This window comes from Osmerus mordax, chromosome 4, assembly GCF_038355195.1.
Source record: "Osmerus mordax isolate fOsmMor3 chromosome 4, fOsmMor3.pri, whole genome shotgun sequence".
NCBI lineage: Eukaryota > Metazoa > Chordata > Actinopteri > Osmeriformes > Osmeridae > Osmerus > Osmerus mordax.
This window is the reverse complement of record NC_090053.1, coordinates 13,693,071-13,759,515: the sequence shown is the minus strand read 5'-3', so window position 1 is coordinate 13,759,515 and position 66,445 is coordinate 13,693,071. Positions and strand designations below refer to the sequence as shown.

Here is a 66,445-nt window from a genome sequence, read left to right as displayed (position 1 = left end):
TTTTCTTGTGGCGTTTCTGCAGCTGCCTTGCAGTAAAGCTATAGTTAGCCTAGCTATCCCCCAAGTTAACAGATGCGAAACGAATGTTCTGCCAAAGGTAGTCACGCTTGTTTTCATGACGTTAGTGACGCAGTGACGTTAGTAACGTCAGTGACTGTGGCTAGCAAATTAGCCACCGTTAGCTTCACTTTTCGCCACAAAAACTTAACTTATGCCTAAACCATGCAACGGAACGTAAATTCCAATAGAAGCAACTCAATCGCTACCAAGACGAAACTTTTGACACCTACGTTGTCTATGTAGGCCAAATATTGACTGAGTTTTAGGGGGGCAAAAAGAAAAAAAAAAAAATATATATATATATATGTGAGAGAACAAAGGTTGTGCCCTTGCCGAAGGCAAAGCACACCCAATAATATATATGTGAGAGAACAAAGGTTGTGCCCTTGCCGAAGGCAAAGCACACCCAATAAATGTACTGTAATTCCTTGTCCACTTCCAGTTCATACTAAATAACGCTTCCTTGTTTTTGCTCCTTCAAATGAGTAGCACCATCTGCAGACTTTAGTTACACACTATTTATGGGACAGACCATTCAGATTAGGTCTGTAAACTGCTTGGACCCGATTTACCTCAAACACATTATTTTCATGTTACATCAATAAGATTCCTGTTAAAACATGTTGCTTTTCTATAGAGCACTTGGCTACAACCTGAGTAAGGAGATTTCCCTTCAGTATCATCTTAGAGAGCTCCTCCAACCAGAGCCCTGGTCTTATGGAACCGGGTGCAAGTCAGCACACTGACAAGTCTTTGGTTATAAGATCTCCTGTCCTAGGAGCAAATGCATTCCGGGACTTTGGAGACACTGAGAAATACTACATAGAAAACAGGAGAGGCGGTTAGAAGCGAAACTGTACTGTACTGTAGCGAGTGGTACGTGCCAGTGGAGCGAGTGGTACTGTGAGGGGGGGGGTTCTGACAGCGCATTGGCTGTCAGAACCCCCCCCCCCCCCCCCCCCCCCGCAGAAACACATTTCTAACCCTAACCTTCGGAGCAGGTTAATGTAAATAGCTTATATAATATTGCACATATTATAGTCCTATTTCCCCTAAAGCAATAAAGTTAGGCTACTTAAAGACACATTACACGCATAAAGTATGTTCTAAATGGCATAAATGCTGCCAATTAATAATTGACATAACAACTTATTGTAAATGGTCAGTAGCCTAGTCTATCGATTAAGGTAGGCCACTAAGTACACTGTCTGCTTCATTTGATCTTGATAGGCTAAGCCAGGGGTGGCTAACCAGTCCAGCAGAGCCCCCCCAAAAAAACGTACCATATCAAAGAGCCACACATGCACGCCCACACTACAACAGCGGTTTACAGATCTAATGACAGTCATAATACAAAGCATAACAGTTTTTATACGACCGCACAGGGCCTTGCGCCACTGGGGGCCTCGCGCCTGCCTGGTTTGCAATCACAGTTTTTTTTTTGTATTCCTGTTTTTAGACGATGTGCTCTAAAATGAAATTCCCGTTTGTCAAAAAATCTAATGTATTTTTTGGTTCGTGATTTACGTTACACCACAGGGCGTGTGTACTAGGAGGCTGTGAGAGGCTGTGAGAGTACTAGGAGGAAGTAGACGGCCGGGAGAAACAAACGTCACCTACAAGAGAGCAAGACCGATTTTGCAAACATGAGTCGGGTGCTGAGAAAAGGAATAAAACTAAAAAGAAGCAAGAATTTCACAAGTCGATTCGAGGATCGCTGGATAAATTTGTCAGCACGTCTTGCAGAAATGGTGTGGCTCCGCGTGAGCGCAGGATAATAGCTGTCGGAATTATGGACAGTCTCCACGCGACTCCGACAGGAGTCAGGTGGCTGAGCGGTTAGAGAATCGGGCTAGTAATCAGAAGGTCGCTGGTTCGATTCCTGGCCGTGTCAAATGACGTTGTGTCCTTGGGCAAGGCACTTCAACCTGAGTAAGGAGATTTCCCTTCAGTATCATCTTAGAGAGCTCCTCCAACCAGAGCCCTGGTCTTATGGAACCGGGTGCAAGTCAGCACACTGACAAGTCTTTGGTTATAAGATCTCCTGTCCTAGGAGCAAATGCATTCCGGGACTTTGGAGACACTGAGAAATACTACATAGAAAACAGGAGAGGCGGTTAGAAGCGAAACTGTACTGTACTGTAGCGAGTGGTACGTGCCAGTGGAGCGAGTGGTACTGTGAGGGGGGGGGGTTCTGACAGCGCATTGGCTGTCAGAACCCCCCCCCCCCCCCCCTCCGCAGAAACACATTTCTAACCCTAACCTTCGGAGCAGGTTAATGTAAATAGCTTATATAATATTGCACATATTATAGTCCTATTTCCCCTAAAGCAATAAAGTTAGGCTACTTAAAGACACATTACACGCATAAAGTATGTTCTAAATGGCATAAATGCTGCCAATTAATAATTGACATAACAACTTATTGTAAATGGTCAGTAGCCTAGTCTATCGATTAAGGTAGGCCACTAAGTACACTGTCTGCTTCATTTGATCTTGATAGGCTAAGCCAGGGGTGGCTAACCAGTCCAGCAGAGCCCCCCCAAAAAAACGTACCATAGCAAAGAGCCACACATGCACGCCCGCACTACAACAGCGGTTTACAGATCTAATGACAGTCATAATACAAAGCATAACAGTTTTTATACGACCGCACAGGGCCTTGCGCCACTGGGGGCCTCGCGCCTGCCTGGTTTGCAATCACAGTTTTTTTTTTGTATTCCTGTTTTTAGACGATGTGCTCTAAAATGAAATTCCCGTTTGTCAAAAAATCTCATGTATTTTTTGGTTCGTGATTTACGTTACACCACAGGGCGTGTGTACTAGGAGGCTGTGAGAGGCTGTGAGAGTACTAGGAGGAAGTTGACGGCCGGGAGAAACAAACGTCACCTACAAGAGAGCAAGACCGATTTTGCAAACATGAGTCGGGTGCTGAGAAAAGGAATAAAACTAAAAAGAAGCAAGAATTTCACAAGTCGATTCGAGGATCGCTGGATAAATTTGTCAGCACGTCTTGCAGAAATGGTGTGGCTCCGCGTGAGCGCAGGATAATAGCTGTCGGAATTATGGACAGTCTCCACGCGACTCCGACAGGAGTCAGGTGGCTGAGCGGTTAGAGAATCGGGCTAGTAATCAGAAGGTCGCTGGTTCGATTCCTGGCCGTGTCAAATGACGTTGTGTCCTTGGGCAAGGAACTTCACCCTACTTGCCTCGGGGGAATGTCCCTGTACTTATTGGAAGTCGCTCTGGATAAGAGCGTCTGCTAAATGACTAAATGTAAATGGGTTGAAAGTGATTATTGCGCATGCATCACGTGTATGTCAATAAGCAGGGCCTCGCATGGTAAGTTCGCACAGGGCCTCGCACCCCCCCTGCGACAGCTCTGTGTGGTTTGTTTAAGTCTTAAACAATGATGTGATACACGATAAGAAATGCGAAAGGGTCAATATATACAGTTAGGTCCATAAGTATTTGGACATTGACACAATTTTCATCATTGTGGCTCTGTATACCACCACAATGGATTTGAAATGAAACAATCAAGATGTGCTTTAAGTGCAGACTTTCAGCTTTAATTTCAGGGTATTTACATCCAAATCAGGTGAACGGTGTAGGAATTACAATACATTTTATGTGTGCCCCCCCCCTTTTTAAGGGACCAAAAGTAATTGGACAATTGGCTGCTCAGCTGTTCCATGGCCAGGTGTATGTTATTCCCTCATAAAGGGAGTTCGTTATTTCATTGACAAGGAGCAGATAAAAGGTCTAGAGTTCATTTCAAGTATGGTATTTGTGTTTGGAATCTGTTGCTGTCAACTCTCAATATGAAGTCCAAAGAGCTGTCACCATCAGTGAAGCAAGCCATCGTTATGCTGAAAAATCAAAACAAACCTATCAGAGAGATAGCAAAAACATTAGGTGTGGCCAAATCAACTGTTTGGTACATTCTTAAAAAGAAAGAACGCACTGGTGAGCTCAGCAACACCAAAAGACCCGGAAGACCACGGAAAACAACTGTGGTGGATGACAGAAGAATTCTTTCCCTGATGAAGAAAAACCCCTTCACAACAGTTGGCCAGATCAAGAACACTCTCCAGGAGGTAGGCGTATCTGTGTCAAAGTCAACAATTAAGAGAAGACTTCACCAGAGTAAATACAGAGGGTTCACCACAAGATGTAAACCATTGGTGAGTCTCAAAAACAGGAAGACCAGATTAGAGTTTGCCAAAAAACATCTAAAAGAGCCTGTACAGTTCTGGAACAACATCCTATGGACAGATGAGACCAAGATCAACTTGTACCAGAATGATGGGAAGAGAAGAGTATGGAGAAGTGAAGGAACTGCTCATGATCTAAAGCATACCACCTCATCAGTGAAGCATGGTGGAGGTAGTGTTATGGCGTGGGCATGTATGGCTGCCAATGGAACTGGTTCCCTTGTATTTATCGATGATGTGACTGCTGACAAAAGCAGTAGGATGAATTCTGAAGTGTTTCGGGCAATATTATCTGCTCGGATTCAGCCAAATTCTTCAGAACTCATAGGACGGCGCTTCACAGTGCAGATGGACAATGACCCGAAGCATACTGCGAAAGCAACCAAAGAGTTTTTTAAGGCAAAGAAGTGGAATGTTCTGCAATGGCCAAGTCAATCACCTGACCTAAATACAATTGAGCATGCATTTCACTTGCTAAAGACAAAACTGAAGGGAAAATGCCCCAAGAACAAGCAGGAACTGAAGACAGTTGCAGTAGAGGCCTGGCAGAGCATCACCAGGGACGAAACCCAGCGTCTGGTGATGTCTATGTGTTCCAGACTTCAGGCTGTCATTGACTGCAAAGGATTTGCAACCAAGTATTAAAAGTGACAATTAGATTTATGATTATGTTAGTTTGTCCAATTATTTTTGGTCCCTTAAAAAGGGGGGGGCCACATATAAAATGTGTTGTAATTCCTACACCGTTCACCTGATTTGGATGTAAATACCCTGATATTAAAGCTGAAAGTCTGCACTTAAAGCACATCTTGATTGTTTCATTTCAAATCCATTGTGGTGGTATACAGAGCCAAAATGATGAAAATTGTGTCAATGTCCAAATACTTATGGACCTAACTGTATATACAGTATATATCTTTTGTATTCCTTTTATTCCCCCAGGCGCTCAGTAAGAGCCTCACAGGAGCAGGCAAAGAGCCGCATGCGGCTCGCGTGCCGCAGGTTCGCCACCCCTGCCGCAGGTTCGCCACCCCTGCTGTATGCCATGTCCAATTGAAGCAAACTTCCTTCCTGGAAATAGATATTAATTTCCACAGATTCACGTTGGCTTCACTAATGTAAACGAACCCTGTCATGCAAAGAAAACAATGCCATACTTTCAAGTTATTGGGTTTTTATCTCTTGCAACTCAGCCCAGGCCAGAGGAGGGCAACCAGTAAATCATAACCCATCTAATGTGAATGAAGACAGTTGCCTCAGCATCTCCCAAGTGAGATTTACAGGGGTCTGTGTGTGCTGAGTGTAATTATGCCTGTGAATGCTGAGGCAGCTCGCTCCTAACGATCTCTTTCTACTTAAAAAGTAATTACAGGTTATACGACACGATGTGCGCAGACATAATCACTTTTTGATCTTTATTGTGAAGACTGCTGTTTCCACTGTGGGGGATGTTGGGAAATAGGCTAGATGCAAGGGGTGAATATCATGCAAATGTAACACCCACTGACCTAACAACACAGACTTCCGCTCCTTTTCTCCAGTTTGACTTTACTTACAGTACTTCTATGACTCCTATCCTATATCTTGGTAAGATACCCCTTTGCAATGCCAATTTAAAAGCTGTATATGGTCGCTGCATTGCTGGCAGGTGTCAAGACAAACTAATGCTTTCAAAGTAAAGTTAATTCACACAACACAGAGAAAACATTTTTTTATTCAAAGTTAAGCCAAATGCCCTAATTCACATAAAATACTGGAAATGTTTAGTCAATAGATAATAAACGCTCACACCTCAAGATAAGACAGGAAAGATCTATTTGAACACAGTATAAATATGTAAGGTGACTGGCAGAGGCTAACCAGATGCAGTCAAGATGACAGAGCCCTTTATTCAACTGGAGAACAGTAAGATATGATTGTCATCATGCTCCAGTTCCTAAAGCAATAACAAAACCTGAAACATCTAAAGCAACCTATCACAGGAAAAACACAATCAAGTTCATGCGTCTCAAGAAGTAATATTGCATAGCTAGTATAAAACACTGTCTGTGTCTGTGTTAAGATGGTGCCAGTGCTGTGCTTTCAATTGTCTCTGTGTCCTCTAGCTTTGCCTTAATGCACACCAGGTATGTTTTTCAGTCTGTCTCTAGAAGGCTGCAAAGGGAAGTCATTATAAGGGTGTCTAATGTGCAGCACACTTACAATATAGAACAGAATGCACAGGTCCTTCTTGTGCAGTCTCAGATCTGCAGATAAGTCCTCATATAGGAGGGGGAGGGAGGTACATTATCCAAAACCCCTAATGTTGATGTCCTGTTCCTCTCTTTTAAAAATTAAAAAACCTGCTCCCCATCAGTTTAGGATTTTTCATCCAAATGAGGTTTACTGGATAAAAACATGAAGGAAATTGTGCTCCATAAGAGAGGAACAAAATTGTCAGCAGAAAGAGGTCCAGGATCCTGAGAACCCAGCCTGTCCTTTCCAAATTCAGCAGACACACTGCAGACAGAGCGAGATATCTTTTGACATATTAAAGACAGGTACTGTGCTGTGGTTAGGATGCGGTCTAGGTGTGGTTAAGATCCTGCTACTCAGCTTTCAGGGTCTTCACCATGATATCAACCTCTGAACCTTTCCATTTAGTCCTCTCAGATTCGAATGTGGAAGGTGCTGCAATCAGAAGAAAGTGACACATTGATAACCATAATTCCTGTAACATGGAGGTTGCAAACTGTAAAGTAATTTCTTGAGGGCATACATCAGTTGATCGAACTACAACTACGGATAGAAGCACAGTGGCCAGAAACACTTTACATTTTAATGCGGGTCAATGGAGGTGGCTCAGTAGGACAATGATGAGGGCAGAGCCCCAGTAAAAAGGCAAAGAGTCTGGACAAATCAGCTGAATAAGTAAACAGGGAAACACAGATATGAAGGCAAAGCTCCAAATATAAGTTACATACAGTAGTGTATTCACTTTTCCCCATAAATGACAATGCTACTCTTCCTATGTATGATTGACCTCTGTCATATCTGGTGAGTGTACATGTTTCTGTGTAATTGTCATTAGGAAGCATTAGACATATCACCTATATTATATTGTGGGAATACCTTAAAAAGTCAGGAGCCCTAGTAATCATGTTCTCAAAGTCTGCGAAGGAGAGCTTGCTGTCCCCGTCCAGATCAGCCTCTTCGATGGCCTTCTCACACACCAAGTTGACCTCTTCAGGGGTCAACTCCTCCCGTGTCAGCTTGTTTAGAGTCTTCTCAAGGTCCTCTTTGCACAGAAAATTATCCACATTGAAATCTGCAAAGTATGATTATCCAAGTTAGCTACATTTCATTTCACCACCAACAGCCATATTGGGTAAACTGGGTATTAATTTAAAGAAATATATTTTTATTATCTCAAGAAGGATGGGTATTCTCATATAAAGCTCCTTTACTCTGGAACAGACTTCCTGTTTCAGTAAGGGAGGGTGACACCATCTCGACCTTTAAGGCTTCATTTTAAACTTTTCACTGCTGTGGAAATATGTGTCTTTGTGTAGCATGATTGCGTAGCACTGAGTGCTTGAGTGGGACAACATTTTATTACACTAACTGTCTGTATTGAACTGCATATGATGCTTATGGTACTTATGGTAATTGTTCCTCTACATTCTTTGATCCTTCTTCCTTCTCTCTCTCTTCAAAATAGGATCATAGAATTCAGCTTATGATCTACACTTCTCTGCATCAACAACCATCTATGGAGAAGGGGATTCCACACTGAATTGTTTTCCTTGGAATTTTTAATTGTCTTCTCTGAGTGTTGGATGGTTTAGGTGCAGTTTAATGGGCATACTGTCTATGACGTCCTCTGTGACATTGCTTGTGAAAAGGATTATACAAATATAATCTCATTCAATAATTACCATATATTTTGAAGGCATATATGGCCTTCAGCTCTCTGGGAGCCATTTCACTAAGGACAGAAAACATGTCAACAAAATCATTAAAGCTGAGGTTCCCCAGGCCATCCTCTGAGAAAGACTCCACAATCCTGTTCCGGAAAGGGTTCTCCTGAGGACAGAGAGAGGGGACACGGATGTTATTATCTGTTAACATCACAGATGGAGGACCATGTTGTAGTACATAATGTACAAAATGTGCAAATGACATTTCTTTAGAAAGGAAGTAAGTCTTTGCTATTTCCAGTAAAGTTGCTGCATGTTCAAGGAGGAACTACTATACTTTTGTTAGGTGAAGTCTGGATTTGTAGAGAAAGCATGTGTACAATGTGTTTCTGTGTGCGTGTGTTTGAACTAGTGGTGGGCCGTTATCGGCGTTAACGCGCTGTGTCTATACTACGCAAGCTATGATGACTTTCACCTTGATATTTTAGCGCGGATGTATACCTAGCCGAATTGCACTGTAGGGGGCGAAAACGAGTCTTCGAACCTGTGTGCATGCCTTGTGTATGAAATTATCACATTAAACGTGACGTGCTAACATGGATGCAGCTATGAAGCCGCCTGGTTTGTTTCAGGGAAAATGTATTTTTAAGAAGCTTCCCAATGGAAACCTCGACAAGACTGTTTGCACCTTGTGCTATGCGGAATTCGTTTACTGTAGGAGTTCTTCCAGTCTGAAATACCACCTAAACGCAAAGCATCCCTTAGCTAATGCGGAAGATGCCGGGCCAAGCACTGATGTAGCGCAGGGGAAGAGTCGTCGTCAAACTACGATGTTTGAGTGCAACCGAGGCAAGCCCATCAGCACAGCTCTATCAGCCAAGCTAACTAATCTAATAAACAGTTAATAAACACAAGTACATCTTATTGAACATAATTTATTTTCATCACCAATTATCATAGTAGAACAGCTTTCTCAAGCAGTTTGTGATGCATTTTGGAAACAGGAGATGAGCTCCTGGTCTAATGCGCCACCGGGCTTGAGAAACCCGTTCTCAAAGACTTACCTTTAGTCATTATTTGGGTAGAACACATATTCTGAATGCCTTCGGCGGAATTCAAATGAGCCATTTTAATCTAGATTAATCTAGATTAACGCCAAGATTACAGTGAGATTAATCTAGATTTAAAAAAAAGATCTATGCCCACCACTAGTTTGAACACAAGTGTTTTATGCTGAGTGCAGTTTTTAACATAGAAAGTACATGTTCTCTAGGCTGGTTTGCAGGTGTCTGTCACATCCGCCCCACTCCCTAGGTCCTGTCTTTGTCAATTGTGTTGTGTTGTGTGTGTACTCATCTATCCTCTCGTTTCAGTGTCCCCTACCTACCCTACCTGAGTGATTGTCCTCCCCGGCTCTGATCAACATCACCTGTTGCCAATCATGCCCCTGTGTATATAGCCCTTGAGTTTCTGTCTCTCGTTGCTAGTTCATCATTGTACTTTAGAGTCAAACGTCCCAGCCTCATCTTTGTATCTTTTTGTGAACCACAGTAAACACTTTTTTTCTATATTTGAACACTACGAGTTGTGCAGCACCCATCATCGTTACATCGTTATCGTGTCTATATTTTCTCTCTCTGGAAAACTCACAGAAAGCTGATGGAGGTTTTATATCCACATTTTATAATCAGCTGACTCATCACATCCTATAAAGACCAAAGCTCAGAGAGTGGGTCAACTCTGAGTCTGGCTGCATGATGCACCTGGGGGAGAGTGGGCAGAACAGCTTTTTGCTGCAGAAACTGCATGATTCAGACCAGTGAATGCAAAGAGGAGTTTTCCTCTATGGTAGTAAAGCGGCATGCTTTCGAAGTCAAGTCACTTATGTAATCTAAATTACCTGGACCTACAACTTAGTATGTTGGACAGACTCTGGCACAAAAAATGGTGGAAGTGTGCAGTGAATCACTTCAGCCTTCTCAAGAAAGCTCATTAAGATGCTGGGCCGGAAGGGGGGAGGATTAATGGTTATGAAGCCTGTGAGGACTTCTGTGTCCTTCTGTGAAATGTGCTGTCAGGACCTCATCATTCCTGGCTTGAGTGGTCTCCATCTTCCTCCACCTTAAACAGCCTCCCTTTATAGTCCATGTAACCATGGGACAGCTTCACAGGCTGGGCCAATTATGTCCCCCACTAGGACACATTATGAGACCTTGCAGAATCTGCAACCTGTGTGCGTGGGTGGGTGGGGGGGACAGTATACAGTATGGGCGGCCAACCCTTTTGTACAAAACCGCATTCTCAATTAAGTGGTTGTCTCCACATTTTAATGTAACAAGAGGGTTTAGGTTGCAAAGCTGTATGTCATGGTGCATTCACTTTTACAGGAACACTGAACTCTCTGCGTTGAATAAACAGTACTAGCGGTCATTAATATAAATACAAATTCTACCCCAAATAATAAAAATGCACATTTGATTAAAAATCGCACGTAGACTGGAGGCCAGAGTTTAAATGTTCCATTGATATTCTAAAATTGATTTATCTGACTCCAGAATTTTTGGAGCGTCAACTGATTGTGTTGCAGGAGACCCCCAACAACAATACAATTGATAAAGATAACACAAAGATCATCCACAATGAGGTCACTCAGCCTAACCACAGAGCACTTTGTCTTGGCAATAGTATAATACATTATTGATAAAACTACAGTTTATAAAAATATCCATACATTTAACTCTGGCATTGCTACTATCAGCGCTAACGGTACTTTGACATCAGGGTCATTGGTGTAGTCCATTGGTACTAGATGTGGGGCCAGTTCATGGTATCTGCCATGTAACCTGGAAAAAAACAAGCAAAAAAAACAAAAAACATTACATATTACATACAGTATCTGCACCTCTTTTCATTCAAATAATTTATCGCCTGTCAAAAAATAAATAATGTGCAAGACACTAAATGACATAAAAGTCATTTAGTTATCAAGCCTTGATCACATCTATTGAGAAAAACCTGAAAACCAGATTGTAACAAACCAGAAGTCTTACTCCTGTATAATATAACCTGCCGACCTCAGTACCCAGGGACAGCTACATTCACTTAGTCCTCCTTATCTCTCCACGCAGGAAGTTGTAATCCCCATACAGGCCAGCAGCTAACATGCAGTAAACACCAGGATGTGCAGAGATCCAGCAGCAGGCAATAACCAAGTGATTTAAGAGGGTCAAACACACAACATTTGTCATGGAAAGGAATCTTAGAGAAGACTGAATCGTAATTGTATAATATCATGTACACATCACTCATTGAGATGTCAATACCATTAGAAAAAAAAACATAATTTATTTAGCCTTTGGAACCTTTGGAAATTGTCTTGTAAAAATGTATTGTCAGTGAAGGAATGGCAGACATCCCAACCTGAAGAGACTCATTTCCGGGAGCTGGCTTATCTCCACCCCCGCAATCCGGACGCATGATCTACCCCCTCAATCAGCACGTACCCCCCCCCCTAGACGCAATCAGGACGCACAATATGCACCTTTCTCTATCAGAAATGACCATTGGACAGTCTCTCGTCGATCTAAATACAAAATCCCAGATTTCCGGTATATTGTATAGCATTTGCGGGCGTCAGGGAGCCGCTATTGAAATGCGGGAGACTCCCGGAACTTCCGGGAGACTTGGGATGTCTGGAATGGACATTGTCAGTGATATGGATGATTCAGAGGAACCAAGCCTTTAAACCCTGTCCATTGTCTCTCACTCCCCACAGAGAGCCTTGGTAGTATGCCAGGAGGAGAGGGATAATGACTCATTCTGAGCAGAGAAATAAAGTACATGGACCGATGTTGCATGGCAGGCCAGTACACAGTCACGATACAACAGATGCAATATTGGAATCAGGACATTTGAACACCCTTCCCCATGCGCATAAAACATATGTACACTGACACACTCACATACATAACTGCACACAACAAATATACATTTACATTTAGTCATTTAGCAGACGCTCTTATCCAGAGCGACTTACAGTAAGTACAGGGACATTCCCCCGAGGCAAGTAGGGTGAAGTGCCTTGCCCAAGGACACAACGTAATTTGGCACGGCTGGGAATCGAACTGGCAACCTTCAGATTACTAGCCCGACTCCCTCACCGCTCAGTTATCTGACTCCCTGTATATACATGTACTGTATGAACACAACACGTGTGCACATAATACACACACTTGTGCACATACTGTGTAAACCAGTAAAATACAGATGCAAATGCATGGAGTCTTAATCATCTTTCATCACTTTCATTTGTAATTACTTGAATAAGTCTAAAAGCGATGTTAGTATGTCACTTGAGCAGCATTGTTCTCTGGTACATTAGATCAGCACACTCATCCAGCGACCCTGAGATCCTCTGACCCGTGGAAAAACCCTTCCCTGTTCCTTTGTACCCATGGTACTGTTATTCATCTACAAGGACATTGGTCTTTGAGGATGACCCCACTAAGTTAAACTCAAATAAACCTGTCAAGATTGTGGTGCGTCACTGAGACTGCGTCAAATGATATACCTCCTTATGACCATATATTTTCTGACTATATATATTCATAAATGATAGGTTTCTTCATTGGAAGATTACTGCTCTTCATTTATTTTAAACTATAGCACTACCAAATTTTCTGCTCCGATCTCAAAGTAAACATTTGATATAATTCAAAGAATTTTCAAAATAAGAGTTTCAAATTTGGAATCTAATAGAAATGTACAAAAATAAGATTGAATGCGCCAATGTCAAATCCCCCCTCTTCTTTAACCTTGCCGGATGGTGTCACAATACTGTATACTGTAGATTTGTGCAGCTGGGTACAGAATCAGAGTGTTTTATGAAGGTCATAAAGTGCAAGACTCCATTAGGGTCTCTGGTAATTGTCCATTTGTTTCCAGTGCACTGCTGGCCTTTTTATCAAAGCCAATCTCAATGTCTTTGAAAAGGAACAGTCACTAGCTGTTTGTTACATATAAGCACAAAATTATTGTTAAGCTTCAAAGATGAACTGATGTGATTATTTAGATTACTATTATTTCATATGATTAGGCACTACTACACTGTTTGTAGCAATCCAGACTAAAAATACATCTTCAGTAGCAGCAATGCAGCACTTAAAAAAGAAAAAAATATATCTGTTAGCACGTTACAATATCTAGTTCTAGATAAATTAACCAAAACGATCCTCAAAATAGTTCATGGACATTTTTGTATCTGATAAGCCATCCAACTTATCCCAGGGCAGACCTGTTTGTTAAACATGTATGTAGAAGGGAAGGTGGGGCTCACCCAGACTGCCCTGATGGGTACAAGTGCTCCTCAGATTGGTCTGTATGACAGATCCTGGAGGCAGTGGGTGACGCAGCGCTCTGAGACAGGAGATAAAAGCCTGTAATGGCTTACTTCTGAGGAATATGCAGTGGCTTTAATGGACATAAGAAACTAATACATTAGACATCTCATTAACCCCATCTCTTCCTTTGTTGCAATCACTTTGCTGTGTCTCGCTTACGGCAGGAGCTGGTGCTTGGAATGTGTCCAAATCTGTGAGCCATAGGCTGGCCATTCAGTAATGGTTCTCATTTTATATGGGAAAGTACTGCAACTAATACCAACTACCTACTAATACTGTACATACCTAGCTACCCACTAATACCTACCTACTATTACCTACTTACTTACATACAATATAACTTACACCCATTGCAACACAAGCAACCTTCACTTCATTTATCCCTTTTAATTAATGTTATACATTTTCAATAGATATAAGAAAATGATATCAAATTAAGCATGAGGCTGAGGCTGATACAATGTGCACATTCTAAAGTAATCACAAGAAAAGATCTACTTTAATTTTAGCAGACAGTCCCAACTTAAAATTATGTTCCAAAGGACTGTCATTCTTAGGTTTCAGTTCAGAGTTTCAGCGTTACAGATCTCCAGGAAGGTGGGGAATGTGATCCCACCCCAGGTGACACGGAGAGCAACAGTGAGGTCAGAAGGTGACACGATCTGCTCACATTATTAGGGGAAATATACCCTGCTAAACCACAGTAGAACCTTCCAGATCATAATTTAACATAATTTAACACACAAACTGTGAAATGTGAAACACAATTTCACATTGCAAAGCCCTTTTTTTTAAGAGCTTTCTCAGCAACAAAAAACTCCCAAAAATACGATAGGCATGTGTACACTAGTATACTCGAACACACATACACATATATTCACTCAAACACATTGTCCTTTGCCTTAGCATTTACTGTTGTGCTCGTACAATTCTTGTTTCATTTGTTTTATCTTGCAGCCCTTTCCCCTCAAGTGACTTTTGCCACTTTCTGCCATTGTAAATAAGAATTTGTTCTTAATGGCTTGCCTGGTTAAATAATGGTTGATGAAATTAATAAAACACTATCACACACACACACACACACTATAAACAGCATACATATATTTGTATAACATGTTATACAAGGTACATAGGTCCATGTACTTTAAGAATGTTTTGTTCACATAGGTGTGGAATAATTAATTTAAAATTTATAATAAAGAATTTCTTTATAGGACCCACTAGAAATCTGTCATAGGGAGCAGGACCAATCTTTTCAATGTACCTGTGGTTGAACTTGAACACACACAAACACACGTACTGTAAACACAAATACATATATTCCATCATATAAGCAACCTGTCTATCATATTCCATAGGTATAAGTAATGGATGCTTGTTTGAGTAAAAAACACATAAAATATAGTGGAATCAATATCTGTGGCAGAATCTAATTGTATTTACAAGTCTGAAAGGGGAGTCCCTCAAGTTCGATAATGTATTGTATAAGAGAACATTGGAGAATATGACAGAAGCTGTTTTATTGCATGACAAAGGATAGTACTGCATATGGATGATGCTAATTATTCTTAAATATACTTATTGAATGATGTTACTGTGTGTCTTCGTTGTAAAGTGTCAAAGAAAAGCAAGTCTATTTTCATTACTGTACATTTAAATATTTTAGGTTCCAAGAAGTAATTCATTCTAGACCAGCAAGTGTTGTGAGCCTTACCCTTGAACATTGAACAGTCTAGTACTAAGTTATCCTAAGATATTCAGGTTATTGTTGAAAGATTTATTTGAAAATAAAGATTTTCTTTTTATTGAATCAATCTACTGATTGAGATAGATGACATCTGTAAAATGTTGCCACATTTTACATTTATGATATATTATAATTATATTACAGACAACAGGAATTCACACTTTATTAGTATTAGTTAAATTTGTATCTAGAATCTCCATCGGCTAGAATAAACATGCCACAGTTAATCTGATTGTGTGAGTAGATGAACTGTCCTCGTTACAATTGTATTATTTGTAACAGAGTATGTAATTATCACCTCTGCTCTGTCCATTTACAGTACAATCAGAACCATTCCTAAATATTGTCATACTGGATGTTTTTTTTCCAGCCATGTATGGCGGAGGAAAGAAATCAGTTGACTTTCTGATCTTAAAGATCCTGTAAAGTAAATTCCATGTTTTGCTTCTAAGTACATTATATACATGTGAAATGAGTTCCCGAAAGCATGTGCAAAGCGCTAAAACTTTGTCGCACTGAAATGTGGAGTTAGACTGAAGAACAGTTTCTCTTCCGTTTTCAGATCAGGTTTTAATGGGCGGAGCCAAAAAATGCCCTATCTACGTCATTTCGCCCCATCTACGTCAGATCACTGAATGGCTCCTCCTGCTGTACTGTTATTCTAGCTTACATCAGCTAGCTAGCTAGCTTCAGGATGTCTCCCACCACCCGCAACTGCATCTTCCCTGGATGCAAGAACTCCAGCTGCGCTGCAACGCCATTTAAGTTCCCTGTTGATAATGAAAGGAAAAATAGGCGGATAGATTTTGTGAAGAGCCACGCTCATGGAAAGCTTCAGATAAACTCCAACAGCCGCCTCTGCGCCACTGACCATTTCACGGCGGACAGTTTTAACATGGACCAGAGACAGACGGGGTTCACCAACACACGGCTTCTCTTGCAGCGCGGAGCCGTACCGAGCATCACCCCCCCGGCCGTACATCCTCCAGTCGCACCTGAACCATCTACCGCCGCCAGCAGTTCATCACTCAGTTCTGTGTGCTTGTTATAATTATACTAGATAACTTTTCCAGAGGTATCTCTGCTATAATTAGTGCAAACCGCTAACTTGATATTAGGCTACTCGGTGTAGAATGATAGTATTTTGGTGAAATGGTAGCTAATGTGCTAGAAGTAATTGGAGAGCTCACTGTCTGCTGTCTCTGCTGTTAATGTTTACTCATGTGTTACAGCTCAGGGGAATATTTCATTTATATGCATCTGTATGTTTCACTCATTGAACAAATATTCTAATTCTATACTGTTTTGTTCGGCTTGACGTAGCGTCCATTATCTGGTTCGTAGGTAGCTTACTTGAGAGAGGGGGCCGAGCTTCAGCTCCTTCAGGCGACACGCCCCCCCAGTCTCAAACAGAGAAGACTGCTGATTTTCTTACGATTTCAAAGCCTAATTTAACATACTTGTCAGTGGGTTTTTTCATTCGAATTTGGATGGGTAATTACATTATTCTGTGGTGTGGTGAACTTGAAACTCGTTTTTAATTCCACTTTACAAGATCTTTAATCAGAAATCCAAAATGTTTAGTTTTGACAATCATGAAGTTATGCAGGAAAGCAATACAAGTGAACTGTTAAAGAAAGGGAGGCTTGTACACAGAGTAACTAACTACAGCTACGACTTAAGTGGCTAGTTTTGTCATTTATGCAGGTTGTATAGAATTAGTTTGAGGTTGTGGTTGGTTGTTGGTGGTTTAGTCAATTATATGCTTTGCTGCCTGCTGTCAGACTGCTCCAGGGGGAGATTCTGATAGAGCCACATGAAAAAATGAAGCCCTTGCGGAAAGAACAGAGATTGAAATTGCGTCTGGCTAGAATGTAATCTATCTCTATTGAGGTAACTGGCCGTTACAAGGTGATCAATGGAATAGTCTGTGAGCTATGTAGATAGCATAGTTAAAACACAGTTATCAGCAATTATAATACCCTTGACTCATTTATCTCCAAGGTATTGGTAACAACATCTGCAAACAAGGACAAAAACCAGGGACCTTACTGTTTCTGCCCTTGTTGAGGAAAACAAATTTGTCAAGTGCTACAGTACAAGTTATGCTACAGTTGCTACAGCAAGTGCTACAGTTCTTACCGTAGGATTTCTTTGCGTGTGAAGAAAGTGCAGTCCTGCAAGAAAAAGAGAGCAAAGGGTCAAAACAGAACAAAATAAAATGCATCAAGGAATTTTATAGTGATCTACACTTATACTTACAAACCAGTATACCACAGGTATAGTGGTAAACATTGACAACTTAAAATAACATGAATGATCATGTGGCTGTTTTGTTTGAGTTGTTTGTCTACAGAAAGCTGTGTCAGAGTATTGTCACCTGTCTCTCGCCACAGTGACAGGTGATCCAGGGGAATATGATCATGGTGTTGTCTATGGCTATCCATGCCACTGCACAAACAGTCCTGCTGTGGGCACCGTCTGCTCTACAACTCCTTATACTTCATGTCAATACATAGCCTCCACCCTCCCCCTCACTGTAAGCAGACAGCTTCCCCGCCATGTCAGCCAGCCTCTGGAGACAGCTTTATTAGCCAGAGATTTAGCTTCCCTGTCTACCCTCTTCACTGTTGTTCTGGCATTCCAGTTTATGCAAAACCAACATAGGAATATCTACAAGGCCATCCAAGCAGCTTTGGGATTTATGTGCATTAACATATGAGTATAGCTAATTTCTTATTAGTTTGAAATATAAGGACATCATGATTCTGTTTGCTGTGAAGCCAAGCTACAAATTATTGTTAAATAGAGCACTGAATACATTTCCACCACTCTTACCTTAAGTCCTATTTACTTACTAATTATTTAGTCTGTGAATCACTCCATTCAAAGTCTGACACACTGAAAGTTCAGTGCTCTGTGTGCCATACAGACCCATCTCTAGTCCAACACAAGTTAGAAACTACTAGTGTCTATACAAGTCATATTGGTCAGGTAAGTATTTTGATCCCAGTGTAATCATAATCAAAGAGATGATATTATGATCTACAAGGACTCCAGAACGGCACAGCCAGTTTTCAACATGCTACAGTTTGATGTAAACTATGTGTTGTATTGGGAAAGGAAACTCAAATTACACATTGTGTAAATACTTTTTTGTAAACTATGGTAATAATATGTGCAGCATCTAACATTTTAAAGAGCAGGAAAGAAACATACTACAGGTTAAGACCTGTAGAAGTAACCAGAACCTCTTGGGGTTGAGTTATCTCTTGAGGATATAGTTTCAAGGCATGTCATCAGAGGCTTGACATTAATAATTAACTTGTACCTAATCGCATGACAAACCTGTGCAGAATAAGATGTTGTTTATTCACAGCCCCAGCAAATGCAAGATCATTCCAGACAAATCACAAAATTACAAGATTATCTAGTTTATAAAGGAAATATTGTGTGTGAGAAGAGACACAGCCATGTCTATTAGAGAGTAAACTGAGGGATCTGTATAACAGTTTAGCCATTATGTGGCTGTGAAATGGGGAATGTGACGGACTACTCTTTCTGCAAATATTTATTGTAAACCTTTATCTGTAAAACTGCCCATTATATTTAACAACAAACCGCTCAGATTAGCCTTTGCACGAAATAGTCAGGTTATTTGGATTTTACCAAATGAAGCTTTTAGGGAAATCTTTGCCTACTGCCGTTAAAATAAACTGTGAAATTTTACCGGTCAAATATTAATCTTTATTGAGACAGTTAACCACATGTTAATAAGGTGAGAAATCTAATGGCTGTTGTTTGTCATTATAAAACAGTAAACAACCGTATTGCCCACAAATGTTATCCTAATAGGTGCCATCAGAAATGCAGTTATAGCCGAAAGAGCTACTCGTTTCGATGAGGCTTGTTAAATACTTGCCAAGTATTGTGAATTGTTTTCCACAATACTGTGGCTGTTACTTGACAAATTGGACATAGTTGAGGGCTTGATTGACACCATTGCAGCAGCCTACATTGAACATAATCTTCATTTTCACTTAAAAATAAGCATGTTGCGGATTCTTACCTGGTAAGCATCGAGCTGTTCATCAGTAAATATCGTTTGCTTATTACCCATCTTAGCCGAGTAATTTTCCTCTTGAATAGATTCATCACATCGGAAGTTCGATGCGTATGCTCAATTCTAGGCATTTAGGGCATTTATACAACGCGTGGTCAGTCAAGAAAAGACTGCATACAATGTCAGGATCGACTGACTTGCAAGTCCTCCAACAGTTGGTGCGTTCACGAAAAATATGCAACGTATACAGCCTATTTAAAAAGTAATAATAGAAAGTGAATATACAGTTGAATAGCTGGAAGTACGAGGTCCATATTGCAGTCGAGTCGCTGATGCCTAGGTCTTTTTTTCAGCACCGGCTGCTGTCCACTGCCACTACTGTAGGCTACATGCGAGTGGTCCACCTCCACGAACATGCGCTATACTTGTGTCATAGCCGAGGTTACTACCAGAAGGTGGCAACCGTCTTACATACCCCAAACGTGCAATCATGTATCTTCGTGGTTTGAAACCATCTACAGTGCACCTACATATGCGCAATGAACAGTTTCAGTCCAAGTTTGAGCTTCCCAAATTATGAGTTGGCCTAGGCTGTCTCATTTTCTTATAGGCCTAATTCTTTATAGTCTACAAACCCGCTCATATGTTTATGTATTAATTTAACATTTATTCAGTTATTTTAGCTTCTATTCCAAACATTCAAAGCATAATATCACACGCCCTCCCTTCAAAGCCACTCCCAAAAAACACATGAACGCGCTGCCCCTTCAAAACTGCCGGGAGACGTAGGCCGAATCCCAATACTCTGTCTTAAGACCGATATATGCTTCTGCGTTTTTCGAAAAACGGACACATGGGAACGTCCTCGTCTCCGTGGAACGCCCTCTACGAGCTCTCCGTCAGCCCTCGGAGAGCCCCGGAGAGCTCGACGTGCACCTCCTGAATTTTCTAACTATCCGTCGTAATTTCGGAGAGCTACGGAGAGCTACGCTGTGATTGGTCAGTATTAAGAACCGCTTGCGTCAGGGGCGGGGGCGGGGTTGCCTTGATAAACAGGACGAACAGAATCCTTTGACCGCCATTGCTGTACATTTTTACAATTCATATTTCAGCTAAACAGTACATGTAAATCAGCATCTGAATTAAAATGTGACGAGAAATGGGCAGTGTGGTTGCTGAAAATGTGTGTATTTTATTGATGAAACGGCTAATTTGTAAATTTGCTCCGACTTCTCGATAACCTAGGTAAATAAACACAGGGCCGGATTAACAATTTTCTGTGCCCTGGGCAACAAGGTTTAAGGCATTTTTTGGGCCTTTATTTGAGCGCAAAATAGTTTTTTGAGCTTTATGTAAAATAAACATTTTACAAGCCGTTTTTCAATTGGTAAAATCTTGTTAGACAATAGGTAAGAAAGTAAAAGCTAGCTGGCGTCAGTTACTTGTAAAATTCATAGATAATGTTTAACTGTAAAATCTCAATCAAATATGCACACTCAAATATAACATTAGCAATAACGTCAGCAAGTTTGAGGTGTATGCATAGGCTAACCATTAAATTAGCAGCACATTTCCTGTATTTAACAATGATTAAACATGGATTTACCTGAAAGTGATGCACGGGCACCATCTCGCAGTCTCTTTCTTTCTTTTTTCCTTCCACTGACTCCTGTTATCGTTTTAAGCCCATTTTAGAAAAGTTGACCTAGCCTACTGTCAAAGTTCGTCAGCCCACTGAGGGAAGGGCACCCACAGCGAGCTTGGGAAGTTGAGTGTAGCCTATTTGTTTTGTTTTGGTTTTTTTTTTGGGGGGGGGGGCACCATCGTAACTTTTTGTGAGCATTTAAATAGGCTACATCTCTTGTTCTGCCTGTTTTGTAATATACGTGTCTAATATTTCTATACTAAAATAATATCGGTATTAGAAGTATTATAACTATGATGATTTTTCAGTTGGCTATTTTTTGGTGCCCCCTCAGGAGTTGATGCCCTACGCACTATGTGCGTAGGGCATCAACGTAGTGTGCCGCCACTCCCATTACGCGTAGTGAGCGTAATGGGAGTGGCGGCACTGGCTACTAGACTACACAAACACTGTTTTTGACGTGATTTAACATAACATTTTGATCGAACGAGTTGTAATAAAGTACTCACATTAAGGAAAGTTAGGACTGCGTTCATAACGTGATGTAACATTTTAGTTGACATTGTCCAGGGCCCCTTAGATGTCATGTGCCCCTGGGCAAGTGCCCAGTTGCCCAGGGGTTAAGCCGGCCCTGAATAAACACTCGACGACGACTTACAAAAAACCGTTGCGCCACCTACTCTTCTGGCGGTGAATTGTTTTCAGCACCCACAGCCTACGGGGGAGCTCCGCAATTCTATATATTATATATAAATACTATCAGGGCCGCCTGGGCTGGAGTGGGACCCATTTTCAGCCCGGCAGTGTAATGGCCAAAGCCAGCCCATCCCCCATCAGGGGCCGAGCCATACGTTGAACAATCGGGGCTTAACCCGAACCTAGAACCTAGTCAAGGTTCTGATGCGAGGTGAAATCGGAACTTCACATGAATGCGAGCGCGCATAGCGCGCAAGCGCAATTCTTTGCACTAATTTCTGTGCAAAATAGTTTTTTGAGCTTTCTGTAGGCTAATATAAATATTTCGTTGGACTCAAATTGTAATATTTTCTGGAAATTACAACCCAAATTTGTACCTGAAAGATTCAGGGCTTTTGAGAAAACATATTTTTCCCACCCTTGCAGGAACCTAGATTTATGAAGTGACAGATCTTTCTTTTTTTACCTGTCTTTTTCAGTTCCTCCTGGCATCTTTCCCCCATCCATTTTATTGGGTGTGCTTTGCCTTCGGCAAGGGCACAACCTTTTTTCTCTCACATATATTATTGGGTGTGCTTTGCCTTCGGCAAGGGCACAACCTTTGTTCTCTCACATATATATTATTATTATTATTTTTATTCTTTTTGCCCCCCTAAAACTCAGTCAATATTTGGCCTACATAGACAACGTAGGTGTCAAAAATTTCGTCTTGGTAGCGATTGAGTTGCTTCTATTGGAATTTACGTTCCGTTGCATGGTTTGGGCTTAAGTTAAATTTTTGTGGCGAAAAGTGAAGCTAACGGTGGCTAATTTGCTAGCCACAGTCACTGACGTTACTAACATCACTACGTCACTAACGTCACGAAAACACGCGTGACTACCTTTGGCAGAACATTCGTTTTGCATCTGTTAACTTGGGGGATAGCTAGGCTAACTATAGCTTTACTGCAAGGCAGCTGCAGAAACGCCACAAGAAAAGAGGCCAGGGTGATAAATATTTACTCATTTTACTTTGTGATATGACACACAATTGTGATGTGTCCGATGTTAGTTTCCTCAAGGATCACAATGACTCTTGCTTAGAGACTTGTTGCTCTTGTGGTTAGTGGTAACTGATTAAAATTTTTGTTCTCGCTGTGATATATTGTTTTATTACTGTTGCTTGCTTTTTTTTCCACAGGTACACTTGCACTTATAGCTGTTCATGTTGTTTAATTGTAACTTGTTTAACTACATGCTCTTATGGTTCTTCCCTTTGGCACTTACTTTGGTTGTTCACAATGTGTGCTTCATGTTTTGGCTACTCACAATGTTTTTTGGCTATCTTGTTGTTATGATCAGTGACCTATGCACTTTGTAAAGCTCTCTCTTGGAAGTCGCTTTGGATAAAAGCGTCTGCTAAATGAATAAATGTAAATGTAAAATGTAACTGTGTAATGTACAATATAAGCTGATATTATTAAGGAAGTACATCTACTTTCGGAAACAGTAGTCTACTATTTCACTGAAATATTAGCATCATGACATTAGCCTGTGTTGCCCGGGCAACACATACTACAGTGGTCTATGATGTATCTGTTTTCAATCGTTAAAATAAACATTCCTCACATATACATTTTCGTTGTAGGATTTATTCTGACATTAGTAAACGATTTGTTGGTGAAATTACCATTACCTGTCGTTTCAAACCAGTGTAGCTCACTGCAACGCTGTAGCTTACGCGAGACACACTACAAAAACATCTAGCTACAGTACACAGCTGTTTAGGAAGTCAAACGGCGACAGAAAATGTTCGGCACTACCCTTACTTAAATCAAAAGTCTATCTAACTACTAACCTGAACTTCATTGCCACAGCCTAAACGTTGTCAATCTGTTCATGAAAATAATTAATTTCAGCCTAAACCATACAACGGAACGTTAAATCAAATTCAACCAACGAAATCGCTACCAAGACGAACACAGCAGTAGTCTAGTACTGTACTGTAGTAGTAGAATTTACCGGGGCAGCTTCTCCACACAGGGCTATATCGCATTTAGCGTTGTTACTGACAATGATCGCTACCAGTGAGCTTTTTATGAATGAGCGATTTTCCACTAAATAAATGTCAAGCTTATTTACGTTTTGGGGGGCATATTTTCAGTTAGCAGATGGTACTGTTTGAATCGCGATTCCATCTTCTACTGCCGGGTAACGTCGTAGAATAATCTTCAAAGGGGTTGTTTATTCATGAATGAATGCAATATGGGTAGGCTAAATGCCTGAAAATATCACGAGAAGGGACAACTTAAAAGGACGTTTAAGTCATAGAGATTAGGTCCATTTTTACACCGGTCTGCCAAATGTATTCGTTTTGATTCAGCTATGAGGCTGCCTCTTGCAGGGGAAATGAGAAGACATCATATTTCATTCTACACTTCACTCGTATTTTGAGTTGTAAATGAGCAGCAAAAAAAAGATGCTTTTAAATCTATGTAATCTTTATAAATAATAAGTAGGCCCGATGCATTTTTATATAAAATATACAGACCCCTGTGCAACCGACGCAAGCAAGCACACCCTACAATTTCCCCAGAAATTGTATCCTCTCTAGTTCTTTTTGCATCAGCTTAATCTTGCTAACTCCACAACAATAAATGATTGTTTAGGCTTGTCTCCGTGGCAACAAACTTGGTACACGCACTTGTGTTTGAGAAAGAGAGCATGCGCGACAACTGAAAACGGCACTTTTTAATCCACGGTCTGATCATGCGTTTATTTAGATTAAAACCTAGTGTAGCCTATTAGCTTACTTATCAGTCACAGTAACTTAACACATGGTTTTATTCGGTGTGTGAAAAAAACTAAGAGAAAGCAGGCGATCTGCTGGGCCAATTTATGAGCGGGCAGAGCGGCCCACCGTGAATTCTCCCGATTCTCCCGATGGCCACTCCGGGCCTGAATAATATTAATAAATGAGCAATATTTTTGGGGGTGCTATCGGGGTGCTTTGGTCTTTCTTGGGGGTGCTGAAGCACCTGCTAGCCCCTCCCTAGCGCCGCCCATGGTTTTACCTAAACTCCATTAGCAGCACATTTGGTTTGATATCAGTGCATAACACTACTTGCTTTGGAGACGTCGATATACGGAACTGTAACGAAGTGGTGTCTCATTTCATAGGGCTATGTAGCCAGTGGCGTTTTGATATGTAAAAAATTTGTGGGGCACAAACCATTTCAAAATATAGGATACATACCAGTAGGCTATATGGGGCGCCGTTTGTAAAAGGTTGCACGTCCGTTATCCTGCTCATTTTTCGCACATTTACCCAAAATAAATGCAGCAGAATTTTCAACTGTCACTTTTTAAAACATGTAGAGGGAAATTCATCTAAATACATGTCATAACTTATCCAGAGCAATGTTCTGCAGTATGCAAAATAATAACAATATTGTATAGAACTGTTAAATCTAAATGTTAAATGTTACATCTAAATGCTAAATGTTAAATGTTAAATATTTATTTAGAAACAAGCCAATAGCCGAGCTCCTGGCAGTAGCAGTGCACGCAGCACGGCCCATACCTGGATCAGTGGGTGCAACGTGGCTTACAGGACTCAAACATGGCTAGTTCTTTCCAGTTAGGAGAGATCGAACGCACTGTTATGGCAGGTGTAAGGGCAGCATTCCAAGGTGCAGGTCCACCAGCGGTGCCGTCCACATCATTAATGGTAAGTTGTTAAGTTGTTTTATTTGAACTTCTTAATGCACTTTGGAGGAAGTTACATTACCTAATCCTAGCTAGCTAGCTAAAGTTAGCTAACATTTGTCAGGGTGACTCAGATGCTAAATCGCTCATTACAGTACCTTAAAACCCTTCAAAGACAATTGACGCTTGAGAAAGACAAAGCGTTATATCTCCCGAACCGTACATGCCAGAAATTAATGGCTGTGTTGTATCCCCTTATTGGTGGAAGGTGGAACGTAAGGGAGATACCCTTTGCAAATCTTGTAAGGACGTAATAGTTTGTGAAAGACCCAGAGAAACACATATCCGACGAGGCAAAATCCTGGACAATTTTGGAATCCCTGCCGGACGCATTTTTTAGGTCTCGAAAATAGGACATGTCCGGGTAAAAGAGGACGTCTGAGGCCTGTTACATAAAGCGAGTTTACCGAATAAGCCAGACTTACGTCAGTTAGTCGGACTCATTTCTAGTTCATTCGGTTCCATAAAGCTAGCTCAACATAGTTCGAACTCGGTTACTATAGCAACTTAGGCTGCGAAACTAGTCTGGTCCGGCTAACTGTCAGGCTTAGCGTGACTTGGTGCTTAACCATACCTTCTTGTAACACTGACCCAACGGGAAAACAATGATTTACCACGGATATTCTCATTTTCTTATTCTCATCAGTTCAATATGTTCAACATTGATAGAAAATCTACTTAAATAGCCTACATAGGCTACAACATTTAGCCTAATGCATTAAACGATGATAAACAATGAGTTGATACTCGCCACGTTAAACGTAGCCTATGGCTTGCCTAGTTTGTGATTTCAAATGTTTAGGCATCAGGCATAGGCCTATCTCAATCTAAATGATCTGAGTATAATTAGCATAGCTGTATAGTTGTTAACAGTAGTATACAATTGCAAAACAAACCTAAATCCATAGGCTACATCTATATCCTCCATTTTCCCGACACAACCATGTTAAAAAGTTAGGCTACTGGGTAATGTATTGATTAATAGTAGGCTATTTATTTAAAACAATGTCAAAAAAGTAAATTTACATGTGTTTAGAGGGTGTCTGTTTTTTAATCAACGAAGTAACTAAAGGTCTAAAAAAGGACCTCGACCTACGTAGCCTATCGTTCACGTCAATCATGGTGTGTCGTTTCATTTTGATGAAGCGGTGGATGAGGGAGCTATCATAGTACAAGGCTTAAAGGGAACGTTCTTTCTGGAAGAAGTCACGTGGCCGTGTGCATTGCTTTTGCCGTGGTGGATTGTATGATCCATGTTTTACCTCTCTGGCTGCTTAAGAATAGGGTGCACGCGCAATTAGCTTGACTACTTAAATCTGACTTGAATTAGTAGGACTGTGTGAGCTGAAATTGGCCTTTATGGAACCGCTTTAGCCCTGCTTGACTTGTTAAGCTAATTCAAGTCTGGTTTGGGACTTTAAGTCCAACTTATTTGAGCGGCCTTTATGGAACAGGCCCCTGGTCACCCTACCTTATTTGTATGTCCCAAAAACTTTTTCACACTGGTTTCAAGACCTGGAGGCATGCCAATATAACAATGGTATTATGTATTTCACCATAATAAACAAATGTTTTGGCTCTATATGAGCAGAGGCGGTCTTAACATAACAGGCATAAGTAGGCGGCTGCTTGGGGCCCCCTACCAGCGGTCGTAGTAGGGGGGCCCCCAACCAACCTCAAAAAGAAAAAGCCCCTTATCATCATGAACGCTTCAAAAGCATGGTAAATTGTATTAATATTCTTAAGAAATACGTTGAAACGTTGAAGTAGTAGTTAAAATGTCCAGTTCATGGTTATCTGTCGTGTCCCTACACCCCCCACTTTCACAATGAAATGGACTAGTCCGTAATGGTGCACGACACGAAAGATAAACACAGTGACAGGAGGACTGGAAATTACACAGAGACGATTCAGAAGCAAGACAAGAATAAAAGCAAAATGAAACGAAATTATCCAAGCGGCTCAATTAAAAGAAAAAAAAGAAAAGACGCAGATAAATATTTTGAAACGCTGCCAAAGATGACACACTTTTTTACGGCTACTGGGGATACAGACAGGAACGTCCAAACCGCTGAACATGACGCTACAGCAGCATCAGCTAACTGTGAAGTGGCGCTAGGTGAGGATAACGACGTAAACCAAGACAATGAAGAGGACATCATGTTGTTGCCGCCCGCCGTCGCCGACAGTGTTATTAGGGACTTTAAGCAGTGACGTTAGAGGGACGGCTATGGTGTCCGCTAAACATACCATGGGGTTGCCGTAGAAGTGGTATTCGACTATGACTAAGCAACATTGTAACTCTCAACGGCTACTTAATGCGCAAACCGATGTTGCTCTGAACATTATTTAAGCTACAATATGTCTCTTAAAATGGCCCGGGAACACTTGTTATATGCTTTAGATGACAATTTAATAACGGAGGAGGAGTTTATATTACTCTATGACACGAACAGGTCCAGCAATTTAGATTTGCCGTATAAACAGTATACACCTTTTAATTTGGTTGATATGGAGGACGATGAATGCCTTGCAGAGTTTCGGGTGAGAAAACTGACATACCACTGCTGGTGGAGGCTCTTGGCATACCCGACGAGTTCGTCTGCGAGCAGAGAAGTGTGGTGGCTGGCACAGAGGCGCTCTGCATGCTACTGAAGAGGCTCACATACCCATGCCGTTATAGCGACATGATGCAACGATTTGGGCAGCGACCAGTACCAGTCTTGTGCATGGCAACAAATTGCGTGCTAGATTTCATTTATGATGTTCACCATCGCAGAATTACCGAGTGGAACAACACTATTTTAAACCCAGTTGCTTTGCAAACATATGCTGACTGCATACAACAGATGGGCGCACCACTGGACAACTGCTTTGGCTTCATAGACGGCACAGTACGACCTATCGCCAGACCAGGAATGAACCAGCGGGTGATGTACAATGGCCACAAAGAGTGCACAGCTTGAAATTCCAGGCAGTTGCCATCCCAAATGGCTTAATTGCCAATCTACATGGTCCAGTAGGTAAGTTCCCTGACTTATGTGACAAAGTGTTACAGAAAAAAAAAGTTTAGGCCTACTCCTAATGCTGAGTTTGATGTAATAAATAATACCTTTTTTTTTTGCAGAGGGAAGGAAACATGATTCTGGGCTTTTAGCAGACTCTGGTTTACTACCTGACTGGAACGGCATGCAGTGTCCCCAGCCGGCCATCCAATGTGCCTATATGGAGATCCTGCATATCCAGTGCGTGTCCACCTCCAGGCTCCATTCAGAAATGTCAATCTCACTCAGATGATGGCATTCAACAAATGTATGAGTGAAGTGAGAGTGTCTGTGGAGAGGATGTTTGGAGTTTATGGGCTTTAAGAAAACAAAAAAAATTGGGTTGAGTAGCGTAGGTAAACTGTACATTGTATCTGCTTTATTAAGAAATGCACTCACTTGCCTGTATGGTAATCAGACATCCACATTTTTTAAATTGGATCCTCCACACATTCGGGACTATAGAGTTATTTACTCTGTCGAGTGCATAGGTTACCTAAGGCTAAAGCCTTAACCCACAAATCCATTGAAATAAATTACTAAATTTTATACACCTTTGACATTTTTATGGTATTAGTGTGAATATATATAATGATAAGATTGTAGTACAAAATTGTATTTAATTGTTAATGAAGACATGTTATAGTAGCAAGACTATAAGATCTCACCTTAATAAAGAGCAATGTCCAGACATGTAAGTATTATATTTTGTTTTATTATTAAACATCGGTCATCTCAAAATTATTTGTTTATATTATTATTTATTTTATTTAAGTATTATTTATTTTATATGGTGAGCTTTTCAACTAGAGCAGGATGGCCAGACACTGAATATGCGCCAGTCCAGTTTCACTGCAAGAGAAAAAAAGAAAACACAAGTTGCCTGACATGTTTCTAAAAGTAACCAACATTATATCAAATGTCAACAAGATTTGTAAGACACCAGCCAAAGTGTTCACAAGTAGAATTTACAGTATACATAAAGTGTAATAACATTGCTTTCGTCAGACGCACAGCTGACAGATGCTACATATCTAGTGCTTCAGACATTACCTCTTAAATTGAATCACTGAATCACTATTTGGTTAATCTTTCAATTACAGCAAGCAATGCTTGCCCTTGTTGCTGCTGCTGCTGAAGGAGCATGGCCTGGGTACATGCGCGCAGATGGCACTGGGGACGGGGGGACATGTCCCCCCCCCAGATTTCTAGTGACCCCGATCCGTCCCCACCACTCTCCCTAGTAACGCCTGGGACACACTGCCTGAGATCGGCTGCGACACGCCTGGAAGCGCCTCCTTTTTTCTTTCGGCGCCCATGTTATCAAATGAGACCGACCACACTGGCTGCGAAGCGCCGCAATTGCCTGCGATCTGCAGCGATCGTTTCGGCAGCTGGTCGAATTTTTTCGCCAGACGCTTGCGAAATCGGCTGCAGGATGATGCAATACACCATATTAGTTGATATATTTGAATAAAAAAACATGTTATTAAGATTTTACTCCATTAATTGTACACTACGGTGAACATTTGTAAAGTTGTAGACTTTATAATTACACAATGTTGGTAACGAACGTCCTTTGTGGTTACCCTGATGAAAACTAATGAAAATAAACGGATTGATCCGTTGAGCTAGCATGCCCGTAGTTTTTTTTGTTTGTTTGAGAGAAATGAGTTGTCACGCATTGCACACAACACACACGCAGACATAGTGTACCGAGAGAGAACCCCCAAGTCGATTTCTAAAAATCAGCATCAAATGAATTCTCGAAGCTGAAAAGCACAGGGAGTTGTTGTATGTCAGCAACAATTTTACAAGGACAACGTAGATAAGGATCAATTCTGGGATATAGCCAATGCCATGTTTATGTACCATGTCAGCGTAAAGGAAAGCTCAGAGTAGCTGAAAGGCTTGGTGACTCTGGTGTGAACAGCTTTTGCTCAGTCGTAGCCGATCGTAGCCGATCATGGCGCTGCGTGGCGCGTCCAGGCGCTTCGCAGCCAGTGTGTCCCAGGCGTCAGGCGACAAGCATCAGTTAATAACTGCACAGCTGATTAGGCAATGGTAGCGTGTGTAACGTTGGCCACACAAAAGTACTACAACACTTTAAAAAAAAAAAGTGTATTATGCTTATTTAAAGTATTTTTGGAGCCGGCGTTTGTGCTTTTAGGCTGGTTGTCATGAAGATGCAACATGACGTTCCTGGCTAGTCATTCTAGAGCGAGAATGCTATCCGCCCCACCAGTATAATTTTACACAACAATTTTACAACACAAGAGCACTATACAACTTGAAATCGAATTGGTTACCTGAAGAAGGAACAATAATCACAATCAAAATGTAAATATCTATGCCTGTTGACTTTCCCAGATTTGTCTTTTTTTTATGTTGAGTCTGACTACAAGAAGGCATTTGGAGTTATCTGAAGTAGGCTAAATGTAAAATAACAGCATTCTAGCTGTAGGTGAATATCTTTAATGTTATTTTATTTTACGTATGACGTTATTTTAGTAAGCAGCAACTGTTAACTGAAATTATAAGATTTAAAATGTTAACGTTTTCCTCCTGGCCTGCGGGCAACCCCTGGGTGGGTAAGAGGAGCTAGTCTGGCTGGTTTGTGCCTGTAGCAATAATGAAGAAGCAAAAAACAATCACAGCGTTTTTTCAAAAACCAAACAATGTAAGTAATATATGCCTGTTGACTTCCCCAGATGTGGCAGATATTCATTTTGTAATGGCAGATATTCATTTTGTAATGTAGAGTAGCAGCTAGTCTGACAATAATAAGGCATTTGCACTTACCTGAAGTAGGCTAAATGTAAAATAACAAGTTTTTAGGCTATTATTAATAATATTATTAGTATTAAGCAACTTTTAACTCCAATTACAAGATTTAAAATGTTAACATTTTCCTCCTGGCCTGCAGGCAATTCCTAATGACAGCGAGGCAGCCAGGGGGCAGCCACAACAGAAAAAGACAGCTTGAGGAAGGAGAGACAGAAGAAATACAGACAGAAGAAGTAGGGAGAGAACAAGGAGGGACAAGAGGGGACACAGAGGGAGAGGACAATGACATGATAATGACATACACAAAGCCAAATCAACCTGACCCTAAAGTTTTGCCAAAACAAGTGCTCAAAGAGCGGACACTGACATTCCAAAAAGCATGGTATGAGAAGTATCCCTGGCTACATGTTAATATGGGTACTGAGGGTGTTCTGTGTTTTCACTGCTCTAGATACTTTAAGACAGGGAAACCAGCCCAAGCCAAGAGTATAGACCCGCTTTTGTCAGTACTGGATTTCTAAACTGGAAAAAAGCCCTTGAAATGCCCTTGAAAAGCCCATGCATGAGAAATCAGAGGGTCACAAAGTGGCTGTTACAACTGCTGCCTATGAAACCAGGCCTGTTACTACACAGTTGAGCAGTGCAGTCAGTACACAGCAAGCAGAAAACAGAGCTAGTCTGTTAAAAATAATAGGAGCTGAGATGTTTCTGGCGAGGCAGGGATTGGCCTTTAGGGGTAATGAACATTATCAAGGTAACCTTGGCCAGCTTTTAAAATACAAAGCTGAAGGTGATCAGTCATTCAGTAAGTGGTTATCTTCAAAGAGAGGTGTGCACACATCTTAGGAATGTCAAAATGAGCAGATAAATTTGATGAGTTCATCAATTATCAGGAACATTTCAGATGAGATCCGGTCCTTACCAGTGTTGCAATATTCCATTATTATGGATGGAACAAGGGATGTCTCTGGTGTTGAGCAGGAGGCTCTGTGCCTACTGTGATGTCGCAGCCACGTAAAGGCTGGTATCAGCGTGGGTCCAGCCACCGCCCACAAAGGACCACTGGCAACAAGGACAGCGCCTCCCGAGTTTACCCCTCTCATTGCGCACGGCTGGCGAGGGATAATGAGAAGACACACCTGCACCGAATTAGACCTCGTCAGCCGTGCCATAAAAGAAGAAGCGAGACCAGTCCAGTTTTTGGGTTGAGAACACAGCGCAACAACGGACAGCTACCAGAAGCTAATCGCTCTCTCTCTTCCCCCAGACTCGGCCGATGACAGCGGGCACGGCCCCCTCCCTCGCTAAAACCCACGGAGGCAACCAAAGTGCATTTAGCACCATCCCATATTGGCTGAGAACAGCCAATATGGGATGGTGCTAAATGCGCTAGATGAGATGGCTGAAAGTCATTCTGAGCCTGCAAACCGGTCAGAGGGTTTACGTGTTCGACTGCAACAGGGTGGTGTTGTACTGGGACTTCTGCTTGCTTTAGATGTGATCAGTGAACTAGAGGTTCTAAACGCGTCTCTCCAGAAAAACACTCAGACAATAGAGGGCATGTTGTCTGCAGTCTCCCTTGTCCAAGACAGCTTGAAATCCAAAAGAAACACTACACACTTTGAGGCGATCTTTAAGGAGGCAGAGGACAAGTTTGACAATCTGTCTCTTGGGCCCATAGTTTTACCACGCACACATAGGCCCCCTAAAAGATTTTCTGGTCAGGGTCCTGCATACACACCTGGATCAGCTGTGGATTTTTACAGACAACATTTCAGGCAATTGTGGGCTGACCAAGCCCCCACTCATTGCTTGGTCTTTAGCAAAGGCCCATGTGGATCTTGATGGTATTGCAATGTATGCAATGGTAAAAAGTTCTCAAAATCCTGAAACATTGATAGTATAGGCCAAGAGTAACTACCACACCACAAATGGCCCAATATCACCAATAGTTGACGCTACAGGCCACACCCTGATGCACCATTACCCATAGGTGGCGCTACGGCCACGCCCCAATTGTCCATTTTCAAAGTGATGGCATTTCTACACCATCAGTCTAAAACGTCGGAAACTATACATGCCTTATTTATAATGGGAAACTATACAGTGGTGACCCATACAGTCCACCATGTACGGTGAACATTTTGAAAACGTACAAATATCTTCTTATGAACCATGACTCCAATTGACTAGAAATTTGGTTTGATGTGTAGGCCACACGTAGTTATGCTTGTTTGCGACCACAATAGCTATGGGAATAAGAGTGAATGCAATGAGGAGGTTATTGAAACGCAATACTCGGAGTTGGTGCATGTCAGTTTAGGCAGAGGTAGCCTTTTAAACCTCTACAGCCATGCCCCAATTTGCCTATATTCAAAGTGATGCCATTTGCATCCCATTTGTCCCAAAATTCTGAAATTCATTAGATATGCCTTAACCCTCATGAGGAACAAAAAAGCCTCAAGAACCTATAACGGGCGCCATATTGGATTTTTCTGTACAATAAAGATTAAGCAAACACGTTTTTTCGCTACTCCTCTTCAATTTTTTTTATTTATTTTCACAACCGTTTTTCTGGTACAGCCAATCAAAATCGTCAACAAAGCAACCAAACAGGAAGTTGGATCAAATCTCAGAAAAACGTTGAAATATCAACACCAAACTTGGTGTGTCACGTGACAGACACTACGTCATGTTCCCACGTGAGATTGCAAATTAATATCTTCAAAAATGATTGAAATAAAGGAAATCTAATTTATTTCTAATGCTAAAATAATGCTTTACACATCCGCCAGTCAAAAAACTCTGATTCAATCACAAGTTCATAAAGACTCTTGAGAATGTTTAGTACACAAATCTCAGAAAAAGTTGACTGTAACATGAAAAGTTGAATTTAGGTGAATATTTGAAAAATGCATGCTTGGCTAATTGTTAAGGAAATTTCCAATGAAATGTCTCCCCTGCTCCTCAGCGCGCGCGCTCCACATTCTCACACACTCAGCCTTTCCCTTGACACACGCGCAAGCTTGACGAGACGCATACACAACATTTCAGGCAATTGTGGGCTGACCAAGCCCCCACTCATTGCTTGGTCTTTAGCAAAGGCCCATGTGGATCTTGATGGTATTGCATTTCCGATTTTGTATGCAATGGTAAAAAGTTCTCAAAATCCTGAAACATTGATAGTATAGGCCAAGAGTAACTACCACACCACAAATGGCCCAATATCACCCATAAGTGAGGCTACAGGCCACGCCCTGATACACAAAGATACAAAGCTTTCTGGAATGGGTAGGCTCACCAAGCCACCTCCCTTCACTCCTTGGCTTGAAATAAAAGCCCTTGTGGATCTTGATGGTATTGCATTTCAGATTTGGTATACCATTGGTAAGTCTGCAGCATGGAATTTTACAGTGACAATTTGTAAAGAATATAAATTTTTCAGTGGTTTGCAATGTTTGGAGGAATCCGCCATTGCTGCTTGCAGTTATATTTAGGATTCCTCCGTAAGGAGGAAACCTATTGTTATTGTTAGTTTTATTAGGATTCCTCCGTAAGGAGGAAACCTATTGTTATTGTTAGTTTTATTAGGATTCCTCCGTAAGGAGGAAACCTATTGTTATTGTTAGTTTTATTAGGATTCCTCCGTAAGGAGGAAACCTATTGTTATTGTTAGTTAGGATTCCTCCGTAAGGAGGAAACCTATTGTTATTGTTAGTTTTATTATTATTATTATTATTATTATTATTCTAGTTCCATGGGAGTCAATGGCAGCCCCTAGAACCCTTGGATAACTTTTTGTGAAATTTGGCACACTCATTAAGGACAGTTCCTTCTATACCTACACCAAGTTTCATGTATCCCATCAGACCACTCTAGCGCCACCAATGGGTCAAAGTTGGACTTGTGTTTACACACGCAACTTTTGAACCGTATGCCTTATTTTCAAAAATTAGGTACCATTGGATTCCCTGGATCAAGACGAGTTCAACGCACCCTATGACGTAAATTTCCGGTTATATAGATTTTCCGCTATTTCCGGTTGTATCAAAAACCTTTGAAAGCCTACTCCTCCTACAATTTTTGTCATATCTTCTTCAAAATGACCAGAGATGATCTTCAGACCAAGCCTCACAAAAGTTATCCCATGGCGTTTTGATTTTCTAAACCGTTTGTCCGGCACAGCCAATCAAAATCAGCAAAAAAGTAACCAAACAGGAACTTGGGTCAAATCTCTGCAAATCTTTGAGATATCAACACTAAACTTGGTATATCGGTGGACGACACTACAACATGTTACCATGTGCAAAGGCAACTTCATATCTCAAAAAATGATTGATATAAAGCAAATCGAATTTATCGCTAACGCTAAAATAATGCTTTACACATCCGCCGGTCAAAAACTGATACTTTGATTCAATCACAAGTTCATATGAAGACTCTTGAGAATGTTTAGTACACAAATCTGAGGAAAAGTTGACTGTAACATGAAAAGTCGATTTTATGTGAATATTTGAAACATGCATGCTTGGCTAATTGCTAACGAAAATTTCAATGAAATGTCTCCCCTGCTCTTCAGCGCGCGCGTGCTCCACATTCTCACACACTCAGCCTTTCCCTTGACACGCGCGCGGGCTTGGCGAGACGCATACACAACATTTCAGGCAATTGTGGGCTGACCAAGCCCCCACTCATTCCTTGGCTTGAAGTGAAGGCCCTTGTGGATCTTGATGGTAATGCATTTTAGAAAAAGTTCTCAAAATCCTGAAACATTGATAGTATAGGCCAGGAGTAACTACCACACCACAAATGACGCACCATTATCCATAGGTGGCGCTACGGCCAAGCCCCAATTTTCCATTTACAAAGTGATGCCATTCGCATCCCATTTGTCCCAAAATTGTGAAATTCATTAGATATGCCTTATTTCTCATGAGGAACAAAAAAGCCTCAATAACCTATAACGGCCGCCATATTGGATTTTTTTGTACAATAAAGATTTAGGAAACACGTTTTTTTGCTACTTCTCCTACAATTTTTGTCCAATCTTCCCCAGAATTGGCAGGTATCATCGTCAGAGCAACCCTCACTGAATTCTTCAACAGATTTTTGAATTTCGAAACCGTTTGTCCGGTACAGCCAATCAAAATCGTCAACAAAGCAACCAAACAGGAAGTTGGATCAAATCTCAGCAAATCTTTGAAATATCACCACCAAACTTGGTGTGTCACGTGAAAGACACTACATCATGTTCGCATGTGAGAAGGCAAATTAATATCTTAAAAAATGATTGAAATAAAGGAAATCTAATTTATTTCTATCTAACGCTAAAATAATGCTTTACACTTCCGCCAGTCAAAAAACTCTAATTCAATCACAAGTTCATGAAGACTCTTGCGAATGTTTAGTACACAAATCTCAGAAAAAGTTGACTCTAAGATGAAAAGCTGATTTTTGGTGAATATTTGAAAAATGCATGCTTGGCTAATTATTAAGGAAATTTCCAACTAAATGTCTCCCCTGACCCTCAGCGCGCGCGCTCCACATTCTCACACACTCAGCCTTTCCCTTGACACACGCGCAAGCTTGGCGAGACGCATACACAACATTTCAGGCAATTGTGGGCTGACCAAGCCCCCACTATTGTTATTGTTAGTTTTATTATTATTATTATTATTATTATTATTATTATTATTCTAGTTCCATGGGAGTCAATGGCAGCCCCTAGAACCCTTGGATAACTTTTTGTTAAATTTGGCACACTCATTAAGGACAGTTCCTTCTATACCTACACCAAGTTTCATGTATCCCATCAGACCACTCTAGCGCCACCAATGGGTCAAAGTTGGACTTGTGTTTACACACGCAACTTTTGAACCGTATGACTGATTTACAAAAATGAGGTACCATTGGATTCCCTGGATGAAGACGAGTTCAACGCACCCTATGACGTCAATTTCCGGTTGTATAGATTTTCCGCTATTTCCGGTTGTATCAAAAACCTTTGAAAGCCTACTCCTCCTATAATTATTGTCATATCTTCTTCAAAATGACCATAGATGATCTTCAGACCAAGCCTCACAAAAGTTATCCCATGGCGTTTTGATTTTCTAAACCGTTTGTCCGGCACAACCAATCAAAATCAGCAAAAAAGTAACCAAACAGGAACTTGGGTCAAATCTCAGCAAATCTTTGAGATATCAACACTAAACTTGGTATATCGGTGGACGACACTACAACATGTTACCATGTGCAAAGGCAACTTCATATCTCAAAAGATGATTGATATAAAGCAAATCGAATTTATCGCTAACGCTAAAATAATGCTTTACACATCCGCCGGTCAAAAACTGATACTTTGATTCAATCACAAGTTCATATGAAGACTCTTGAGAATGTTTAGTACACAAATCTGAGGAAAAGTTGACTGTAACATGAAAAGTCGATTTTATGTGAATATTTGAAACATGCATGCTTGGCTAATTGCTAACGAAATTTTCAATGAAATGTCTCCCCTGCTCTTCAGCGCGCGCGTGCTCCACATTCTCACACACTCAGCCTTTCCCTTGACACACGCGCGGGCTTGGCGAGACGCATACACAACATTTCAGGCAATTGTGGGCTGACCAAGCCCCCACTCATTCCTTGGCTTGAAGTGAAGGCCCTTGTGGATCTTGATGGTAATGCATTTTAGAAAAAGTTCTCAAAATCCTGAAACATTGATAGTATAGGCCAGGAGTAACTACCACACCACAAATGACGCACCATTATCCATAGGTGGCGCTACGGCCAAGCCCCAATTTTCCATTTACAAAGTGATGCCATTCGCATCCCATTTGTCCCAAAATTCTGAAATTCATTAGATATGCCTTATTTCTCATGAGGAACAAAAAAGCCTCAATAACCTATAACGGCCGCCATATTGGATGTTTTTGTACAATAAAGATTTAGGAAACACGTTTTTTTGCTACTTCTCCTACAATTCTTGTCCAATCTTCCCCAGAATTGGCAGGTATCATCGTCAGAGCAACCCTCACTGAATTCTTCAACAGATTTTTGAATTTCAAAACCGTTTGTCCGGTACAGCCAATCAAAATCGTCAACAAAGCAACCAAACAGGAAGTTGGATCAAATCTCAGCAAATCTTTGAAATATCAACACCAAACTTGGTAAGATGACTCGGAACCGTCTTCTGAGGATGTCCAATCAATTTGGTGTCATGTGATCGTGTCATGTGATCGGCGTGGCCGCAGGAACCAAAAATGTTTTTTGGCCAATAACTGTTGATTTGTTTGCCTTTAGTTCATGAAAACTCTTGAGAATGTTTAGTACACAAATCTCAGAAAAAGTTGACTGTAAGATGAAAAGTTGAATTTTGGTGAATATTTGAAAAATGCATGCTTGGCTAATTGTTAAGGAAATTTCCAATGAAACGTCTCCCTCTGCTCCTCAGCGCGCGCGCTACACATTCTCACACACTCAGCCTTTCCCTTGACACACGCGCAAGCTTGACGAGACGCATACACAACATTTCAGGCAATTGTGGGCTGACCAAGCCCCCACTCATTGCTTGGTCTTTAGCAAAGGCCCATGTGGATCTTGATGGTATTGCATTTCCGATTTTGTATGCAATGGTAAAAGTTCTCAAAATCCTGAAACATTTATAGTATAGGCCAAGAGTAACTACCACACCACAAATGGCCCAATATCACCCATAAGTGACGCTACAGGCCACGCCCTGATACACAAAGATACAAGGCTTTCTGGAATGGGTAGGCTCAACCAAGCCCCCTCCCTTCACTCCTTGGCTTTAAATAAAAGCCCTTGTGGATCTTGATGGTATTGCATTTCATATTTGGTATCCCATTGGTAAGTCTGCGGCATGGAATTTTACAGTGACTATTTGTAAAGAATATACATTTTTCAGTGGTTTGCAATGTTTGGAGGAATCCGCCATTGCTGCTTGCAGTTATATTTATTATTATTATTCTAGTTCCATGGGAGTCAATGGCAGCCCCTAGAACCCTTGGATAACTTTTTGTTAAATTTGGCACACTCATTAAGGACAGTTCCTTCTATACCTACACCAAGTTTCATGTATCCCATCAGACCACTCTAGCGCCACCAATGGGTCAAAGTTGGACTTGTGTTTACACACGCAACTTTTGAACCGTATGACTGATTTACAAAAATGAGGTACCATTGGATTCCCTGGATGAAGACGAGTTCAACGCACCCTATGACGTCAATTTCCGGTTGTATAGATTTTCCGCTATTTCCGGTTGTATCAAAAACCTTTGAAAGCCTACTCCTCCTACAATTATTGTCATATCTTCTTCAAAATGACCATAGATGATCTTCAGACCAAGCCTCACAAAAGTTATCCCATGGCGTTTTGATTTTCTAAACCGTTTGTCCGGCACAACCAATCAAAATCAGCAAAAAAGTAACCAAACAGGAACTTGGGTCAAATCTCAGCAAATCTTTGAGATATCAACACTAAACTTGGTATATCGGTGGACGACACTACAACATGTTACCATGTGCAAAGGCAACTTCATATCTCAAAAGATGATTGATATAAAGCAAATCGAATTTATCGCTAACGCTAAAATAATGCTTTACACATCCGCCGGTCAAAAACTGATACTTTGATTCAATCACAAGTTCATATGAAGACTCTTGAGAATGTTTAGTACACAAATCTGAGGAAAAGTTGACTGTAACATGAAAAGTCGATTTTATGTGAATATTTGAAACATGCATGCTTGGCTAATTGCTAACGAAATTTTCAATGAAATGTCTCCCCTGCTCTTCAGCGCGCGCGTGCTCCACATTCTCACACACTCAGCCTTTCCCTTGACACACGCGCGGGCTTGGCGAGACGCATACACAACATTTCAGGCAATTGTGGGCTGACCAAGCCCCCACTCATTCCTTGGCTTGAAGTGAAGGCCCTTGTGGATCTTGATGGTAATGCATTTTAGAAAAAGTTCTCAAAATCCTGAAACATTGATAGTATAGGCCAGGAGTAACTACCACACCACAAATGACGCACCATTATCCATAGGTGGCGCTACGGCCAAGCCCCAATTTTCCATTTACAAAGTGATGCCATTCGCATCCCATTTGTCCCAAAATTCTGAAATTCATTAGATATGCCTTATTTCTCATGAGGAACAAAAAAGCCTCAATAACCTATAACGGCCGCCATATTGGATGTTTTTGTACAATAAAGATTTAGGAAACACGTTTTTTTGCTACTTCTCCTACAATTCTTGTCCAATCTTCCCCAGAATTGGCAGGTATCATCGTCAGAGCAACCCTCACTGAATTCTTTAACAGATTTTTGAATTTCAAAACCGTTTGTCCGGTACAGCCAATCAAAATCGTCAACAAAGCAACCAAACAGGAAGTTGGATCAAATCTCAGCAAATCTTTGAAATATCACCACCAAACTTGGTGTGTCACGTGAAAGACACTACATCATGTTCCCATGTGAGAAGGCAAATTAATATCTTAAAAAATGATTGAAATAAAGGAAATCTAATTTATTTCTATCTAACGCTAAAATAATGCTTTACACATCCACCAGTCAAAAAACTCTGATTCAATCACATGTTCATAAAGACTCTTGAGAATGTTTAGTACACAAATCTCAGAAAAAGTTGACTGTAACATGAAAAGTTGAAATTTGGTGAATATTTGAAAAATGCATGCTTGGCTTGTTAAGGAAATTTCCAATGAAATGTCTCCCCTGCTCCTCAGCGCGCGCGCTCCACATTCTCATACACTCAGCCTTTCCCTTGACACACTCGCAAGCTTGACGAGACGCATACACAACATTTCAGGCAATTGTGGGCTGACCAAGCCCCCACTCATTGCTTGGTCTTTAGCAAAGGCCCATGTGGATCTTGATGGTATTGCATTTCCGATTTTGTTTACAATGGTAAAAAGTTCTCAAAATCCTGAAACATTGATAGTATAGGCCAAGAGTAACTACCACACCACAAATGGCCCAATATCACCCATAAGTGACGCTACAGGCCACGCCCTGATACACTAAGATACAAGGCTTTCTGGAATGGGTAGGCTCACCAAACCCTCTCCCTTCACTCCTTGGCTTGAAATAAAAGCCCTTGTGGATCTTGATGGTATTGCATTTCAGATTTGGTATCCCATTGGTAAGTCTGCAGCATGGAATTTTACAGTGACAATTTGTAAAAAATATACATTTTTCAGTGGTTTGCAATGTTTGGAGGAATCCGCCATTGCTGCTTGCAGTTATATTTATTATTATTATTATTATTCTAGTTCCATGGGAGTCAATGGCAGCCCCTAGAACCCTTGGATAACTTTTTGTTAAATTTGGCACACTCATTAAGGACAGTTCCTTCTATACCTACACCAAGTTTCATGTATCCCATCAGACCACTCTAGCGCCACCAATGGGTCAAAGTTGGACTTGTGTTTACACACGCAACTTTTGAACCGTATGACTGATTTTCAAAAATGAGGTACCATTGGATTCCCTGGATCAAGACGAGTTCAACGCACCCTATGACGTCAATTTCCGGTTATATAGATTTTCCGCTATTTCCGGTTGTATCAAAAACCTTTGAAAGTCTACTCCTCCTACAATTTTTGTCATATCTTCTTCAAAATGACCAGAGATGATCTTCAGACCAAGCCTCACAAAAGTTATCCCATGGCGTTTTGATTTTCTAAACCGTTTGTCCGGCACAGCCAATCAAAATCAGCAAAAAAGTAACCAAACAGGAACTTGGGTCAAATCTCAGCAAATCTTTGAGATATCAACACTAAACTTGGTATATCGGTGGACGACACTACAACATGTTACCATGTGCAAAGGCAACTTCATATCTCCAAAAATGATTGATATAAAGCAAATCGAATTTATCGCTAACGCTAAAATAATGCTTTACACATCCGCCGGTCAAAAACTGATACTTTGATTCAATCACAAGTTCATATGAAGACTCTTGAGAATGTTTAGTACCAAATCTGAGGAAAAGTTGACTGTAACATGAAAAGTCGATTTTATGTGAATATTTGAAACATGCATGCTTGGCTAATTGCTAACAAAATTTTCAATGAAATGTCTCCCCTGCTCTTCAGCGCGCGCGTGCTCCACATTCTCACACACTCAGCCTTTCCCTTGACACACGCGCGGGCTTGGCAAGACGCATACACAACATTTCAGGCAATTGTGGGCTGACCAAGCCCCCACTCATTCCTTGGCTTGAAGTGAAGGCCCTTGTGGATCTTGATGGTAATGCATTTTAGAAAAAGTTCTCAAAATCCTGAAACATTGATAGTATAGGCCAGGAGTAACTACCACACCACAAATGACACACCATTATCCATAGGTGGCGCTACGGCCAAGCCCCAATTGTCCATTTACAAAGTGATGCCATTCGCATCCCATTTGTCCCAAAATTCTGAAATTCATTAGATATGCCTTATTTCTCATGAGGAACAAAAAAGCCTCAATAACCTATAACGGCCGCCATATTGGATTTTTTTGTACAATAAAGATTTAGGAAACACGTTTTTTCGCTACTTCTCCTACAATTTTTGTCCAATCTTCCCCAGAATTGGCAGGTATCATCGTCAGAGCAACCCTCACTGAATCCTTCAACAGATTTTTGAATTTCAAAACCGTTTGTCCGGTAGAGCCAATCAAAATCTGCAACAAAGCAACCAAACAGGAAGTTGGATCAAATTTCAGCAAATCTTTGAAATATCACCACCAAACTTGGTGTGTCACGTGAAAGACACTACATCATGTTCCCATGTGAGAAGGCAAATTAATGTCTTAAAAAATGATTGAAATAAAGGAAATCAAATTTATTTCTAATGCTAAAATAATGCTTTACACATCCGCCAGTCAAAAACTGATACTCTAATTCAATCACAAAATCATGAAGACTCTTGAGAATGTTTAGTACACAAATCTCAGAAAAAGTTGACTGTTAAATGTGTTCTTATTCAAGTTTCCCCCAACTGTCATTCATTTAAGATGCAATCTTGTGTTTAAGGTATTAGGCTATCATGTTTCAAAGAAAAACGATTATGGATGTTGATTTAATGCAGTTGGCATATTATACAACATACTCTAATCCAACATATAGAAATACATGACATTTGATCTCTGATTCTAGAATATTAGATATAGAAAATATTGTAAAAACAAGATTGTGTCCTAAAAGAATGGTTAAACAGTGACCAAGCTAAGATAAGTATTTACTATGACATTTTACTTATGCAGGTGGTACTGAAAGATTCCAGTCCTGTGGAGCTGCTTCATCACAGCTGTACATGTGTTGCTGGAGCAGCTTTATGCAACCACTGTGTCGCTTTGCTGTTCCAGTCAGCACATTACTCTCAGCTGAAGGTGCCAGTGGTCCCTCCTGTGCTAAGCTGTACTGAAGGAGAACAGCAGTGGCACAAGCCCAGAACGTTGGTAAGTTTGCACTGTAATTACAGAGCTGTTGGATATATTTTCTAACTATATTTAACTTCTAACTGTATTGTGCTTAACTTGATAGGGTGTAAAGCCAGGCCCTGTGGATAAGATGGCTGTGCTTTCTGCTAAACCAAAGTGTAGAGCAACCAAAGATGGTGTAAGGTAAAACCTGAATATTGCATTTTACATTTACATTTAGCAGACGCTCTTATCCAGAGCGACTTACAGTAAGTACAGGGACATTCCCCCGAGGCAAGTAGGGTGAAGTGCCTTGACCAAGGACACAACGTCAGTTGGCATGACTGGGAATCGAACTGGCAACCTTCGGATTACTAACCCGACTCCCTCACCGCTCAGCCAACTGACTCCCTCAATGTTGTCGATGTATTCCAATATGTTGCCTGTTTGAATTAAAATACCTGTGTGGATATGCCACTTTCCACTCATGAAAGTGTTATGTTCCACACAGGAGCACACTCTACAAAGGCCTCAGTGGGGAATTGCCTGATCTTACTGTCCTTCGGGTTAGTAGGGATTTCATATCAAACAATATACTAGTATTTCATGATTTTCTTTTTCCTCTCCTTTTGATTAAATGTACTATGACCCATCAATTATACAAACAAGTATTCTGCTTTTGAAGAAAGAATTGATTGAACTGAAACAAAATAAATGTTTACACAAGGGTTCTTTATTATGAACTTATTTGTAATGGTGTCTGGCGTTGTGCATGATGCGCAACATATTGTGGCCATGAAAATGTATGGTATAATCATTTTGTTTGATATTGCTAATCATTATATTATTACATCCCTAGGTGACAGAGGCGTATAAAGATTTTTCTACAGCGGAGGCGCCGATGATCTGCAGCATGGGCATTAGCTGTGAAATTCCCCTGGTTGACTCTGCCCTTGGCAAGGTTCAAGCCGGAAGTCCATTGTCCTACCAACAACCAGCAACAGCAAAGAGAGATCTGTCCTTCCATGCTGCCCCACCACGTCCATCTATGCCTCTTCAGAATTACTGCCTACAGCCATCAAGTTGCATGTTTGTCTGTACTGAACCACAACAGCTACACCATAGGAGTCTGGAGGTCACCTGGGACATGGTGCACAAATTTGAATGTGCTACCAGAGCACAAAGTTCATGTACTGAATGGCATCAGCTAAGGAGGCATAGATTGACGGCGTCACGTTTCAGGGAGATCTGCCAGGTTGGAGGGAACTCTGAAGAAGGTCTGGCTAACCGGATACTGCAAGGGACACGTCAGACGGCAGCTATGAAGAGGGGGCTCGAATTAGAGGCAGATGCTATTTGGGAATATTGCCAAATGAAAAGGGTCAACCACTACCCCTGTGGATTGGTAATTCACCCTGACGCTCCTTGGCTGGGGGCGTCTCCAGACGGGTTAATCTTTGACCCTTCAGAGCCATGTCAGTTTGGGCTGATTGAGATGAAGTGCCCAAATGTTAAAAGCTATGTGGACTGCCCGTATCTCAAAATGAAGTCAGGCAAATTGGAGCTAAAAGAAAAGCATGCTTACTACTGGCAAGTACAGGGGCAGATGCTAATAACGGGAATGAGTTGGTGTGATTTTGTAGTCTCAGCTGAGGAAGATGTACTCATCCAAAGAATTTACAGAGACAATGATGTTTTGGATATAATCAGAGAGAAAGTAGACAGGTTTTATTTTTATGTCTACTTGCAGAAATGTGTAATGCTTCAGGATTGAGATAAAATATTCTAAGATCTGTTCTTTAATTTTCACTTTTAATGGTACGTTTTATGATTGAGATTATTTTATGTTAATGTTTGTGCATCTTTAACTTTCAATGGCAGATGTTTTCCATGATTAACCTTGCCTTCCCAAAAAGTAAACACAATAAAATGTGTGTGTGCTGTGAGCACGCCAAGAAATATTTATTATCTTGATATTAAAGGCAATTAAAATGATTTCATTTCATGAATTCTGTATGTTTAACAGAACAATAGTTATCAAATTCCTCAGAAAAAGATTAAGCTACAATATCAAACTTCATATCTCCATTTCTTGACAAGAGGTCCATTTTGGTAATTTGAGAGGAGACAAGCGACAGTGAAGAGTTGGTTTATGCTCCCTGCAATGGAGAGAGGGATGGTGGTATCAAAGAGTTTATTTTCTTTAACTCTTCTGATCATCCTCTCGACATGCACCCTCAAACGGGCGATGGACTGCGTCTTCAGAACATCCACCTCTGGCATTTGGGCCCTCTTGGAGAGGAACAGGACGATGAACAGTCCCAGGTACAAGGTCATCCACCAAGAATCCCTTGTCAACCATGATGGCCATGTCAGGCGTTAAGAGTGGTGCAATCCCTGACTGACGAAACACCTCCTTGTCACTCATGGAACCCTCAAAGAGTGCTGAAACAAAACTCAGGGCTCCGTGAGGGGACATGCCCACCATGGCCTTAAAGGTGCAGTGGGACTTGTAGGTCGAGAAAACTTCGCTCTGAAGGAGCATGGATGACGGTGTTTGACACCGTAGCTCTGTACAGTCGAGGACCACCTGTGTGTCACTGTAGCTGCCATCAAAGTCGCGTGGAAGATGGGCCTTCACAGCTGCTGGAGACATCCATATACAGACTGAGCCCAGTAAGCTGTAGAGGAAGTTGGCCCAGGTCACGATGATTCGGCTGACGGTTGCTCGGTGGATGTTAAATCTATGACCCAACTCCCTCTGGGTACAGCCAGTGGACAGGTATGTCAGGAAGAGCTCATCTATTGGCAGCAGTTTCTGTGGGGAGAAGTGTTTAATGAGTGTTAGTTCAAAACCACCCTTTTAATGCTTAGGGATCTGTGTCTGTGTGTTTTTTGGGTGAATGGGTACTTACAGTTGGTCTGGTTAAAGGGCTTTCAGTTGTTGTGCTCTGGTGACCCTAATTATTTTGGCTGTTCGATCAGGTTCCAAAACGCCATCAGATGCTCGTGTGAGGGGAATCTAAAATACAGCATTACAATTGAAATCAGTTGTCTTGTCATACAAGCTTAAGAATAACATTAAATATCCCATGACATGCTGTTTTTGTATGCTTTTATATAGGCCTTAATGGTCCCCTAATATCTGAAGTCTCTTTCCCGAAATTCAGCCTTGGAACTCATTAATGTTCAATAACCTCCTAAAGTGAACATTTCATGTCATGAGACCTTTAAGAAAAAAAGAGGAAATAATCAAGTTAAGAGAAGATGTTGATCTAATAACTAGCTTACCTGGTGTAAAATCTGATGTCTTCAGGAGACGAAGCAAACAGTTTCAGTCCAAAGTTGGAAAGATGATACGTTTGGACCTGCTCTCTCAGCGCCTCGAGTTCCCTCAACATATCTCCATACTGCTCCCTGTCCACACATACGGTACCGCTGGCCCCATAGTCGTGGTCCACGACCATCGGGACCATGGCGGGTTGCTCGCTGTCCTCCTCTGGCTCTGCCGGGTCAGGTTCCGGACTTGGTGGTCGAGATCGGCGCTCCCAAACACCAGCCCGTGACTTACTGGTGTATTTGTTCCACTCAAATAAAGAAGGAACAGAGCCTGCTGCCAAAACCCGTCTACCCTTAGCAGTAGTGACGATTTCATGGTCTTCGAAAAGTCGACTGCAAACCTTGGTGTGTTGGGTCACCGAATATTCCACCCTCCTTATTTTGTGCAGCCACCGCGCACGAAGGCAGGTGTCCTTCGGGAAGCAGTGGAAGCTCAAATGGTTGTTATAACGGCCTGAAGCCGAGCAAAGTGGCACACAACAGTGTTCCTTAGACCCACGCACAGTACCTTGGAACTTGAATGTATCACGTACATTATATTTCTTTTTACTTTCTTTTTTCCGTACAACTGCACCACTCATCTTGTTGTTCGTTCACTAATTCGGATGAGGACAGGAAGTAAACCGGAAACTGATTTGCCGAATTTGGAAGTTTGTCAGTACGATTGTGCACAGAGCCTATTGTGGGCTGACCAAGCCCCCACTCATTCCTTGGTCTTTAGCAAAGGCCCATGTGGATCTTCATGGTATTGCATTTCCGATTTTGGATGCAATGGTAAAAAGTTCTCCAAATCCTGAAACATTGATAGTATAGGCCAAGAGTAACTACCACACCACAAATGGCCCAATATCACCCATAAGTGACGCTACAGGCCACGCCCTGATACACAAAGATACAAGGCTTTCTGGAATGGGTAGGCTCACCAAGCCCCCTCCCTTCACTCCTTGGCTTGAAATAAAAGCCCTTGTGGATCTTGATGGTATTGCATTTCAGATTTGGTATCCCATTGGTAAGTCTGCAGCATGGAATTTTACAGTGACAATTTGTAAAGAATATACATTTTTCAGTGGTTTGCAATGTTTGGAGGAATCCGCCATTGCTGCTTGCAGTTATATTTATTATTAGGATTCCTCCGTAAGGAGGAAACCTATTGTTATTGTTAGTTTTATTATTATTATTATTATTATTATTATTCTAGTTCCATGGGAGTCAATGGCAGCCCCTAGAACCCTTGGATAACCTTTTGTGAAATTTGGCACACTCATTAAGGACAGTTCCTTCTATACCTACACCAAGTTTCATGTATCCCATCAGACCACTCTAGCGCCACCAATGGGTCAAAGTTGGACTTGTGTTTACACACGCAACTTTTGAACCGTATGCCTTATTTTCAAAAATTAGGTACCATTGGATTCCCTGGATCAAGACGAGTTCAACGCACCCTATGACGTAAATTTCCGGTTATATAGATTTTCCGCTATTTCCGGTTGTATCAAAAACCTTTGAAAGCCTACTCCTCCTACAATTTTTGTCATATCTTCTTCAAAATGACCAGAGATGATCTTCAGACCAAGCCTCACAAAAGTTATCCCATGGCGTTTTGATTTTCTAAACCGTTTGTCCGGCACAGCCAATCAAAATCAGCAAAAAAGTAACCAAACAGGAACTTGGGTCAAATCTCAGCAAATCTTTGAGATATCAACACTAAACTTGGTATATCGGTGGACGACACTACAACATGTTACCATGTGCAAAGGCAACTTCATATCTCAAAAAATGATTGATATAAAGCAAATCGAATTTATCGCTAACGCTAAAATAATGCTTTACACATCCGCCGGTCAAAAACTGATACTTTGATTCAATCACAAGTTCATATGAAGACTCTTGAGAATGTTTAGTACACAAATCTGAGGAAAAGTTGACTGTAACATGAAAAGTCGATTTGTGGTGAATATTTGAAACATGCATGCTTTTCAAATTGCTAACGAAATTTTCAATGAAATGTCTCCCCTGCTCTTCAGCGCGCGCGTGCTCCACATTCTCACACACTCAGCCTGTCCCTTGACACACGCGCGGGCTTGGCGAGACGCATACACAACATTTCAGGAAATTGTGGACTGACCAAGCCCCCACTCATTCCTTGGCTTGAAGTGAAGGCCCTTGTGGATCTTGATAGTAATGCATTTTAGAAAAAGTTCTCAAAATCCTGAAACATTGATAGTATAGGCCAGGAGTAACTACCACACCACAAATGACGCACCATTATCCATAGGTGGCGCTACGGCCAAGCCCCAATTTTCCATTTACAAAGTGATGCCATTCGCATCCCATTTGTCCCAAAATTCTGAAATTCATTAGATATACCTTGTGTCTCATGAGGAACAAAAAAGCCTCAATAACCTATAACGGCCGCCATATTGGATTTTTTTGTACAATAAAGATTTAGGAAACACGTTTTTTTGCTACTTCTCCTACACTTTTTGTCCAATCTTCCCCAGATTTGGCAGGTATCATCGTCAGAGCAACCCTCACTGAATTCTTCAACAGATTTTTGAATTTCAAAACCGTTTGTCCGGTACAGCCAATCAAAATCGTCAACAAAGCAACCAAACAGGAAGTTGGATCAAATCTCAGCAAATCTTTGAAATATCACCACCAAACTTGGTGTGTCACGTGAAAGACACTACATCATGTTCCCATGTGAGAAGGCAAATTAATATCTTCAAAAATGATTGAAATAAAGGAAATCTAATTTATTTCTAACGCTAAAATAATGCTTTACACATTCCCCGGTGCAAAACTGATACTCTGATACAATCACAAGTTCATGAAGACTCTTGAGAATGTTTAGTACACAAATCTCAGAAAAAGTTGACTGTAAGGTGAAAAGTTGAATTTTGGTGAATATTTGAAAAATGCATGCTTGGCTAATTGTTAAGGAAATTTCTAATTAAATGTCTCCCCTGCTCCTCAGTGCGCGCGCTCCACATTCTCACACACTCAGCCTTTCCCTTGACACACGCGCAAGCTTAGCGAGACGCATACACAACATTTCAGGCAATTGTGGGCTGACCAAGCCCCCACTCATTGCTTGGTCTTTAGCAAAGGCCCATGTGGATCTTGATGGTATTGCATTTCCGATTTTGTATGCAATGGTAAAAAGTTCTCAAAACCCTAAAACATTGATAGTATAGGCCAAGAGTAACTACCACACCACAAATGGCCCAATATCACCAATAGTTGACGCTACAGGCCACACCCTGATGCACAAAGATACAAGGCTTTCTGGAATGGGTAGGCTCACCATAGACCCTGAAGCCGACGCCAAGTGCCACCAAGCGGTGCCATTTGAGTTTCAGCCAAAGCCAGCTAATATTTTGTAAGCCAAATTGAGCCACCATCTGATATTTTTTGGCTTAGCAAGATGAAATTATTTGCGTCAAACAATAATTATATCTATCACATAGAGACATACACACACAAAAAATCAATGATAAACTAAATCAATTTTGCACACCGGATTCGCCACAGTCTTGTGCTCGTTGCTATGATACACAGGACTCACAGTGAATTGATGACCAATTAAAATTGTGCGTTTTCCGATAGTGATGATCATAGACATAGACAGTAAAAGAAGCAATGCGTTTTTCTCTCACGCTGAGCTGAAATGGCGGAAACAACTAGAAAAGGTAATTGTGTTGTTCTCACATACTTTCTTAATTTCTATGTTGCATACTCAGACGTTTGTTAGATCTTCCGTTTTTGGAAGTAAGAATGCCGTTTTGTCAGGACTAGGGTTTTGTCGATATTTTTGTACTCTTTTAAAACTTGGAAATATTGAGATCTAGTAAATCAGTATAACATAAACATCTGTAGACATGAAGTGGCAGCTTCAGGCATTTGTAGCTATTAACATTTTGGCGGCTGCAGCAGCCATTTAGGTTTTGGCTGAGCTGGCTAGCCAGCCAATAACTTCATCAGCCAGCCATTATTCTCAAAACAAATGGCTTCGGGGTCTAGCTCACCAAGCCCCCTCCCTTCACTCCTTGGCTTGAAATAAAAGCCCTTGTGGATCTTGATGGTATTGCATTTCAGATTTGGTATCCCATTGGTAAGTCTACAGCATGGATTTTTCTATACAGTGACAATTTGTGAAGAATATACATTTTTCAATGGTTCGCAATCTTAGGAGGAATCCGCCATTGCTGCTTGCAGCTATATTTATTATTATTATTCTAGTTCCATGGGAGTCAATGGCAGCCCCTAGAACCCTTGGATAACTTTTTGTGAAATTTGGCACACTCATTAAGGACAGTTCCTTATATACCTACACCAAGTTTCATGTATCCCATTAGACCACTCTAGCGCCACCAATGGGTCAAAGTTGGACTTGTGTTTACACACGCAACTTTTGAACCGTATGACTGATTTTCAAAAATGAGGTACCATTGGATTCCCTGGATCAAGACGAGTTCAACGCACACTATGACGTCAATTTCCGGTTATATAGATTTTCCGCTATTTCCGGTTGTATCAAAAACCTTTGAAAGCCTACTCCTCCTACAATTCTTGTCATATCTTCTTCAAAATGACCAGAGATGAGCTTCAGACCAAGCCTCACAAAAGTTATCCCATGGCGTTTTGATTTTATAAACCGTTTGTCCGGCACAGCCAATCAAAATCAGCAATAAAAGAAACCAAACAGGAAGTTGGGTCAAATCTCAGCAAATCTTTGAGATATCAACACGTAACTTGGTATGTCACAGGGAAGACACTACTACATGTTACCATATGCAAAGGCTATTTCATATCTCCAAAAATGGTTGATATAAAGCAAATCGAATTTATCGCTAACGCTAAAATAATGCTTTACACATCCGCCGGTCAAAAACTGATACTTTGATTCAATCACAAGTTCATATGAAGACTCTTGAGAATGTTTAGTACACAAATCTGAGGAAAAGTTGACTGTAACATGAAAAGTCGATTTGTGGTGAATATTTGAAACATGCATGCTTGGCTAATTGCTAACGAAATTTCCAATGAAATGTCTCCCCTGCTCTTCAGCGCGCGCGTGCTCCACATTCTCACACACTCAGCCTTTCCCTTGACACACGCGCGTGCTTGGCGAGGCGCATACACAACATTTCAGGCAATTGTGGGCTGACCAAGCCCCCACTCATTGCTTGGTCTTTTAGCAAAGGCCCATGTGGATCTTGATAGTATTGCATTTCCGATTTTGTATGCAACGGTAAAAAGTTCTCAAAATCCTGAAACATTGATAGTATAGGCCAAGAGTAACTACCACACCACAAATGGCCCAATATCACCCATAAGTGACGCTACAGGCCACGCCCTGATACACAAAGATACAAGGCTTTCTGGAATGGGTAGGCTCAACCAAGCCCCCTCCCTTCACTCCTTGGGTTGAAATAAAAGCCCTTGTGGATCTTGATGGTATTGCATTTCATATTTGGTATCCCATTGGTAAGTCTGCAGCATGGAATTTTACAGTGACTATTTGTAAAGAATATACATTTTTCAGTGGTTTGCAATGTTTGGAGGAATCCGCCATTGCTGCTTGCAGTTATATTTATTATTATTATTATTATAGTTCCATGGGAGTCAATGGCAGCCCCTAGAACCCTTGGATAACTTTTTGTTAAATTTGGCACACTCATTAAGGACAGTTCCTTCTATATCTACACCAAGTTTCATGTATCCCATCAGACCACTCTAGCGCCACCAATGGGTCAAAGTTGGACTTGTGTTTACACACGCAACTTTTGAACCATATGCCTTATTTTCAGAAATGAGGTACCATTGGATTCCCTGGATCAAGACGAGTTCAACGCACCCTATGACGTCAATTTCCGGTTATATAGATTTTCCGCTATTTCCGGTTGTATCAAAAACCTTTGAAAGCCTACTCCTCCTACAATTTTTGTCATATTTTCTTCAAAATGACCAGAGATGATCTTCAGACCAAGCCTCACAAAAGTTATCCCATGGCGTTTGGATTTTCTAAACCTTTTGTCCGGCACAGCCAATCAAAATCAGCAAAAAAGTAACCAAACAGGAACTTGGGTCAAATCTCAGCAAATCTTTGAGATATCAACACTAAACTTGGTATATCGGTGGACGACACTACAACATGTTACCATGTGCAAAGGCAACTTAATATCTCAAAAAATGATTGATATAAAGCAAATCGAATTTATCGCTAACGCTAAAATAATGCTTTACACATCCGCCGGTCAAAAACTGATACTTTGATTCAATCACAAGTTCATATGAAGACTCTTGAGAATGTTTAGTACACAAATCTGAGGAAAGGTTGACGGTAACATGAAAATTCGATTTTATGTGAATATTTGAAACATGCATGCTTGGCTAATTGCTAACGAAATTTTCAATGAAATGTCTCCCCTGCTCTTCAGCGCGCGCGTGCTCCACATTCTCACACACTCAGCCTTTCCCTTGACACACGCGCAAGCTTGGCGAGACGCATACACAACATTTCAGGCAATTGTGGGCTGACCAAGCCCCCACTCATTCCTTGGCTTGAAGTGAAAGCCCTTGTGGATCTTGATGGTAATGCATTTTAGAAAAAGTTCTCAAAATCCTGAAACATTGATAGTATAGGCCAGGAGTAACTACCACACCACAAATGACGCACCATTATCCATAGGTGGCGCTACGGCCAAGCCCCAATTGTCCATTTACAAAGTGATGCCATTCGCATCCCTTTTGTCCCAAAATTCTGAAATTCATTAGATATGCCTTATTTCTCATTAGGAACAAAAAAGCCTCAATAACCTATAACGGCCGCCATATTGGATTTTTTTGTACAATAAAGATTTAGGAAACACGTTTTTTCGCTACTTCTCCTACAATTTTTGTCCAATCTTCCCCAGAATTGGCAGGTATCATCGTCAGAGCAACCCTCACAGACTTTTTCAACAGATTTTTGAATTTAAAAACCGTTTGTCCGGTACAGCCAACCAAACTCGTCAACAAAGCAACCAAACAGGAAGTTGGATCAAATCTCAGCAAATCTTTGAAATATCAACACCAAACTTGGTGTGTCACGTGAAAGACACTACATCATGTTCCCATGTGAGAAGGCAAATTAATATCTTAAAAAATGATTGAAATAAAGGAAATCTTTTTTATTTCTAACGCTAAAATAATGCTTTACACATCCGCCAGTCAAAAACTGATACTCTGATTCAATCACAAGTTCATGAAGACTCTTGAGAATGTTTAGTACACAAATCTCAGAAAAAGTTGACTGTAAAATGAAAAGTTGATTTTTGGTGAATATTAAAAAAATGCATGCTTGGCTAATTGTTAAGGACATTTCCAATGAAATGTCTCCCCTGCTCCTCAGCGCGCGCGCGCGCTCCACATTCTCACACACTCAGCCTTTCCCTTGACACACGCGCAAGCTTGACGAGACGCATACACAACATTTCAGGCAATTGTGGGCTGACCAAGCCCCCACTCATTGCTTGGTCTTTAGCAAAGGCCCATGTGGATCTTGATGGTATTGCATTTCCAATTTTGTATGCAATGGTAAAAAGTTCTCAAAATCCTGAAACATTGATAGTATAGGCCAAGAGTAACTACCACACAACAAATGGCCCAATATCACCCATAAGTGACGCTACAGGCCACGCCCTGATACACAAAGATACAAGGCTTTCTGGAATGGGTCGGCTCACCAAGCCCCCTCCCTTCACTCCTTGGCTTGAAATAAAAGCCCTTGTGGATCTTGATGGTATTGCATTTCAGATTTGGTATCCCATTGGTAAGTCTGCTGCATGGAATTTTACAGTGATAATTTTTAAAGAATATACATTTTTCAGTGGTTTGCAATGTTTGGAGGAATCCGCCATTGCTGCTTGCAGTTATATTTAGGATTCCTCCGTAAGGAGGAAACCTATTGTTATTGTTAGTTTTATTATTATTATTATTATTATTATTATTCTAGTTCCATGGGAGTCAATGGCAGCCCCTAGAACCCTTGGATAACTTTTTGTTAAATTTGGCACACTCATTAAGGACAGTTCCTTCTATACCTACACCAAGTTTCATGTATCCCATCAGACCACTCTAGCGCCACCAATGGGTCAAAGTTGGACTTGTGTTTACACACGCAACTTTTGAACCGTATGACTGATTTACAAAAATGAGGTACCATTGGATTCCCTGGATGAAGACGAGTTCAACGCACCCTATGACGTCAATTTCCGGTTGTATAGATTTTCCGCTATTTCCGGTTGTATCAAAAACCTTTGAAAGCCTACTCCTCCTACAATTATTGTCATATCTTCTTCAAAATGACCATAGATGATCTTCAGACCAAGCCTCACAAAAGTTATCCCATGGCGTTTTGATTTTCTAAACCGTTTGTCCGGCACAACCAATCAAAATCAGCAAAAAAGTAACCAAACAGGAACTTGGGTCAAATCTCAGCAAATCTTTGAGATATCAACACTAAACTTGGTATATCGGTGGACGACACTACAACATGTTACCATGTGCAAAGGCAACTTCATATCTCAAAAGATGATTGATATAAAGCAAATCGAATTTATCGCTAACGCTAAAATAATGCTTTACACATCCGCCGGTCAAAAACTGATACTTTGATTCAATCACAAGTTCATATGAAGACTCTTGAGAATGTTTAGTACACAAATCTGAGGAAAAGTTGACTGTAACATGAAAAGTCGATTTTATGTGAATATTTGAAACATGCATGCTTGGCTAATTGCTAACGAAATTTTCAATGAAATGTCTCCCCTGCTCTTCAGCGCGCGCGTGCTCCACATTCTCACACACTCAGCCTTTCCCTTGACACACGCGCGGGCTTGGCGAGACGCATACACAACATTTCAGGCAATTGTGGGCTGACCAAGCCCCCACTCATTCCTTGGCTTGAAGTGAAGGCCCTTGTGGATCTTGATGGTAATGCATTTTAGAAAAAGTTCTCAAAATCCTGAAACATTGATAGTATAGGCCAGGAGTAACTACCACACCACAAATGACGCACCATTATCCATAGGTGGCGCTACGGCCAAGCCCCAATTTTCCATTTACAAAGTGATGCCATTCGCATCCCATTTGTCCCAAAATTCTGAAATTCATTAGATATGCCTTATTTCTCATGAGGAACAAAAAAGCCTCAATAACCTATAACGGCCGCCATATTGGATGTTTTTGTACAATAAAGATTTAGGAAACACGTTTTTTTGCTACTTCTCCTACAATTCTTGTCCAATCTTCCCCAGAATTGGCAGGTATCATCGTCAGAGCAACCCTCACTGAATTCTTTAACAGATTTTTGAATTTCAAAACCGTTTGTCCGGTACAGCCAATCAAAATCGTCAACAAAGCAACCAAACAGGAAGTTGGATCAAATCTCAGCAAATCTTTGAAATATCAACACCAAACTTGGTGTGTCACGTGAAAGACACTACGTCATGTTCCCATGTAGGAAGGCAAATTAATATCTTCAAAAATGATTGAAATGAAGGAAATCAAATTTATTTCTAACGCTAAAATAATGCTTTACACATCCGCCAGTCAAAAAACTCTGATTCAATCACAAGTTCATGAAGACTTTTGAGAATGTTTAGTACACAAATCTCAGAAAAAGTTGACTGTAAGATGAAAAGTTGAATTTAGGTGAATATTTGAAAAATGCATGCTTGGCTAATTGTTAAGGAAATTTCCAATGAAATGTCTCCCCTGCTCCTCAGCACGCGCGCTCCACATTCTCACACACTCAGCCTTTCCCTTGACACACGCACAAGCTTGGCGAGACGCATACACAACATTTCAGGCAATTGTGGGCTGACCAAGCCCCACTCATTGCTTGGTCTTTAGCAAAGGACCATGTGGATCTTGATGGTATTGCATTTCCGATTTTGTATGCAATGGTAAAAAGTTCTCAAAATCCTGAAACATTGATAGTATAGGCCAAGAGTAACTACCACACCACAAATGGCCCAATATCACCCATAAGTGACGCTACAGGCCACGCCCTGGTACACAAAGATACAAGGCTTTCTGGAATGGGTAGGCTCACCAAGCCCCCTCCCTTCACTCCTTGGCTTGAAATAAAAGCCCTTGTGGATCTTGATGGTATTGCATTTCAGATTTGGTATCCCATTGGTAAGTCTGCAGCATGTATTTTTACAGTGACAATTTGTGAAGAATATACATTTTTCAGTGGTTTGCAATGTTTGGAGGAATCCGCCATTGCTGCTTGCAGTTATATTTAGGATTCCTCCGTAAGGAGGAAACCTATTGTTATTGTTAGTTTTATTATTATTATTATTAGGATTCCTCCGTAAGGAGGAAACCTATTGTTATTGTTAGTTTTATTATTATTATTATTATTATTCTAGTTCCATGGGAGTCAATGGCAGCCCCTAGAACCCTTGGATAACTTTTTGTTAAATTTGGCACACTCATTAAGGACAGTTCCTTCTATACCTACACCAAGTTTCATGTATCCCATTAGACCACTCTAGCGCCACCAATGGGTCAAAGTTGGACTTGTGTTTACACACGCAACTTTTGAACCGTATGACTGATTTTCAAAAATGAGGTGCCATTGGATTCCCTGGATCGAGACGAGTTCAACGCACCATATGACGTTAATTTCCGGTTATATAGATCTTCCGCTATTTCCGGTTGTATCAAAAACCTTTGAAAGCCTACTCCTCCTACAATTTTTGTCATATCTTCTTCAAAATGACCAGAGATGATCTTCAGACCAAGCCTCACAAAAGTTATCCCATGGCGTTTTGATTTTCTAAACCGTTTGTCCGGCACAGCCAATCAAAATCAGCAAAAAAGTAACCAAACAGGAAGTTGGGTCAAATCTCAGCAAATCTTTGAGATATCAACACTAAACTTGGTATATCGGTGGACGACACTACAACATGTTACCATGTGCAAAGGCAACTTCATATCTCAAAAAATTATTGATATAAAGCAAATCGAATTTATCGCTCACGCTAAAATATAACTTTACACATCCGCCGGTAAAAAACTGGTACTCTGATTCAATCACAAGTTCATATGAAGACTCTTGAGAATATTTAGTACACAAATCTGAGAAAAGGTTGACTGTGAGATGAAAAATAGATTTTTGGTGAATATTTGAAAAATGCATGCTTGGCTAATTGCTAATGAAATTTCCAATGTAATGTCTCCCTCTGCTCCTCAGCGCGCGCTCCACATTCTCACACACTCAGCCTTTCCCTTGACACACGCGCAAGCTTGACGAGACGCATACATAACATTTCAGGCAATTGTGGGCTGACCAAGCCCCCACTCATTGCTTGGTCTTTAGCAAAGGCCCATGTGGATCTTGATGGTATTGCATTTCCGATTTTGTATGCAATGGTAAAAAGTTCTAAAAATCCTGAAACATTGATAGTATAGGCCAAGAGTAACTACCACACCACAAATGGCCCAATATCACCCATAAGTGACGCTACAGGCCACGCCCTGATACACAAAGATACAAGGCTTTCTGGAATGGGTAGGCTCACCAAGCCCCCTTGCTTCACTCCTTGGCTTGAAATAAAAGCCCTTGTGGATCTTGATGGTATTGCATTTCAGATTTGGTATCCCATTGGTAAGTCTGCAGCATGGATTTTTACAGTGACAATTTGTAAAGAATATACATTTTTCAATGGTTTGCAATGTTTGGAGGAATCCGCCATTGCTGCTTGCAGTTATATTTAGGATTCCTCCGTAAGGAGGAAACCTATTGTTATTGTTAGTTTTATTATTATTATTATTATTATTATTATTCTAGTTCCATGGGAGTCAATGGCAGCCCCTAGAACCCTTGGATAACTTTTTGTGAAATTTGGCACACTCATTAAGGACAGTTCCTTCTATACCTACACCAAGTTTCATGTATCCCATCAGACCACTCTAGCGCCACCAATGGGTCAAAGTTGGACTTGTGTTTACACACGCAACTTTTGAACCGTATGACTGATTTTCAAAAATGAGGTACCATTGGATTCCCTGGATCAAGCCGAGTTCAACGCACCCTATGACGTCAATTTCCGGTTATATAGATTTTCCGCTATTTCCGGTTGTATCAAAAACCTTTGAAAGCCTACTCCTCCTACAATTTTTGTCATATCTTCTTCAAAATGACCAGAGATGATCTTCAGACCAAGCCTCACAAAAGTTATCCCATGGCGTTTTGATTTTCTAAACCGTTTGTCCGGCACAGCCAATCAAAATCAGCAAAAAAGTAACCAAACAGGAACTTGGATCAAATCTCAGCAGATCTTTGAAATATCAACACCAAACTTGGTGTGTCACGTGAAAGACACTACATCATGTTCCCATGTGAGAAGGCAAATTAATATCTTAAAAAATGATTGAAATAAAGGAAATCTAATTTATTTCTATCTAACGCTAAAATAATGCTTTACACATCCGCCAGTCAAAAAACTCTGATTCAATCACATGTTCATAAAGACTCTTGAGAATGTTTAGTACACAAATCTCAGAAAAAGTTGACTGTAACATGAAAAGTTGAATTTTGGTGAATATTTGAAAAATGCATGCTTGGCTAATTGTTAAGGACATTTCCAATGAAGTGTCTCCCCTGACCCTCAGCGCGCACGCTCCACATTCTCACACACTCAGCCTTTCCCTTGATACACTCGCAAGCTTGGCAAGACGCATACACAACATTTCAGGAGAGTGTTGGCTGACCAAGCCCCCACTCATTCCTTGGTCTTTAGCAAAGGCCTTGTGGATCTTGATGGTATTGCATTTCCGATTTTGTATGCAATGGTAAAAAGTTCTCAAAATCCTGAAACATTGATAGTATAGGCCAAGAGTAACTACCACACCACAAATGGCCCAATATCACCCATAAGTGACGCTACAGGCCACGCCCTGATACACAAAGATACAAGGCTTTCTGGAATGGGTAGGCTCACAAGCCCCCTCCCTTCACTCCTTGGCTTGAAATAAAAGCCCTTGTGGATCTTGATGGTATTGCATTTCAGATTTGGTATCCCATTGGTAAGTCTACAGCATGGATGTTTCTATACAGTGACAATTTGTGAAGAATATAAATTTTTCAATGGTTCGCAATGTTTTGGAGGAATCCGCCATTGCTGCTTGCAGCTATATTTATTATTATTATTCTAGTTCCATGGGAGTCAATGGCAGCCCCTAGAACCCTTGGATAACTTTTTGTTAAATTTGGCACACTCATTAAGGACAGTTCCTTCTATACCTACACCAAGTTTCATGTATCCCATCAGACCACTCTAGCGCCACCAATGGGTCAAAGTTGGACTTGTGTTTACACACGCAACTTTTTAACCGTATGACTGATTTTCAAAAAGGAGGTATCATTGGATTCCCTGGATCAAGACGAGTTCAACGCACCCTATGACGTCAATTTCAGGTTATATAGATTTTCCGCTATTTCCGGTTGTATCAAAAACCTTTGAAAGCCTACTCCTCCTACAGTTTTTGTCATATCTTCTTCAAAATGACCAGAGATGATCTTCAGACCAAGCCTCACAAAAGTTATCCCATGGCGTTTTGATTTTCTAAACCGTTTGTCCGGCACAGCCAATCAAAATCAGCAAAAAAGTAACCAAACAGGAACTTGGGTCAAATCTCAGCAAATCTTTGAGATATCAACACTAAACTTGGTATATCGGTGGACGACACTACAACATGTTACCATGTGCAAAGGCAACTTCATATCTCAAAAAATGATTGATATAAAGCAAATCGAATTTATCGCTAACGCTAAAATAATGCTTTACACATCCGCCGGTCAAAAACTGATACTTTGATTCAATCACAAGTTCATATGAAGACTCTTGAGAATGTTTAGTACACAAATCTGAGGAAAAGTTGACTGTAACATGAAAAGTCGATTTTATGTGAATATTTGAAACATGCATGCTTGGCTAATTGCTAACGAAATTTTCAATGAAATGTCTCCCCTGCTCTTCAGCGCGCGCGTGCTCCACATTCTCACACACTCAGCCTTTCCCTTGACACACGCGCGGGCTTGGCGAGACGCATACACAACATTTCAGGCAATTGTGGGCTGACCAAGCCCCCACTCATTCCTTGGCTTGAAGTGAAGGCCCTTGTGGATCTTGATGGTAATGCATTTTAGAAAAAGTTCTCAAAATCCTGAAACATTGATAGTAGAGGCCAGGAGTAACTACCACACCACAAATGACGCACCATTATCCATAGGTGGCGCTACGGCCAAGCCCCAATTTTCCATTTACAAAGTGATGCCATTCGCATCCCATTTGTCCCAAAATTCTGAAATTCATTAGATATACCTTATGTCTCATGAGGAACAAAAAAGCCTCAATAACCTATAACGGCCGCCATATTGGATTTTTTTGTACAATAAAGATTTATGAAACACGTTTTTTTGGTACTTCTCCTACAATTTTTGTCCAATCTTCCCCAGAATTGGCAGGTATCATCGTCAGAGCAACCCTCACTGAATTCTTCAACAGATTTTTGTATTTCAAAACCATTTGTCCGGTACAGCCAATCAAAATCGTCAACAAAGCAACCAAACAGGAAGTTGGATCAAATCTCAGCAAATCTTTGAAATATCAACACCAAACTTGGTGTGTCACGTGAAAGACACTACATCATGTTCCCATGTGAGAAGGCAAATTAATATCTTAAAAAATGATTGAAATAAAGGAAATCTTTTTTATTTCTAACGCTAAAATAATGCTTTACACATCCGCCAGTCAAAAACTGATACTCTGATTCAATCACAAGTTCATGACGACTCTTGAGAATGTTTAGTACACAAATCTCAGAAAAAGTTGACTGTAAAATGAAAAGTTGATTTTTGGTGAATATTAAAAAAATGCATGCTTGGCTAATTGTTAAGGAAATTTCCAATGAAATGTCTCCCCTGCTCCTCAGCGCGCGCGCTCCACATTCTCACACACTCAGCCTTTCCCTTGACACACGCGCAAGCTTGACGAGACGCATACACAACATTTCAGGCAATTGTGGGCTGACCAAGCCCCCACTCATTGCTTGGTCTTTAGCAAAGGCCCATGTGGATCTTGATGGTATTGCATTTCCGATTTTGTATGCAATGGTAAAAAGTTCTCAAAATCCTGAAACATTGATAGTATAGGCCAAGAGTAACTACCACACCATAAATGGCCCAATATCACCCATAAGTGACGCTACAGGCCACGCCCTGATACACAAAGATACAAGGCTTTCTGGAATGGGTCGGCTCACCAAGCCCCCTCCCTTCACCCCTTGGCTTGAAATAAAAGCCCTTGTGGATCTTGATGGTATTGCATTTCAGATTTGGTATCCCATTGGTAAGTCTGCTGCATGGAATTTTACAGTGATAATTTTTAAAGAATATACATTTTTCAGTGGTTTGCAAAGTTGGACTTGTGTTTACACACGCAACTTTTGAACCGTATGACTGATTTTCAAAAATGAAGTACCATTGGATTCCCTGGATCAAGACGAGTTCAACGCACCCTATGACGTCAATTTCCGGTTATATAGATTTTCCGCTATTTCCGGTTGTATCAAAAACCTTTGAAAGCCTACTCCTCCTACAATTTTTGTCATATCTTCTTCAAAATGACCAGAGATGATCTTCAGACCAAGCCTCACAAAAGTTATCCCATGGCGTTTTGATTTTCTAAACCGTTTGTCCGGCACAGCCAATCAAAATCAGCAAAAAAGTAACCAAACAGGAACTTGGGTCAATTCTCAGCAAATCTTTGAGATATCAACACTAAACTTGGTATATCGGTGGACGACACTACAACATGTTACCATGTGCAAAGGCAACTTCATATCTCAAAAAATGATTGATATAAAGCAAATCGAATTTATCACTCACGCTAAAATAATGCTTTACACATCCGCCAGTAAAAAACTGATACTCTGATTCAATCACAAGTTCATATGAAGACTCTTGAGAATGTTTAGTACACAAATCAGAGAAAAGGTTGACTGTAACATGAAAAGTCGATTTCTTGTGAATATTTGAAACATGCATGCTTGGCTAATTGCTAACGAAATTTCCAATGAAATGTCTCCCCTGCTCTTCAGCGCGCGCGTGCTCCACATTCTCACACACTCAGCCTTTCCCTTGACACACGCGCAAGCTTGGCGAGACGCATACACAAGATTTCAGGCAATTGTGGGCTGACCAAGCCCCCACTCATTCCTTGGCTTGAAGTGAAGGCCCTTGTGGATCTTGATGGTATTGCATTTCCGATTTTGTGTGCAATGGTAAAAAGTTCTCAAAATCCTGAAACGTTGATAGTATAGGCCAAGAGTAACTACCACACCACAAATGGCCCAATATCACCCATAGGTGACGCTACAGGCCACGCCCTGATACACAAAGATACAAGGCTTTCTGGAATGGGTAGGCTCACCAAGCCCCCTCCCTTCACTCCTTGGCTTGAAATAAAAGCCCTTGTGGATCTTGATGGTATGGTAAGAATATACGTTTTTCAATGGTTTGCAATGTTTGGAGGAATCCGCCATTGCTGCTTGCAGTTATATTTAGGATTCCTCCATAAGGAGGAAACCTATTGTTATTGTTAGTTTTATTATTATTATTATTATTATTATTATTCTAGTTCCATGGGAGTCAATGGCAGCCCCTAGAACCCTTGGATAACTTTTTGTTAAATTTGGCACACTCATTAAGGACAGTTCCTTCTATACCTACACCAAGTTTCATGTATCCCATCAGACCACTCTAGCGCCACCAATGGGTCAAAGTTGGACTTGTGTTTACACACGCAACTTTTGAACCGTATGACTGATTTTCAAAAATGAGGTACCATTGGATTCCCTGGATCAAGACGAGTTCAACGCACCCTATGACGTCAATTTCCGGTTATATAGATTTTCCGCTATTTCCGGTTGTATCAAAAACCTTTGAAAGTCTACTCCTCCTACAATTTTTGTCATATCTTCTTCAAAATGACCAGAGATGATCTTCAGACCAAGCCTCACAAAAGTTATCCCATGGCGTTTTGATTTTCTAAACCGTTTGTCCGGCACAGCCAATCAAAATCAGCAAAAAAGTAACCAAACAGGAACTTGGGTCAAATCTCAGCAAATCTTTGAGATATCAACACTAAACTTGGTATATCGGTGGACGACACTACAACATGTTACCATGTGCAAAGGCAACTTCATATCTCCAAAAATGATTGATATAAAGCAAATCGAATTTATCGCTAACGCTAAAATAATGCTTTACACATCCGCCGGTCAAAAACTGATACTTTGATTCAATCACAAGTTCATATGAAGACTCTTGAGAATGTTTAGTACCAAATCTGAGGAAAAGTTGACTGTAACATGAAAAGTCGATTTTATGTGAATATTTGAAACATGCATGCTTGGCTAATTGCTAACAAAATTTTCAATGAAATGTCTCCCCTGCTCTTCAGCGCGCGCGTGCTCCACATTCTCACACACTCAGCCTTTCCCTTGACACACGCGCGGGCTTGGCAAGACGCATACACAACATTTCAGGCAATTGTGGGCTGACCAAGCCCCCACTCATTCCTTGGCTTGAAGTGAAGGCCCTTGTGGATCTTGATGGTAATGCATTTTAGAAAAAGTTCTCAAAATCCTGAAACATTGATAGTATAGGCCAGGAGTAACTACCACACCACAAATGACACACCATTATCCATAGGTGGCGCTACGGCCAAGCCCCAATTGTCCATTTACAAAGTGATGCCATTCGCATCCCATTTGTCCCAAAATTCTGAAATTCATTAGATATGCCTTATTTCTCATGAGGAACAAAAAAGCCTCAATAACCTATAACGGCCGCCATATTGGATTTTTTTGTACAATAAAGATTTAGGAAACACGTTTTTTCGCTACTTCTCCTACAATTTTTGTCCAATCTTCCCCAGAATTGGCAGGTATCATCGTCAGAGCAACCCTCACTGAATCCTTCAACAGATTTTTGAATTTCAAAACCGTTTGTCCGGTAGAGCCAATCAAAATCTGCAACAAAGCAACCAAACAGGAAGTTGGATCAAATTTCAGCAAATCTTTGAAATATCACCACCAAACTTGGTGTGTCACGTGAAAGACACTACATCATGTTCCCATGTGAGAAGGCAAATTAATGTCTTAAAAAATGATTGAAATAAAGGAAATCAAATTTATTTCTAATGCTAAAATAATGCTTTACACATCCGCCAGTCAAAAACTGATACTCTAATTCAATCACAAAATCATGAAGACTCTTGAGAATGTTTAGTACACAAATCTCAGAAAGAGTTGACTGTTAAATGTGTTCTTATTCAAGTTTCCCCCAACTGTCATTCATTTAAGATGCAATCTTGTGTTTAAGGTATTAGGCTATCATGTTTCAAAGAAAAACGATTATGGATGTTGATTTAATGCAGTTGGCATATTATACAACATACTCTAATCCAACATATAGAAATACATGACATTTGATCTCTGATTCTAGAATATTAGATATAGAAAATATTGTAAAAACAAGATTGTGTCCTAAAAGAATGGTTAAACAGTGACCAAGCTAAGATAAGTATTTACTATGACATTTTACTTATGCAGGTGGTACTGAAAGATTCCAGTCCTGTGGAGCTGCTTCATCACAGCTGTACATGTGTTGCTGGAGCAGCTTTATGCAACCACTGTGTCGCTTTGCTGTTCCAGTCAGCACATTACTCTCAGCTGAAGGTGCCAGTGGTCCCTCCTGTGCTAAGCTGTACTGAAGGAGAACAGCAGTGGCACAAGCCCAGAACGTTGGTAAGTTTGCACTGTAATTACAGAGCTGTTGGATATATTTTCTAACTATATTTAACTTCTAACTGTATTGTGCTTAACTTGATAGGGTGTAAAGCCAGGCCCTGTGGATAAGATGGCTGTGCTTTCTGCTAAACCAAAGTGTAGAGCAACCAAAGATGGTGTAAGGTAAAACCTGAATATTGCATTTTACATTTACATTTAGCAGACGCTCTTATCCAGAGCGACTTACAGTAAGTACAGGGACATTCCCCCGAGGCAAGTAGGGTGAAGTGCCTTGACCAAGGACACAACGTCAGTTGGCATGACTGGGAATCGAACTGGCAACCTTCGGATTACTAACCCGACTCCCTCACCGCTCAGCCAACTGACTCCCTCAATGTTGTCGATGTATTCCAATATGTTGCCTGTTTGAATTAAAATACCTGTGTGGATATGCCACTTTCCACTCATGAAAGTGTTATGTTCCACACAGGAGCACACT

At 40.9% G+C, this 66,445-nt stretch overlaps 1 protein-coding gene across 3 annotated transcripts; it reads right to left on the bottom strand.

The window, feature by feature from the left end:
* Window positions 1–6,016: 6,016 nt before the first annotated feature.
* Window positions 6,017–28,058, bottom strand: cib2 (calcium and integrin binding family member 2). 3 transcript variants are annotated; one of them, XM_067234087.1, is made up of 6 exons: window positions 28,036–28,058; window positions 17,465–17,499; window positions 10,908–11,019; window positions 8,195–8,342; window positions 7,389–7,584; window positions 6,017–6,947 (listed from the first exon to the last, which is right to left on the bottom strand). In XM_067234087.1, exons 3-6 carry the CDS (start codon window positions 10,974–10,976, stop codon window positions 6,926–6,928), a joined length of 435 nt encoding a protein of 144 aa, XP_067090188.1. In that variant the 5' UTR covers window positions 10,977–11,019; window positions 17,465–17,499; window positions 28,036–28,058; the 3' UTR covers window positions 6,017–6,925. The 3 variants fall into 3 exon arrangements, with proteins under 3 accessions (XP_067090188.1, XP_067090187.1, XP_067090186.1); XM_067234086.1 differs by lacking the exon at window positions 28,036–28,058 and adding an exon at window positions 20,992–21,069; XM_067234085.1 differs by lacking the exon at window positions 28,036–28,058 and adding an exon at window positions 19,392–19,691.
* Between the last annotated feature and the right edge of the window lie 38,387 nt (window positions 28,059–66,445).

Excerpts from the sequence above, each read along its gene's own strand:
- cib2 (XM_067234085.1), bottom strand. The coding sequence starts at position 19,442 with ATGGGTAATAAGCAAACGATATTTACTGATGAACAGCTCGATGCTTAC. Across the intron at positions 11,020-17,464 it reads ACACGCAAAGAAATCCTACG|GTTACATGGCAGATACCATG; the intron begins GTAAGAACTGTA and ends GTTTTTTTCCAG. Across the intron at positions 6,948-7,388 it reads AGGGCTCCTGACTTTTTAAG|CACCTTCCACATTCGAATCT; the intron begins GTATTCCCACAA and ends TTCTGATTGCAG.